A 72,089-nucleotide genomic window follows, 5' to 3' on the forward strand; every position below is an offset into this window, starting at 1 on the left:
CCCACTACAGCTTTCATCATGGTGGAGGTACCCAGAAGAATCATGCTTACCCTGCCAACTCTGGGTTCCAGGCTGCCAGCAGGTAGCCAGCAGCTCGGCCATAAATACTTTTTGTTTGTATGAGTAAAGACTCAGTCTACCATGCAGTATGCTACAAAGCTTGGAGACAGCTCTGTGTACTGAGGCTGGAATCTGCCATGCTGCACTAAAGCCTGAATGATGCAGAATCTGGTGGATTGCATGAGACATGAAGCAGGAACCTGCTTTTGGCTCCAATTTAGAATCTCTTTTTAAGTTCACTCAGGTTTTAGGTGGAGACCAGAGCCAACAAGTTGGTCAAGCAAATGTAGCTGGAATGTTTCTCTAGTCCCACTGGCCTCACGGCCCTACACACACATATAAAATAATCATTCATAGGGTTAATATAACTAATCAACTCTATGTTATGTCAGGCCTCTTGGTAGGTATCTCTTATAGTTTAACTTAACCCATAACTATTACTCTATGTATGGTCATGTGTTCCATGGCTTTACCTGCATCCCATTACATGTTGTTTCTAGGATGGCAGTGTCACATCTCACCCACATCGACTTTCTCTTTCCTTTCCCTCTCGTTGGATTTCCTGCCTGCCTCTAAGCTGTGTTGCCATAGGCCAAAGAAGTTTATTTACCAATGGAAACAACATATATTCCCAGCAACCTGAAATATATCCCACAGCACAAGCAACTAGATTAAACAGAGATGCAAATCAGTGGTAGTATACACATTTAATCCTAGTGCTTGAGAGGAAGAGATATTTCTGGATCTCTGTGAGTTCAAAGACACCCTGGACTACATGAGATAAAACTCAGTCTAGGAAAGAAATTGACCCAGGCAATGGTGGCACACACCATTAATTCCAGCAATTTAGATCTCACACCTTTGCTTGGGAAGCACGCATGTCTTTCAACCCAGGAAGTAATATGGCTAGGGGAAGAAAGGTATATAAGTTGTGAGGAGACAGGAAATAAAAGCTCTTTTAGGCTGAGACATTTTGAGTGAGGACTCAGTGGTTTTCAGGATTGTCTGAGTAGTTGGTCAGGGGAGGTTGGCTTTGCCTTGCTCTGCTTCTCTGATCTTTTAGCTTTTACCCCAATATCTGCCTCAGGGTTTTGTATTAATAAGACTACTGTAGATCTGAACAACATCTGGTGTCCAGCATTAGACTCAAACCATAAACCTGAGATTAATATTCTCATGCTCTACCATCTTAGCTACATGAGATTGACTCACTATAAGAGAGAAAATGGAGGCAGAAAGTAATATGGCAACATGGAGAACAGTGTATAAGGAATGAGGAGACAGGAACAAAAAGATCTTTTTGGTTGAGTTAGTTCAAGTGAGGATTCAGAGGCTTTCTGGATTGGCAGAGGAATTGATGAGGTGAGGTTGGCTGTGGCTTGCTCTGCTTCACTGATCTTTCAGCTTTTACCTTGGTATCTGGTTCATGTTTTTTTATTAGAAGACCATTTAAAATGTCTGTTATTTCTGGCATCCAACTTGTGTGTCACAACAAATTCATGAAAAATCCACTTGACTATGGCCTTGTAGTGCCCCTCTCAGGCCCGAGCTGCACATGACCAGAGCCTCCATCCCATGTGGGCCAGACTCCCTAACATGCTGGCTAAGTTTTTGTTGCAGACTCATTGCAACCAATTCCGTAGCTTTCTTGGGGGTTCCAAATCACAGGAGTTAGCTATTTTTCACACATTTTCACAGTGAGATTCCTGGATCTCCTTTCTCTGCGGCCCCCTCCAGGGCTGCTGCCACATCGTCATCTGAATCATCACCATCAGCAGATGTGGTGAGTCAATTAAGATTTCTTAAAGGGAGGAATTAGTTAAAGGAAAACTTTTTCCAACAATAAAAATGTGGGAACAATTTTTTACAAAGCAGAGTGTTTGGTCTCTGTTTTAAAATACATTAGCAAGTCTAAAATGAAACAATTAAATGAGAGGATAACTAATGTTGATGAGATAAATGTAATGTCAATCATAAATATTATATGTTTGATCATTTTTGTTTTATCATTTAAAAAGTTGGTCACTATGAGTGCCAAGTTAAAAGTTTTAGAACAACTTATTAAAGCAGATTATAGAAATATTAAGACCCAGACAGAAGAATTTAAATGTGAACCAATCTCAGCATTGCAGTGTATCATTACAGAGAAGCAGCCTAAGGCGTTCAAACAGACAACCTTAATCTATCTGGTAACCATACAGGAACTGCCAAATGCCTAAGGTTGTGTATGAGCTGATTGGAGTTCTATGCAAATGTTAGATTTGAGAAAATTCAAAGAATAGTCTCATATGGCATCTACTCATCTTTCCTGAAGAAAATGTTAAACTCATAGTCAACTTGTAATAGAATTGTCCCTCATGATCAAAGACATTTGGTTACAGCTGTCTCAGAGGCTGGTCCCCAATTATAATGGAGTCCTGCTCTTAGGATGAGGCTAAGACCATTGAACAATGATGTAGAACTAGAGGTCTTGAAATATCCCAGGGAGGGAGATTATGCTAATATAGACAGCAATCTCTATATGATTACCACATGCTGGGTTTATGCCACATGGCTGCCTTGAATGATTGAGACAGAACTGAAGAATCAGGGAAGAAAATTGGGTCATTTATGTAAGTTTTACAGGGCCTCCCAAAAACATTCACTGATTTCTTACAAAGACTGACTTTAGCAGTAAATAGAATGATACCAAATTCAGAAGCTAGACCGATAGTAATTGAATCTTTGACTTTTGGAAATGCTAATGCAGAGTGAAAAAAATAACTAAGCCTTTAAAGGAAGATCAGCATGTTTGGAGGAATGGATCTGAGGTAAAATTAATGTTGACTTTCATGATCATGATGATACTTGGATAGGAGAGGTAATTCCCAGAGGTTTAAAGAAAAATAGTAATGCCGAGTGTTTTAATTGCAGTAAACAAGGTCATGTAAAAATAGACTGGAAAGTACGGAGTTCCTTGAAATAATGTTTTATCAAGAAATAATCCCAACATAATGCCCCTCCCTTCTGGATTACACTAATGGTATGGCAAAAGCAGATATTAGACATATGAATATACCTCAACAAGTGACAGGTAAGAATATCTTTATCCTTTGCTGCTGTGACACTCCCTGAGGGACCTCTAGTAAGCCTCCATGTCAAATTCTATTCAGCAGGGTGTTGGTGGTGCATGCCTGTAATCACAGCACTTGGGAGTCAGAGGCAGGCAGATCTCTGTGAGTTCGAGGCCATCCTGGTCTGCAAAGTGAGTTCCAGGAATGGCACAAAGCTACACAGAGAAACCCTGTCTCAAAAAAAAATTCTATTCAGTCCTTTCCTGTTATTGTAGAAGAAACCGCTTCCCAGAGCAATTGAAGAACCTAATGCCTATTGTAAGAACCCATACTGCTCTAGATGAACAGCTTCAGAAAATAAAACAAAATATTGAGGAGAAACCATGAATCAAAATTGATAAAGATTAAGAATGGAACCTCCACAAAGTCAGAGTTGGTGAAGGGTTTTGTTTCTTTCTTTCAGGAGAATGAAGGCTAAGATATCTGAAGAACAGTGGACAAATGAGACTTCTAAAGAAAAAGGAAAAATCATCTAGAAAAATGTCCCACAAAACAGATTTTCTTCAGTGAACCATGACCACACCTAACAGTGATCTTTGAGGTTTCCAAAAAGATGATGGGACCACACAATGGCAATTCCATCAGGACAATGATAATGCCAAGGTGACAAATATCACCCCAAAATCAACTTTGGACTAAAACCTGCTCAGATTATTGGGTTTATTAGTGGAGACAATACAGCCTCATTGACTACTCCAGTGAGGACTTGACCATAGTCCTAAATTTTCTTTGTTTCTCCATAAAACAACCAGTGTCCCCAGTCTGCAGGACATACCCTAGAAAACTATGCCCACATTCACAAACAATGGATTATGGATGTTTTACGTTGTTTAGAGATTGTTAAAAATTGTTATTGATCATAGTCAATCCCTTTCTAGAAGAAGAAAGGGGGATATGACATAGAAATGCATTATATATAAATGATAGGATAAAGGGGTAGATTATTGAATCTACTCTAAAGAATGATAGGATAAAAGAACAGATTATTGAATCTAATCTGAAAAGAAAAGGAAGAATATATATATATATATATATATATATATATATGATAGATAGACAGATAGATAGATAGATATAGATATAGGTAATTGTAATATATATGTAAGTAATTGAGTTTATCTGAAAGGAAGATACAGATATGATAATATAAAAAGGTAGATTATTGAATCTAGTCTGAAAAGAAAACAATCAGAAATATAGATATAAGATAAAAAGTAAGATTATTGAATCTACTATTAAAAAGCAACTACTAGTTTTAAATGTTTACATAGGTTTGGTTTTTTTGTATATTGTATATAAATTTTGTATACTGATACAAAGTTGAGATTAATTTTGTTAGAAAATACTGTTCATACACTTCTAATCTTGTTCAAGGTATTGTACCTACACAGTTTATTTAACAATGTAGTGCATCTTGCTAGTCCTTGAAAGTTATTATTACCAACTAATTAGGATATAAAGAAATGAAAGTTAGTAGTTAGTTATTACAATTTAACTTGTAGTCATATTAGGTATGATTTCAAGATCAAACAGATGTATTTTAAAACAGACAGGCTGTCTTCAAACAATTCAGGGATGTACAGAATATGACATTTAAGACATTTTAATAACATAGACTTATTTTTATGACTATGAGACATGTCTGCTCCTGGCAGCACCAATTGATGACAGAGAAGATGATGGGCATTGAACGAAAAGACTGGGACGTTAAGTTTCAAACTTGGAACAAATAGCTGAGGTACCTATTTAAAACATTAAAGCAGAAACTAGTTGCCAGATTCTCCCTGCATTCCTCAGTTCATACCTGTTACAAGGCTCTCCTGGCTGGCATCCCTCCCACAGAAGCCATTCCATATGGAATCCAATTCTTTGAGTTACCTATTCCTTTTCATCTCTCTTTTGGGTCTCTTTGATGCTTCATCCTTGTTCCACTGTCTCCCTCCCCCCCCCCACTCCTCACATAAGTCCATTGTGGACTCTCCCATATTCTCCAGCCTCTGGCTATGCTATCCCACATATACTTAATAAACTTTCTTCTTCACCATACCTGGGACCAGTCATGTTCTTTTAATATTTTATTTTTATACAATAACAACATTCCCCAAGTCCCCACAGAGCATAGCCTAGGTCTCAGCAGAGCTTAAAGTAAGTGGATCATGTCTGTTTAAGTACACGAAGTATAAGTTAGGTGAACAAAATGTAGTGGGAGGTATGATGACGAAAATTATAGGTTAAGTAACTGAGTCAGATAGAAATAACAACAGGTATTTGATGTATTTATGCATAGTTCTTATGTAAAGCAGAAAGACTTGAGACCTATTAGGGATGTGGTTTACTGAGTATGACCTCATATCCCTCATGATTCACCGAATCCCAAACAGTGTCCTAATCCGAATACTGATAAAGCTTTGCTTTGAAACTCATTAGGGATGGTAATCCGGGATGCTGGAGACCTATCTTAGTATATGGTTCTTTGACCTCACCAGAATCATTTCTGCTATCAGAGATGATTTTTTAGATGTAATTTATGTTAGACTGTATGGTATATATATATACCCAAAATTGTGATAAAAGAGAATTCTATTACCACAGACTTCACAAAACATAAAAATGGAGAACATTCTGAGAAATCAGTATATGAGGTGACAGCTGTGACCACATAAACCACAATTCAGTTATGTCTTAACCTGAGCCTGCACTGTCCCTTTCCTTCATGTGCGCTCTGCGCCCCCTGCTGGTCGCGAGCACTGCTGCAGGGAGGTTTGTGTCAGGGTTCTCACTGAAGGTCCCTCACTGTGTCTAGTACAGTAATAAATGGCGTTGTCTTCTGCTCTCAAGCTGTTCATTTGCAGGTAGAGGCCGCTTTTGGAATCATCTCTTGAGATGGTGAATCTGCCTTTTGCAGACTCTACATAGTATGTTGCATAATTATTAGCTTTGTTTCTAATTTGAGCAACCCACTCCAGCCCTTTCCCTGGAGCCTGCCGGAACCAGTTCATCCAGGCATCACTGAATGTGAATCCAGAGGCTGCACAGGAGAGTTTCAGGGACTTTCCAGGCTACACTAAGTCTCCTCCAGACTCCACCAGCTGCACTTCACACTGGACACCTGCATGAACAGAGAATCCTGTCAATAAACTCTCACAAATGTCCACTGTCCCTCTCACACATGTCCACTCAAGCACTGAGTATCTTTCCTTATCTATAAATTACCTTTTAAAAGAGCAACAAGGAAAACCCAGCTCAGTCTCAACTCCATGCTAGATGTTCTGTGTTCAGTGATGATCAATAAAAGGGAGTATAGAACTGGGTGCCTCTGTCAGAGCTGTAGGGTCAGGGCTGATTTTCATGAGCAGATGGGAACATAATTTGCATATCTTTCTGCTTATCATGAGCTCAGGAGCAAGAGCCGTAGTGAAGATAATTCATAATACAGATGTCTGAGATGAAATAAAGACCAACACTGCATTGAAACCACTGAAGTCTAATTTATTGTCCTGGGGCACAGCTTATTTGATAGAGTATTCTTTGTAAGTCTGAAGCCCTGAGCTCATCCCCACCATTTTATGATAGGCAAGAAGATAGGGCAGGAGAATTAAAGGTTTGAGTGATTTCTGGTGTACATGAAACTGTTTGTCAAAAGAGTAGAGCAGAAAAAAGGAATCAAAAAAGAAAATTTACTTAGTATTAATTTATGTTGAAACATAGAAATATACGTTTTCAGCCTTATTATATTATGCTCTGTATTCATAAATGGTTTTCCTGTCTTTGCTTAAACTATTACCTATTTTATAGGGAATTTAGATAAGGAAAACAAAAATATAACTAGTCAAGGCATGTTATTAGGTTCAGTGAATAATGAACACATGCTTTAAGTTGAATTAACAAAATATGGCCAAGACAATAGCTCAGTAGAACAGTATATCAGACATAAAGGTCTCTGATAGATGCCCCCACAATAAAAGAACTATTGTACTACTTGAGATTATTCTTTGGACAATGATAAAATCATATTTTGAAATCCTATATTTAACATTTAGCTCTTCCAGAGCTGATTTACCACACATACCATAGAGACCTACCCTTCCCCATTACAAAGATACTCCCAGCACATCTGTGACCTCCCTAAAAAATCCAGTGAGTCTATTTATTACCACACCATACTCTTCTGCTCTCTGGATCCTCAATGACAAGCCTATCTTTCACTACCAACTGAGCTCAATGTTACACACACACACAAACACACAAACACACACACACACACACACACACACACACTCACAAACTCACACAGATGGGGAAAGAGAGTGAGAAATATACATATATATATATATATATATATATATATATATATATATACAGAGAGAGAGAGAGAGAGAGAGAGAGAGAGAGAGAGAAAGAAAGAGAATGACTGGAAAAGTATTAGTAAAGTTGAAGAAGTCATAATTTGAGAGTGAGTGAGAGTTGGATATTGGAAGAATTTGAGTAGGGATATGATGGGTAAAATAGTCAGGAAAAGAAATTCTCAAAAAAATTTAATTAAAGAAATTTAATTGCAAAGCCTGGTTCATTCAAGTGAAGCAGCAACAAACCCCAAACCCTGCATCAAGGCTGAGCAAGGCATGCCACTATGGGGAATGGGCTCCAAAAAGCCAGCTCATACACAATGAATAGATCTTTATCCCACTGCCACGGGACCCTCAGACAGACCAAGCTACACAACTGTCTCCCATATGTAGAGGACCTAGTCTGGTTTCATGCAGGCTCCACAACTGTCAGGCTAAAGTTCATAAGTTCCCACCACTTGGTTAAATTGTCTCTGTAGATTTTCCCCATCAGGATCTTGAACTCTTTGCTGGTATAATCCCTGCTTCCTCTCTTCAACTGGATTCCCAGATCACAGTCTAGTGCTTGGCTGTGGATCTCTGCATCTGCTTCCATCAGTTACTAGATGACAGTTAGGGTATTTACCAATCTGATTACTGTAGTAGGCCAGTGTAGGCACCCTCTCCACAGTAGTCTAATCTAGGATCAGCCTTGTGGATTTTTGGGAATTTTTATCCAGCACCTGGCTTCTCCCTAACCCCATAATGTCTCTGTGTATCAAGATATCTCTTTCATTGCTCTCCCACTCCATCCACCCCCAGCTAGACCATCCTGTTCCATCTCTGTCTGTCTGTGTCTCTGTCTCTCTCTTTTGCATGCTCGTGTGTTTGTGTGTGTGTGTGTGTGTGTGTGTGTGTGTGTGTGTGTGTGTGTGTGTGTTGGTGTGAGGATCATGCACCATACACTGATGTCCAGTCAATATCAATCCATGTCCATCCAGAACTTGTGATAAAGACAGTCCAAATTCAGGAAGCAGGGTAATGAGCACCCAGAGCCCCTTATGACATGAGCAGGCATTTTACATTGCCAGGTTGGAATCCTACTGCCCTGGCACCAGTGATATCTGAGTAGGATAACATTGTAGTTGTCAAAGTAACAGACTCTACACCCTGAGGTCTTCTCAACACAACATTTAGCTCCATTTCTAAAACAATAAGAAATTTCATTACTACTACTCAAAGCAATTCAGTATTAGATTTACCTATAAATGAAAACATAAAATTAGATTTATGAGAAAAAATAAAGTGACTTTCCACAAATCTATGTGGGCAACTTCTAACAATGTATTTGTTTTGGTGTTAGGTACATCAAACTAAATTTTTAAAGAGTTTTTTTTTTTTTGTCCTGATACTGTGGCATGGTCTGTATGCTGTGAATATGTTGTTCTGATTAGTTGATAAATAAAAAAGATGCTTGGCCAGTAGCTAGTCAGGAAGTATAGGTGGGAGAAACAGACAAGAATTCTGGGAAGAGGAAGGCTGAGTCAGCAGATGCAATCCTGCCATCCAGGGAGCAGCATGAAATGGCACCCAGGTAAAGCCACGGAACACATGGCAACATATAGATGAACAGAAATGGGATGAGTTTAAATGTAAGAGCTAGTCAGTGGTAGGCCTGAGCTAATGGCAGAACAGTTTTAATTAATATATGCTTCTGAGTGATTGTTTTTAAGCAGCTGTGGGGTCCATAGGGCTGAGCAGGACCAGAGAAAACTCAAGCTACAATTGTTAATTAGCATTTTTCTAACAAATTAATATCATAGTGTATTCCAAGCTACACTATCAACAGTTCTACGTTTTTAGATTTAAAGGCTGTATGTATATATGGAGAGAGAGATAGTTATAGATAGATATAAGTATGGATATAAAATAACATATTGCCAAAGCTTGCTCTATTTTGTTTCATTAAAGAAGAGACATGTCAATGGAGGTGGTCCTGATAGAGAAATAGTGAAGGAATGTTGTACTGCAGGGGGCATCATTAACCAGCATCACTTTATTCTCAGATCTTCTTTTGAAAAGTTGACAGACACTGTATAAGATTTTGAGGAGGAGGCTGAAAAGGGGACAGTCAGAGTTTTTATTTCTGTGTAAATCTGCAGGCTAATCTTCTCTATTATTTCAGTCCCAGGACAACTTCCTGCTCCTCCAGGATTACAGACACACTCAGGATGTAGTTTGCAACACTGTGTCTTACACAGAAATAGACAGTAGAGTCCTCAGAGTTTATACTGCTAAGCACAATGTAATCTGTGCTACAGGGTTTATCTAAAGTCAGTGTGGCCTTGCCTGAAACTTATCTGATTGTACTCAGTATTGTCATATCCAGTACCAATCTATCCAATCCACTTCAGGCTCTGTCCATGACTGTGTTTCACTAGGTGACAGGGTAGCTACTGAAGGTATAGCTAGAAGCCATGGCAGACATCTTCCTAGAGATTCCCAGCCTCCCAGCTCAGTTCTGGACGGCTGCAGCTGGACCAGGGAGTGGACATCTATGATGAGAAAGACAGAGTAGATGTCATAGTTACCTTATCGTATGGCCCCTCCTCAAGTCAGGAACTTGGGAGCACCTTACCTGTAGCTGCTGCCAACAGCAAGTAGACGATCCAGCTCCATTTTTGGTCAGTACCTTGTGTACTCAGTGACTGTGGAGAGGACACTGATTATATGCTGTTTTTTTCAGTGTAGATATCCCTGTTTTACCACTATAGACTCACATGATTTGCACATTCATGAGGCAGGGTACATCTTAGATAAGGACTCAGTGCAGCTGGAGAAGAAGGAGGGAGAGGAAACCCAGGGCAGGCTGCAGGATGCTGAGGACTGAATCCTCCTAATCCAGTCTGACGAAGTAGCCATTCCTGACACATGTGTAGACCCTGTGGATTTAACATCAAGGCCATATCACTCATTTGAAAAACAGAATCCCAATCTGAGACAGTAGGTCTTTTTCCTGACAGAGATTTACAGGTGGTGGTAGTGATGAGGACAACAGTGAATGGAAATTTCAAAAACACCTAAATTAGGAGAAATTCTAAACTTTTTTCATGTAGAAGCAATTAATATTTACTTTTCCAGCAGAACACAGATGTAAGTTCCTGGTGTTTTTAATTATCTTAAAAAATCCTTTTCTTTTTTGTCTATTTGTTTATTTTCTATAGAGAAAAAGGAAGGTTGTGGAGTTCAGTGTTAGGCATGTGGCAAGGATCTGAGAGGAGTTGTGCATGGAAAATGTAATCAGCATACGTTAAAAAGTGAAAAATAAATACATAAATCTTAATAAAATAAATGAAAAAACAAATGTCTGTCCAAGATTTAACAAAGAATTTTTATTGAGTTTGAACTTGGAGATTTCACATATCAACTACAGCAGGTGTTGCTCAGCCTACAGACTTTAGAAAGGGAGTCCACAGAGGCTACAGAGTCCCCTCCCATTCTGGTCTCATTTCTACCCTGTTGATTATTGGCTCCACTGTGTCCCATGTTGGTACTGAGCTCCCCGCAGGTTGGTATGTCATGACTTACACTGAACTTACTTAAACCTTTTACACTCTTACCATGCTAATAATAGTATGTAAAGTCAGATTGCTAATATTAAACTTGTCACAGCCTTGGTCTTGCTGTGGCCTCTCCTTCTTGGCCTCGTTAAATTCATTTCTCACTGCCCATAATCAAGAATCCTGGCTTGGAAAGCAAGTGCAGGTGCTTACAACGTTTGCATTCACTGGACACATATCATTGTTGAAGAATCTTTTGCCAAAATCCCAGGAGAAAAGCTCCTTTCTCATTCATTAAATATTGCTTATACACTTCCTTCTTTTTTTTTCTTTTTGGTTTTTTGAGACAGGGTTTCTCTGTGTAGTTTTGCTCTCTGTGTAGGAAGGCTGGCCTGGAACTCACAATGATCTTCCTGGCTCTGCCTTCTGAATCTGGGATTAAAGGCACTTCCCAGCATACACTTGTTTCTTTTCTTCAGTATACCTAGGAGACATTTGAGAAGCTAATCCAGAGACTCCTGGTGTCTACAGTTTGCCCAACCTGTAGGTTCACTGTGGTCAACACATGTCACTGGCAGCTATGTGAGCTGACCTTCACCTGGGCATTACTTAACAGAGTGTGGAATCCTCGGTTTTACCTTCACACTGTGATTTTCAATGTGCTGTGTTTGTCTGGGTGTCAGTAATCCTGTATTCTCTAGTCTTTTTGTTCCCCAATACATCTAGGCTCATAGCTGAAGTCACTCTAATAGTATCCAGAGATGTCTCAGGTCTAGATTGGTTGAATCTCTTTTTCTTTTACAGATACCTAAAATCTGTCGCACAACTGAGCCAACACCAAACATCACTTCTTCCAACGATGCTTCTCTAACTCTCAGGTGAAACATTCCAGCTTTCCTACCTTCAGCAGAAACACAATTCTTCCATTGCAGTAAGCATGGAAATGATGTTAACAAGAAAAGAGGAGAAAAAGGCTGCAGTCTGTGGGAAAGAACTCTGTTGCCAATGGAAGAGATTTAGAACAGAGACCACAGATGACATCAGCTGACATGTGCACAGTGATCACTCAGACTTTTCCACAAGCCTAGGCTATTAGAACCATCTTCAAAAATATAAACTCATTACATGGGGCATGGGGGCAGAAAGTAACCTTTACAATCTTTACAAACTCTATCCTATTAGAGCATTAGCATATTAGAAGCTGTAAGGGTAGATATTTTTCCCTATCTATGGCAATAACATTCATTCATGGAAGATCTGTATATTATTCCCTTTGAGAGGAAATAAATTGAAAGGTTTTTGAATTGTTTACATTTTCTGTGATTTCCAACTGATCCTATAATCACTAAGTCTTGAAATTATAGACCTTTTGAAAAACAAGGAAAGTTTTATTTTTATGTTTACTAAGTCCAGTATTAATTCACAAATGTAGATGCACTATGGCAAAATAATGATATGCTTATTAGAAATTAAGCCAATAGCAATTGTCATAGACTATCACATTGTAAAGGGTCTTTAGTAGATTTTTATGAACAGGAAGGGGAAACTACATATTCTAAAATGTAAATAGACATATGCTTTTTGTGCTCTAACGAAGTTTGCCTGGAGGTTAGAGGGCATAGCTAGCTACTAGTTAACCAAAGAGGCCAGGCCGTGGTAGCACACACCTTTAATTCCAGCCCACAGAAGAGAGAATGTGATGTGGCTCGGCAGAGACAGGAATTTAAGACCATTTAGAATTCACAGTACATGCTTGTTTGTGAGGAAGCCCATGGTAGAAGTTCAGAACTGCCTATGATGAGACAGGCATCTAGTAGTTCTGAGTAGCTTCAGTAGTTGTTAAAAGCCTATTATTGTGCCAGTCTCCTCTGTAGGGTGATCTGTGTCTGAGTTCACACTGAAGTCTCCTTCCATGCCTTTGGCACAGTAAGACATGGCAGATGGTGCAGTGTAGTGGGTACCTGTTACAGCTCTGACCTGGAAGTACTAACCCCAGTGAGGCTTCCAGTAACTGTCATGCCTACCTATAACCTGTCCCTGAGGCGGGGCCGAGAAGGGAGCCCTTAAGACCTGAGATCCAGATGTGCTGCCTTTTTTGGTTCCTGATGATCCTTGAGGCTGTATGGTAGACCAACCAAGCAGAATTTTCCAGAGAACCCAGCTTGACTGCAGCACACCTCTCCTGGATCCTATAACCAACCCCTTTCCTAGCTATAAGTTACCCTCAAAATAAGCCTCCTTTTTAACTGCATGGAATTGCCTTAATAAATCCTCCCATAGTGCAGATTTAAGGAAACTTGTTTATTGGATGTATGCCTACTGATACAGATGTTGGAGTTGAATACCCAATTACAAACTGTGTCTCCAGTACTCCATGATATGGTGCCAGCATACTCTAAGGATTACTTGAAGGCTGTGAGTATGAAGACCCAGTGAATATGATGGGTTTTAACACAGAGTCCAGACAGTAGAGGCCAGTGACAGGGTCTGCAAGGGTTTTATGAAGACAAACCGGATTCCTGCAGCTACACCTGAGACAATGCACTTGAGAATAGTGAACACCATCATCAATCACACACAAAACTATGGGCTGCATGGCCAGTTTCCTTTCCTTAAATGCTGTGACACTCACTGTAGGGTACAGTCACCAGACATGAAAGCAGATCCAGGACACACATACTTTGATAGAGACTCTGTAAGAAAGAGAGGATGTCAGCTCATCCAGGGCTCAGCTTTCAGTCTGAGAATGGGTGCTATTCTTTGTGGAGTTGCTGGAGGACATAAAAGGTAAGCAGAGTGCAGGTCAATTGTCGATCTCAGACAGGGTGATTTACCTGGTGTTGACTAGAAGAACTAAAGGTACAGACCTCAGGGATGATTTCTTTTTTCTTTTTTTAATAAATATTTTTTCTTTATTATTATGTGTTTTAAATTTCATACATCAGCCATGGTTTCCCCTGTCCTATCCCCTCCTGCCCCCCCCCCCACCTTCCCCCAGCCCCTCCCCTCAATTCCCATGTTCCTCCAGGATCAAGGCACCCCTGGGGATTCATTTAAACCTGGTGGATTCAGTACAGGCAGGTCCTATCACCTCCTTCCAGTCTGAGCAAAGTGTCCCTGTGTAAGCCCAAGGTTTCAAACAGCCAGCTCATGCACTAAAGACAGATCCTGGTCCCACAGACTGGATGCCTGGTGATCAGATGCCCAAACACCCTAACAGTCGTCTTGGAACTCTCATCCAATAACTGATGGAAGTGGATGCAGAGATTCTCAGCCAGGCCCCAGGTGGAGCTCCAGGTGTCCAACTGTTGAGAAAGAGGAGGGTCTGCAAGAGCGTGAACTGTTGAATCCAAGATTGCAAAAAGCACAGGGACACATAGCCAAATGAATGGAAGCACATGAATTATGAACCAAAGGCTGTGGAGCCCCCAGCTGGATCAGGCCCTCTGGATAAGGGAGACCATTGAATAGCTTGATCTGTTTGGGAGGCATCCAGTCTGAGGGATGATTTCTTGATCCCTGCATTTTTAACCATCTCCCATACAAGTCAGAAATGATGCAGATCCTGCCATCCAGACATTGCTCTGTGAATATGAAGATGGCATCCTCTCCTTTGTTCATCCTCCAGGCTGTGACTTCCTCCCATCACTTTGCTCTGTTTAGTTGGAGACATGGCCATCATTAGAGAAATCACCCAACTGAGGACAGTCTTTGAGTCCTGGCTTATTCATCTCTGGAAATCTCATATTTGAGTCCCTGGTTCTTTAGGCTGTGGGCAACCTTAGAGAAAACAGATCATCATATTGGACAGGCAGTTAGGGACATCCACCATTATGCATAATGTGCCATCATCTTTGGGATTATGAGAGTTCAGGGATATTTTCACACATTATGTCTCATCTTTGGGTTGTGCAGAATTTCCCTAGCGGCCATTCAGAACTAGACAAAAACATCAAAGAACTGAATGTCAATCTTGGTAACTGATGGGGAACATGCTATAAGTCCACTTACTCTGCTGATTTAATTTTATTACTTGGATGAGGCACTGTGTTTTAGTGTCTGCACTTGGTTTCAGTTTCTATTTCCTTGAAACCAGGTAGAAGGAGATCACAAATCACAGATCACCCTGTCATGATGTAGGCCCAAGTGTATCTGCACACATAACTTATAGTTCTTTTCTATATCAGAGGTGGATTCTTCACTGACATATTTAAATACAGTAATTATCAGTGTAAACACATGAGTATTTGTTTAATAAGATGTTTTGAATCACAGTGAAATTTATGTATTTTTGTACAAAATATCTCAACTTTGGGAGTGAGTAACCCTCTTAGAACAGAGTCATTGTACCTCAGCCATGCATAGTTGACCCTAGGAAATCCCTGCTCTGCACTACAGGGTTGGTAATATAGCTGCAGTGATGCATTGTCCTCATTTAAATATATTACATGCTGTTTAGGCATAATAGCAAATGCTTTGTGTCAATAATCTAGAAGTTCTTTGACATATAGATGTATCTGAGGGTGAAAGGTATGGGGAATCCAAAGTAGAATTTATTTCTAAAATTGACAATTACTGCAGTGCTAAGGTTAGCTGAGGTTCAAAATGATGTTTTCACTTTAAAAAAAAAATTTCTAAGACCAGAGAGATGGCTCAGCTGGTGAAGGAGAGATTCACAACCAAAGGGAGAGGAAATATTACCACGTACAGCATCTTGAGAGTAACAGTGAGAAACAGGCAAATGTGACTTTAGAAAAACACAGTTTTTCACAATATGAGAGAGAGAGAGAGAGAGAGAGAGAGAGAGAGAGAGAGAGAGAGAGAGAGAGAGAGAGAGAGAGAGAGAGAGAGAGAGAGAGAGAGAGAGAGAGAAATAATCCCAAAAACTGTCTGCCCTTAGGGAGTGAGAACCAAATCAGAGTAAACAAAGAGTTTTTCTTTCCAGCTCTGAATTCCTGGACTTGGTTAGAACTGAGCGCCCCCTGCTGGTCCAGACCTCCTCTGCAGGGAGGTTTGTGTCTGTGCTCATGCTGAACTTCCCTCACTGTGTCTCTTGCACAGTAATATGTGGCTGTGTCTTCAGTGGTCACAGAGTTCAGCTGCAGGAAGAACTGGTTCTTGGATGTTTCTCTGGTGATGGAGATACGGCTCTTGAGGGATGGGTTGTAGTTGGTGCTACCATCATAATTTATGTACCCCATCCACTCCAGCTTTTCCCCTGGAGACTGTCTGATCCAGTGCCAGCTATAACCAGTGGTGATGGAGTAACCAGTGACAGAGCAGGTGAGGGACAGTGTTTGAGAGGGCTTCACCAGGCCAGGTCCTGACTCCTTAAGCTGTACCTGGGACAGGACACCTTCAGAAAGGAAGTGTTAATTCTGTCAATCACAGGTTGTCAAACCCCTCATGGACACATGTATGAAATGATAACACTCACCAGGAAGAACAGTCACCAGGTACAGAAGACCCAACAGTGTCATCTTCTAGGCTACACCTCCTTTTCCTCAGAGGTCAGCCTCCTGTGAGAGAGATGTGAACTCCCACAGTCAAGGAGCAGATTTAACTTAGAGCTAGAAGATGCATTTGCATGTGGGGAGTCAACCTTGTCTTTATAAATGGGGAAGGTAGAAACTACTCCATTTGTCTGTTACACTGTGGCCATCACTGTATCTGACTTTCTGTAGTGTGAGTCTGGAATAAGAGAGCAGGAGGACACAGGGATCACACCTTGGCATGACCAACCTCCACTTCCTACTTCCCCAGTACATTCTTTTCCTCCTGTACTTTTTCAGTCACACTTCAGTGCCAACCTTCTTTTCACACTTGGTTCCTGAGCTCCTGCTTTCTGGTTGGTAAGCTCACCTTTTTCTTACTCAGGAGATGGTTACCATATTTGTTAGAACATTGGAACACTGTCCTATTTTTGTTGTGCAGAGTCCACACGTACTTCTTGCTCTATCGAGTCTGTAGAATGTAGAAGAAACACATGCGGAGAGGAGGAGCTGGGAACAGACACCTGGGTTAGACATGTGATAGTATCATGGGAGCAGGTGTGTGATCACCCATCCAGAGGGACTAATGATTAAAATACAGAGGACTTTCTCCTTCTTCTTCTTCTTCTTCTTCTTCTTCTTCTTCTTCTTCAGGTTTCTGTACAAATGAGGTTCCTCTTGGAGTTTACCTGGTGTGTAAGTGTTTGGACACTATATGAGTCCTTCAATCTTTCCTCATCCTCCTAGTAATCTTTACTTAAAGTAAGTCTTTTTTTTTTTATTGAATATACATTTTTCTCATAGAATATATCCTGATTACAGTTCCTTCTTCCTCTTCAACTCCCAAGTCCTCCCACCTTGCCTCCCATTCAGATACACCATTTTGCTGTATCTCTTTAAAAATCAAACAGTCTTCTAATGAATAATAATAAAATAAAACAAGATGAGGTCAAACAAAAACTAACACATCAGAATAAGACAAATAAAACAAACTAAAGGAAATGAGACCAAGACAGGGCTAAGAAACAGGTGCAGATACTGAGACATCCTGATTTACATACTCTGGATTCCCATAAAAAATTAAATTAGAAGCCATAGTATATAGGCAAAAGAACTATTTGATAATAACTAAATAAAATGATAAAAAACATGTGATATTATGAGACAAGGAATCTTCAAAAATACATTGGAATTTGATTTCTATGACCATCTACTGCTACATATCCAGCCTGTGCTTAAGAGTTGTTGGTTTCCTCAGTGAGACTCCCTTAGAGAAAACTAAGTTTTAATTTGCAAGTGGTTACTGGAGATAGCTTCTGAGTTAGGGATGGGCACAGTGTCTTCTTCTCCTTTCAGCTCTAGGATGCCACCTGGTGCAGACTCATGAGGATGCTGTGCATAAAACCTCAGTCTCTTTGAACATATATGTGCAAATATGCTGTTGACTTAGAGGCCTTATTTCCTTAGTGGGTCTATCCCCTCTGGCTCTTATATTCCTTTCTCCACTATTTCAGGGTTCTATGACCCTGAGGGAATGTTTTTTATTTTTTTTCTTTATTATTATGTGTTTTAAATTTTATACATCAGCCATGGGTTCCCCTGTCCTCCCCACTCCCGCCCCCACCCCCACCTTTCCCCAGCCCCTCCCCTTCATTCCCTTGTCCTCCAGGATCAAGGCACCCCTGGGGATTCATTTAAACCTGGTAGATTCAGTACAGGCAGGTCCTGTCACCTCCTTCCAGACTGAGCAAAGTGTCCCTGTGTAAGCCCAAGGTTTCAAACAGCCAGCTCATGCACTAAGGACAGATCCTGGTCCCACAGACTGGGTGCCTCCCAAATCAAGCTACACAATTGCCTCATTTATCCAGAGGGCCTGATGCAGCTGGGGGCTCCACAGCCTTTGGTTCATAATTCATGTGCTTCCATTTGTTTGGCTATTTGACCCTGAGGGAATTTGAGCAAGACTTCTCATATAGTGCTGAGTGTCCTAGGTCTGTCACTCTCAGAATATTGTCTGTCTATGTGTTCCCAAGTGCTGCAGGAGTAAGTTTTTCTTATCAAGGATGAGCAAGGCACTGATCCTTTAGTAGAGAAGAATATCAATGGAAGTCATTTATTGCAATCTTCTTTTATAGAACAACAATATTTATTTTTGTTCTAGGTTCCTGGCTATCTTATCTAAGATTATTGCTCACTCAAGTAGTATAAAGTAGGCTTCTATTACTTGTGTGGACCATAAAAAGCATATATTGATGGTTACTCCCATAAGCTTTTTACCATCATTGACCAAGCATATCTTGCCAGCCAGTTACCACGATAAATCCAAGGAGTTGTAGCCTATGTTCATGGTACATTTCTTCTTTGGATTCTTCTATTCTGTTAGGTTTCCATACTACCCCTGAGATGGCTCTGACATTTAGCTCTCTTGCCCTTTATTCTCCCTGATACTCCCATTTTCCATACCCTCCCCTTTTGCTCCTCCCTTCCAGCCACCCCCGTGCATCCACAATTATCTGTAATAGTTTTCCACAGGAAATCAATCCTCTCCACCCAAGGTCCTTATGAATTAAAGCTCTATCATTTGAATCTAGGCCTTCAATTCTGGCCCTGCATGATTCATTCTTGACAGCAGGCTCAAGAATAGGAACAGGAATTTGATGGAGCCTGTATCACTTAAGGAATCCCAAAATTTCTGTTCAGAGATGAGGGATCATAACTTTCATCAGCAATTAGAAATGTTAAGTTAACTGTTTTGTTAGAAATATAATTGCCTATCCTGTGTGATTGTTGAATCTGCCATGAGAAATCTAACAAGTGTAATGAAAATGAGCATGAAACTGAATGCTTGTCCACATAGAGTTAATCCTAATGCCAAGAATAAGACCACTGCCAATTTGAGCCAAATTTGGAGCAAGTTTGATTTTTATTGGGATGAACCCAAGAGCTGGCCCAGGACTGACTCTTAAGTCAGGTTAAAGAAAGCAGCCCTAAACCCACCTCTTGGGCCTCTTTTAAAGAAAAATATCATGAGTAATTTTGCAGAAGTGAGACGATGGGTCAATAAGGAAATTCAAAAACCTGAAAAATCATCATGTTGCCACCCACCATTTGATTAGGAGGATACTGGGAGGGTCAGGGATGGTCAAGGTTATTCTCAAAAACAGATGAAGGTCATGGGTTTGGGAGCACCTGTTACCAGGAATCAGAAAGGAACTCAACTCTCACAATAAATAAAGACTTATTTTTTAAAAAATACAGCATAGTCACGGCTGCCTTTAAAATGGAGTCATGCGGGTTTCTCCATAGAACAGAAGACAAGCTGTAACCACATCTTTATTGTCCATTCATGGACATAGCTGATGTGCCTTTAGGCTGATCCAGCACTCAGATGCTGTGAGGAGGGCAACTCTGAATAAAAATGATCTGATATCTTTGCAGTAGAGAGTTCATACGGGTCTGCTCAGGACTGCTATAGATATGTCATATGATATTTCTATTTTTAGCTTTTAGAGGAAATTCCAGTCAAAATTTCATAGGGACAGAAACAGTTCACACTCTCACCAACCATGCATTAAGTATCCCTTTTCTCCATTGAATTATCAACATTTGGTGTCATTTGTTTCCCATTAAATGCCATTCTTACTGTGATAATATGAATTCTGAAACTTTTTCTTTAATTTGTATTTCTCTGATGGATGAAAATGTTGAAAACTGTAAGAAACGTATATTCCATTTGTGTAATAGTTGTGAATCCATCACAGGGAAAAACAATGAAGTTTCTCAAAGCACTACTGCTGTCTGTCTATAGAATGAACTCATTCTTGTCCTTTCCAAGGATTAGGAGAGGTCTCTATAGGTTGTACCAATAAATCAGGGAAGAACTCCCTTCCTGTGTTTATACTGAGTTTCATACTATACCATGTTGGGAACCAAAAATTGGATGACTGCGCCTTGGCCTTTCTTGCTTGGATGATCTGGCATAACTGCACCCATTGACTTGCAAAACAATCATTCCCAGAAGAACCACAAAATGTACTTTTAGATTAACTTCCTGGAGTATATTTGATTGATCAGTTGTTCAAGCATTGGACCAAAGAGACCTCTCCCTAACCCTTTTCTAATTGATTGATCAGTTGTTCAAGCACTGGACCAAAGAGACCTCTCCCTAACCCTTTTCTAACAATTTTTCATCTCCCTCCCTTCCCCTAATATCCACCAGTATATAAGCTTGCTTCCCTTTGTAGTAAATGAGACCTTGATGCGACTCAGACTGACTCTGTCTTTCTTTATGCACCTGGTCTCCTTTCTCTCTCACCCCCATTGGTCTTTCAGGTGGTGCCTCCTTGGGTCCGACCTAATAACCTGGCCTGCAGGATGGGTCAATACCATTCTTGGTATGTTCTCTCTGTCTTTTGGGTCTGTGAACCATTATCACAACTGTCAGCTCAGGATTGTCTGCTGGAGCACTTAGCACTGCTGTTTGGTCCCTGTGAGGGTCGGAGCAGCAGGGAAGCAGAGTGAGGAAGGACACAGTGATTGAGGTTGGGATTGTAACCTGCAAGATCATTGTCTGCATCTTTATAATGTCAGATCAGTACAATTCTGACAAGGTGTGGACCTTGGGAATGGATCCTTTCCCTGTCAACTCCTCTGAATTCTGTCACTGATCTGCTGTGTCATTGCCAATGCCACAAGGATAAGCTCTGTGTCATATAAGAACCCTGCTGCAATAGATTTCATAACCCTCCTGTCTTGGAATAATGAATTTTTGGTGGAAGTATTAGACATATGAATGCCTAGAGCAAAAAAATAGACACAATAATAAGTAATAAAGATTTTAAAAAGTATGTATTGTTTATTACACATTTGTGGTATAATTTAACATATTATTTTATTATTTTTAACCAGAGACCCCACTTTGCTTATTTGCCACACAGAAACCAGTATAATACAATGTCAATTATTCAGAAGGATTAGCAAAGGTCTATGAATGTTGAATCAATGTACATAATTAAAGAAATAGTTTTCAAAGGAGTGGCTTAGTGTCCTTTTATGCAATATATGGTGTGTGAAACCCAGTATTGAAAAACAATGATATGTATATTCTATATACTATTATTCTTCTGTAAACAACTCCTAAAAGTCTTAACTTTTCTGTTTATATTTACTGCTAGTCTTATGTTGGCTGTGTTGGATATAGCACTCCAGTACATCAGGTCACTATTTTAAAACATTTTCAGTAGTAAAGGAACCATGTCTATGATTCCAAAAGGTGGAGAGTAATCTAGAGACACTACTCTGGGGCCCTGCTCTGATGTCCTTCTATGTAACCATTCCTGCCCCCTCCATAGGACATGACACTTTTATACTGATTGGGGGTGGGTCTCATCATGATGAGCCTTGAATCTGCCTCTCAGTGAGACAAGATTGTTAACGTCCCTGGTTTTCAATTGAAGAATTCATTCTACGATAAGATAAACTTTATTCATGAGATTGAGAGGGCTTTTGAACTGGGTCATTTCTGTTATTGGGACATCCCCAGGAGAGTTACATAGATTCTAGGAACTAACTGAACTTCTCCACGTCAGATCTTGTATTTTTCTAGGTGATGGCTTCCTGAGCCTTGTATGTGGTTGAATGAGAGGAATCATCTCTGAGTAGAGTCAGGAAACACCCTTGCTGGCCTCTCTGCCCCGCTTCTCAGGCTTTGAGTAATTTAATTTATTTTGGTTTTGCTTTTGCTGTCTTATGGCAGGAAAACATCCATTCCAATTAAGTCTCAACCTGAGGTTGCTAATGTATGTAAGAGGAGAGCCAGGTGAGGTGGGAAACTAATTGGGTTTTCTAGTCACAGGGTCTTATTTATATAACCTGTTGACACACACACACACACACACACACACACACACACACACACACGTGTGTGTGTGTGTGTGTGTGTGTGTGTGTGTGTGTGTGTGTGTGTGTGTAATATGTTACCAGAGCTTGCTGGTTTTTGTTTCATTACTGACAAAGCATGTCAGTGGAGGTAGTCACTGATAAAGACATAGTCAAGGAATGGAGTACTGTAGGGAACATGCTGTATCAGCATTGCTTTGTTCTCTGATGTCCTTTTCAAATGTTGATAAAAATTCTATAGAACTGTGAAGAGATGGCTGACAAATGGACACTCAGAATGATTATTCTGAGCAAGTTTCCAGGCTAAAATATCTGATATTTTAGTTCTAAGGCAGGTTCCTATTTCTCTAGAATTTCTGACACATTCAGGATATGAATTACAACACAATGTCTTGCACAGTAATGGACTGCAGAGTCCTCAGATGTCAGGCTGCTCAGATCCATGTAGACTGTGCTGGAGGACTTTTCTACAGTCATCCAGGCCTTGCCCTGGAACTTCTGTGCATAGCCAGTATTACCACTTGAAGTACCAATCCACCCAATCCACTACAGACCCAGTCCAGGCCTCTGCTTCACCCAGCGTATAGAACAGTCAGTGAAGGTGCAGTCGGAAGCCTTGTAGGACATCTTTACTGAGACCCCAGGCCTCCTCAGCTCAGCCCCAGACTCCTAAAGGTGGACCTGGAAGTGCACACCTGTGGGGAGAAAGGCTGAGTGGATGTCATAGTGACCTGAGTGTATGGCCCCTCCTCAAGTCAGGAACTTTGGAGCCCTTTATCTGTTGCTACTGCCATCAAGATGATCCAGCTCCATTTCATGGTGAGGACCTTGTGTGCTCAGTGACTGTGGAGAGAACACTGATCATATGATGCTGTGGGGTGTGGACATCTATGTATTTACCACCATAGACTCACATGATTTGCATATTCATGAGGCAGGGTACTTCTTATAAGGACCTAGTCCAATTGGAGAAGAAGGAGGTAGAGGAGTTTCAGGTCAGCCAACAGGATGCTGAGGTCAATATCCTAATCCTGTCTGAGGAAGTAGCCATTCCTGAAACCTATGCAGGCTCAGTGGATATAATCAAGGTCTAATCTCACAATAGATTCCCAACCTGAGACATTTTGCCCTTTCCTGACAAAACGGATTTACAGGTGACAGTAGTGATTAGGATAATGTGCATTAAAATTTCAAAAACTCATATATTAGGAGAATTTATAATCTTTTTTAATGTATAAGTAATTAAAATTTGTTTTCCCAGAAGGTTGCAGGTGTGTGTTCCTCCTGCTTTTTTCCTTTCTAACTCCTTTTCTTTTTTGTCCATATATTTGTTTTCTATGTAGAGAAAGAAAGTTCACCAGTTGAATGTGGGAACATGGGAAGGATCTGAGAGGAGTTATATATGGAAACTGATCAGAATACAGTGTATGAAAAAAACATGTTTTTCAAAACTCAGAAATAAATAAGTCAATCATAATAAAATAAATAAGAAAATAAAAATTTGTGCAATATTTGATGAGGAATTTCTACTGTGTTTGAAAATTGGACACTGAATTAAGAATTAGAAAATTGGTATTATTCAGCTAATAGACCTTTTTTATTTTTATTTTCTTTCATTTTTATTTATTTATTTATTATATTTGTGTTTTAATTTTACATATCAGCCATGGGTTCTCCTGTCCTCCCCCCTCCCTCCCCTGCTCTCAACTTCCCCCCAGCCCCTCACTGCTGTGGATATCGCTCTGTGTAAATAAAGTTCTGATTGGCCAGTGGCCAGGCAGGAAGTATAAGTGGGACAAGAGAGAAGAGAATTCTGGGAAGTAGAAGGCTGGAGAAAGACACCACCGGCTGCCAACATGAAAAGCAACATGTAAAGACACTGGTAAGCCATAAGCCATGTGGCAAAGTATAGACTAACAGAAATGGGTTAATTTAAGATAGAAGAAGTAGATAACAAGAAGCCTGCCACGGTCATACAGTTTCTAAACAATGTAAGTTTCTGTGTGTATACTTGGTTGTGTCTGAGTGTCTATGGGCCTGGCAGGTGAGAGAGATTTGTCCTGACTGGGCCAGGCAGGAAAACTCTAACTACACCTCACATCCATTCCCATCTCCTCCTGGGCCAAGACTCTCCTGGGTATTCAGCTCAACCTGGTAGATTGAGTATAGGCAGGTCAAGCCCCCTCCTTCCAGGCTGAGCAAAGTGTCCCTGTGTAAGCCCCAGGTTCCAAACAGCCAGCTCATGCACTAAGGACAGGTCTGGTTCCCACTGCCTGGGTGCCTCCCAAACAGTTCAAGCTATTCAGAAAGACAAACATGGTATGTACTCACTCATAGTAGGATACTAGATGTAAAACAAGGATAACTAGACTGCTACACAACTCCAGGGAGGCTACCTAGAAAACAAGACCCTATGAAAGACACAGGGATCACCCAATGACAGAGAAATGGATGAGATTTACATGAACAACCTGGACCACAGTGGGAATAATGAAGGGCAAAGTTTGAGGGAAAGAGAGCTTAGGGGAGCAGGAGACCCCAGCGGGATCAAGAACAGAAAGGGATAACAAGGAATTAAGGACCATGATAAATGAAGACCACATGAGAACAGGAAGAAGCAAAGTGCTAGAGAGGTCCCCAGAAATTCACAATGATACAGCCACTGTAGACTACACGTAATGGTCGAGAGAAAGCCTGATCTGACCTAGTCTGGTGATCAGATGGCCAAACACCCTACTTTCGTGCTGGAACTATCATCCAATAACTGATGGAAGTGGATGCAGAGATCCTCGGCCATGCCCCAGGTGGAGCTCCAGGAGTCCAATTGTCGAGAAAGAGGAGAGACTGTAAGAGTGTGAATTGTTGAGACCAAGATTGGAAAAGCACAGGGACAAATAGCCAAACTAATGGAAACACATGAATTAAGAACCAAAAGCTGTGGAGCTCCCAACTGGATCAGGCCCTCTGGATAAGAGAGACAATTGAGTCGCTTGAACTGTTCAGCTAATAGACTTTAAGAAAAGTGTCCAGAGAGGCTATTGAGTCCACACCTCATCTCACTTCTGTCCTGCTGATTATTGGCTCCATTGTTTCCCTGCTGGTCCTGAGCTCCCCTGCAGTTTGGTATGTCATGGCTTACACTCAAGATCCTCTGTCTGTCTTGAGCAGGGAAACATCCATGCTGCTTTGGTTCTCAGAGAGCTCAGCAACAGGGAAAAATGGCTCTTATTTTACTGGATATACTGAATAGATATGGAGAAACTGATTTTAAGTGTCTCTATAGTTATTAGTATTCTTCTTTAATGCCATGGTATTCCACGGGGCATTTGGGAGACACACTATCCACTGGTAGTATAGAATTATTACAAATAAGTGCAACATGCTGAATCAGTGTGCCTAGGTAAAAAAGAAGCATCTTGTTTACCTTGGCTCACCATATTTTGCAGAGAGTCATGTAGTTGGTCTAGTCTTGCTGCCTTAAGAGGCACATGTCATAGATTTCCAAATTAGGGCCCATGTATCCTGGGGCACCAAACTGCTTCCTCATGAGGTGAAGCTTTCAGGCCCACCATTATTTCTTTGTGTTCCTTAGAAGTCTTCAATGCATATAGAAGCTTGATAAGACACTTGGTCATATTATTAATATTTTATATACATATAATTACAAATATAGTGATATTTTATTTGTATTGAAATGTGATTTTATTTGTATGTCAATAAAGTTGCCTTGAGGTCAGAGCAAGCCAGAGCAGAAGCTGAGCAGTAGTGGGGCACGCCTTTAATCCCAGCACTTGGGAGGCAGAGCTAGGCGGATCTCTGTGTGTTCAAGGACACAGCCAGCATGGCAGACACAAGCCTTTAATCTCAATACCAACCATAGACGACCTGGAGGTCTGTACAAACAGGCAGTGACAAGGAGGTCATGTGGCTGGGTTTACAACCAATGAGAAAACAGAACAGAAAGTCTTTAAATAGACAGGACGCACAGAAGTAGGTCTCTTGTGGAGAGGAAGAACAGCAGAAGCAGTGAAGGGTAAGGTTTTCTGCTTTTGCTCTGACCTCGTGGTTTTCAACTCTGCAATTGGTTCTGTGTTTCTTATTTAACAAGCTGGTTACATCTACAATTGGCACCCAACGTGGTAAGAATTCATTTAAAAAACCGCTTGCCTTGGCAGTGGGTCCGGCTTCCCGCCTGGGCAGGCCTGGCTCCCTAGCTCCGGCTTAGCCCCAGCCTAACCCAGGCCTAGCTCAGCTTAGGACTCAGGCCCAACCTACCTTAGCTACAGGCGGTTACAGGCAAAGCTGTAGTTACTTGCTTAAAAAGCCAGTGCTACAAACAACTCAGGCCTACAGGAGCTACCGCTAATTGCAGTAGCTACACGCAATTGCAGATAGGCTGCTTTTGGCTGAAACGCCAGAGCACGTGGTCGGTCAGAGCTTAAGGAAGCCAGAGCCCAGGCTAGACTAGGCTCAGACCGGAACATTGAAGTGGTTGGATTCAAGCTTTTAGCCAGAACGTGGCTACGCTTTCTTGCTTTCTCTCTCTCTCTCTCTCTCTCTCTCTCTCTCTCTCTCTCTCTCTCTCTCTCTGGATTCCCACCTCGGACGCTAGGTAGCTGTTTGGAAATTCCCTCGGATTTCTACTGTTCTACGCAGAATTGGTAAGTCATTTATATCAGATATTTTAAAGGAAACTATTTAAAAGAGAATTTTTCCACATTAAAAAAAAATGGGTTTTATGTGTACATTGGAAGAAAATTGGGCTTTGTTTGAAATTTTAGGCAGTATGGTAATGGAACAACTATATGAGAAGATTAATGTTGATCGAATTATGTACATTATTAATCTTCTTATCCTTATTTTACTATTTAAAAAGATGGTCAATTTAAGTGCCAGGATAAAAATTTCAGAAAAACCTGTTAAACCTGTTGAAATGAATTATAGAGAAATTCAGATTCAGACAGAAGAAATTAACAGTGAAGTTGTTTCAGGATTGGATTATAAGGTTACGGAAAGAAAGCCTGTTTTCACACAATCACCCTTAATTTATCCGGTAACCATACAAGAGCAACCTGGTCAAGTGACTACACAAAATATTTGGACTCCAGTTGAAATGTTAGACTTACAAAGGTTTAAGGAGGCAATAGTATCTTATGGCATGCATTCTCCATATGTAAAACAAATGTTAAACTCCTGGTCAACTTATAATAGATTTATACCACAGGACTGGCGGGAGCTGGCACAGGTGGTTCTGGAACCCGGACAGCAGCTCCAGTGGCAAATGTGGTTCAAACAGGAAGCTAAAAACATAGCAAAACAATGTAGTGTTAGAGGTGTACAAATCTTCCAGGATCAGCTTGTTGGAGAAGGCCAATATGCTGCAGTACAAACACAATGTTTATATGATATGCAAACTCTAATTCTATGTCGAATGGCAGCCTTGAATGCATGGGACAGAGTTGAGGAACCAGGGAAGAAAACTGAGTCATTTACAAAGGTTATACAGGGCCCAAAAGAATCTTTCACAGATTTCTTACAAAGACTGACTTCAGCAGTAAAGAGAATGGTCCCAAATTCAGAAGCTAGCCAGATAATAATTGAATCTTTGGCTTTTGAGAATGGAAATGAAGCATGCAAGAGAATAATCAGGCCGTTAAAGGCGAGATCTGCACCCTTGGAAGATTGGATTAGAGACACGGTTAATGTTGAGGCTCATGATCATGATAATATGTGGGTAGGAGAAGCAATTTCAAGAGGTTTGAGGAATGTTAGATGTTTTGGATGTGGAAAGCAAGGACATTTGAAAAGGGACTGTAAACAGGGCACTTCTAGAAACAATGTTTCTTCAAGGAACAATGGCAACAGAATGCCCCTTCCTTCAGGAGTATGTAGAAGGTGTGGTAAGGGAAGACATTGGACCAATGAATGTAGATCAACAAGGGACAGACAAGGTAATACTTTGCCTCAGTCTTTGGGAAACTCCCAGAGGGGCCTAATCCAGTTCAGACCTTTCCTGCAATCGTAGAGGAGACCCCTACTCAGAGCAGTTAAATAATCAAATGCCTATTGGAATAAACCAGGCTACTCAGAGTAATGGAACAACTGAGACAGAGAGAACAGAAAATTCAGGAGAGACCATAAAGAAAATTTTTTGGCAAACTTCTATAAATGAACAAAGACCAAAATTAACAATAAAAATAAATGGTGTTTTGTTGTCTGGTCTGGTAGACATGGGTGCTGATGTTACCATAATTGCACCAGAATTTTGGCATCCATCTTGGCCTCTTCAGGAGGTAAATGTCCAACTGTTAGGAATTGGAACATTATCTCAAGTTAAACAGAGTGCAAGATGGCTCGAATGTATAGGCCCAGAAGGACAGAGAGGCAGATTAAAACCATATGTGGCTAACACAGCCATGAACCTGTGGGGTCGAGACCTGTTACAACAATGGAATACTCAGATTAACATCCCTCCAACCTCTGATAAATAATAAACTAGCACCTGTTTCTGAGAGAAATATTAGAAGGTATTATTCTAATGAGTGGTCACCAGCCATCCATATTATACAAGAACAGGGCAGAAAAACTGATAATCTTCCAAAGGCACCAACAGCTCTACCTTTAAAATGGTTAACAGATAAGCCTGTATGGGTTCATCAATGGCCTTTAACAACAGAGAAACTCCAGGCTTTAGAAGAGCTGGTAGAAGAACAGTTAAATGCTCAGCATATTGAAGAATCTACCAGCCCATGGAATTCTCCTGTATTTGTTATTAAAAAGAAATCTGGTAAATAGAGAATGGTAACAGACCTTAGAGCAATTAACAAAGTAATTCAGCCAATGGGCTCTCTACAATCTGGAATTCCTTTGCCTACTCTGTTACCTAAAGGATGGCCTCTCATAGTTATCGATTTAAAAGCCTGTTTCTTTTCAATACCCCTACAAGAAAAAGACAGAGAAAGATTTGCTTTCACAGTGCCTACTTACAATAATTCTCAACCGGTTAGAAGATTTCAATGGAGAGTCCTCCCACAGGGAATGATGAATAATCCAACCCTGTTCCAATATTTTGTACAACAGCCCTTGGAAGTGATACGTAAAAAATTTCCTAAATCTATAATTTATCATTATATGGATGATATTTTACTAGCTGACTCAAATGCAGATACTTTAGAAAGAATGTTTGAAGAAGTAAAGAAAATATTGCCTTGCTGGGGATTACAAATTGCTCCTGAAAAGATACAAAGAGGAGATTCTATTAATTATTTAGGATGTAAAATAGAGCTACAAAAAATTAGACCTCAAAAGGTACAAATTAGGAGAGATCGCCTACAGACACTTAATGACTTTCAAAGATTATTTGGGGACATTTCTCATCTATGAACTATTGTTGGGGTAAAAAATGATGAACTGAATAATTTGTTCAAAACCTTAGGAGGTGACAAGGACTTAAATAGTCCAAGAGAATTATCACCTGAGGCTGAGAAAGAATTGGCCATGGTAGAAAAAAAGGTACATGAAGGACATGTAGATCATATTGATCCAAAGCTGGATTGCATTTTGGTTATTTTACCTTCTAGGCATTCTCCTACAGGAATATTAATGCAGAGAGAAGATATTATATTGGAATGGATATTTTTACCAATTAAGCCAAATAAAAAATTAAAAACTTATGTGGAAAAAATCTCTGACTTAATTTTGAAAGGAAAATTGAGACTTCGTCAATTAGCAGGAATAGACCCAGCAGAAATTGTTGTACCTTTACCTAAAGAGGACATTGAAAAAATATGGACAGAAAGTGAACCTTGGCAAAGAGCTTGCAGTAATTTTTTGGGAGAAATTAACAGCAAGTATCCTAAAAGCAATAGAATTGATCTTATAAAGAGAGCTGATTGGATCTTGCCTCGAATTGTACGTGAAAAACCCATATCTGGAGTTCAGACATTTTATACAGATGCCAACAAACAAGGAAAGGCAGGTTACAAATCAGAAAATTTAAGTAAAGTGGTTCAAAGTCCTTATAATTCAGTTCAAAAATCGGAATTGTATGCTATTCTGTTGGTATTAATGGATTTTTCAGAACCTCTCAATATAGTTACTGACTCTCAGTATGCTGAAAGAGTGGTATTACATATTGAGACTGCAGAATTTATCCCTGATGCTTCAGAATTAACTTCTCTATTTATTCAATTACAAGATAAAATCAGGGAAAGGAGTCATCCTTTATATATAACTCACATCCGATCCCATACTGGCCTGCCAGGCCCTCTAGAACAAGGTAATGATGAGAATGATAAATTATTGATAGGAAATGTGCTGGAGGCCTCAGAATTTCATAAGAAACATCATGTCAATAGTAAAGGTTTAAAAAAGGATTTTTCCATAACCTGGCAACAAGCCAAGGAAATTGTAAAGAAATGTCCTACTTGTTCCTTCTACAATCAGACACCATTACCAGCAGGATGTAACCCAAAGGGTACTCAGAGGAATGAAATCTGGCAGATGGATGTGTTTCACTTTGCAGAATTTGGAAAATTGAAATATGTACACCATACTATCAATACTTATTCAGGATTTCAATGGGCAACTGCTTTGAGTTCAGAAAAAGCTGATTCTGTAATCACTCATCTGCTAGAAGTTATGGCCATCATGGGTATACCTGTACAAATTAAAACTGACAATGCTCCAGCATATGTCTCTATTAAAATGAAACAGTTTTTTGCTTATTATAATATAAAGCATATTACAGGTATACCACATAATCCTACAGGCCAAGCAGTTATAGAAAGATCCAACAGAACTCTAAAAGACATGATAAATAAACAAAAAGGGGTAACAAAAACCACCAGAAATAGACTGCACAATGCTCTATTAACTCTGAATTTTCTCAATGCTAATGAGAAAGGAACAACAGCTGCAGAGAGACATTGGTTAATAGAAAAAACAACAGAATTAAATCAGCCTATATACTTCAAGGATGTGCTGACCTCAGAATGGAAACCAGGGCATGTGCTACGTTGGGGACGAGGTTTTGCTTTTGTTTCTGCAGGAGAAGGTAAGCTGTGGGTACCATCAAAACTGATAAAGGTTCGATTTGAACAAGAGAGACCTCTTAATTAGAGGAGGTGATATTTCATCAACCAACATGACTATCCAGTTTAAACTCACTTATACCATTAATACATGCCTTTTCATTTAATCAGATGTAACTTGCCAAAAGGGAACCTCCCCAAAATTAGTCTTGGGGAAGGGTTTTTGTTTTTGTCTTGTAGGAGAATGAAGGCTAAGGAATCTGAAGAACAATGGACAAATGAGACAACTGAAGAAAAAGGACAAATCATCTGTCCCAGGAAAAAGAGTAAAATGGCCTATTGGTATATCATCTACAAAATTTCATAAATCTTCCTAAATGTTTCTGCTCTTCTCTAAAAAATTAATACTCTTAGTCTTCTTGTAGTCCCAGTTCAATTAAAGCTTCAAGCTGATTTTGGAGTTGGAGAATGGCTCTCTCCTTCTTTAAACTCAAGCATGTTGTTAAAAGGAAAATGAAAACTCCCTGTATCATACCAGAAGAAAGAGCCATCTTCTGACATGGGACAGGAGGAAAACCAAATTAATTAAGGGACTATTCTATTACTAATCTCAATTCTTTGATTATATTCTGATTCTTTAAACTTTTCTTAAAGTATGAATTTTATATCAAAATTTACATGATACATATTTTAAACTTTGTTAAGATAATAATGGTCATATATAGTACTAATTAATTCTAGAGAAAAAGCTTCGATTTTCTGCCTATAGTTGTCTTTGTGTTCAAGTCTCTTTTCAGTTTTCTGCAGGAAATCACGGCCAGGCCTAACATTAAATGAAATCTCCAGGAAGAAGATGGGGCCCCACAACGACAATTCCACGTGGAAAATAATATCACTAAGCTGACAAACATCATCTACATATCAGCTTTGGACTACAAAGTGCTTAGAGCAATTCTGAGATGGGTAGCTGAGATGATCCAGTTTCAAAGACTACTTGAATAAGGACTTGAGATAAACCCTGAACTTTGGCATTATGGATAAGAAAGAATATAGTTATCTTTCCTAGAATTTGTCAACTAACCCAAAATTTTTCTTTTCAGAATAAAGATAACTTCACCCATACCCAGCAGGAAGCAATTTTAAGAATTCGATGCCCACATTCCCAAAGGGGTGGTGTGGGGTGGGTGGTTTTTTCGTCTTTTTATGGGTATTGGGTCTGGGATAGTTTTCATTGTTTAGGAGGGTTTGTTACAAGTGGTTGTTAAGGGTTAGGAAAAGGGCTACGCAAAAGGTGCTTGTTTAAAAAAAAAAAAGCAAAGAAAGAAAAAGACAATTACTAGTTTTAAATACTTTACATTCAATTGGATTTTTTATATTGTATACAAATTATTATTGAGATTGAGATTGTTAGAATATACCATACATGTATTTCTAATCTTGTTCGAGATATTGTATTTATACCATTCATTTAACAATGTAATGCAATTTGCTAATCCTTGAATGTTAGTATTAACAACTATTAGGATATATAGAAATGAAAATTAGTGGTTAGACATTACAATTGAACTTGTAGTCATATTAGGTGTGTTTTCAAGATCAAACAGATATATTTTAGATAGACAGGTCATCTTCAAACCCTTCAGAGATCTACAGAATATGGCATTTAAAATGTTTTAATAACTTAAGAATTTTTCTTTTTTGCTATGACTATGAGACATGACGGCTCCTGGCAGTACCAATCTACTTCAGAGAAAATATGGGCATTGAAGAAACTGCATATGGAGCTAACTTTCATTGTGGCAAAAGTTAGCCACTGGACAACAAAGTATCCTCGAATCAACTGCTAACAAACAGGACAGACAGGACATGAAACCAAGGACTACCAATACTTGCCAAAACAAATGTGGTTGTGGCTTTAACAAAAGGCATCTTCTGAAGCCAGGACAATATGGCACCATCCCTGAAGTGAGTGGCCTTTGCAATCTGTAAAATGTACCGTGCCCTTTTCTTTGAAGGCAGCTGAACAGGGAGTGGGCCAATGGCTTCTGATATGCAATGGAACAGCAGATGAAACAGTTATTATTGAAGAATAACTAAGCTCACCTCTCTCAATAGTAGACTGGCATTTAATAGAGAGATGTGGCGAAGAACAGGATGCCAAGATGAAGCCACATATACACAGCCAAGAAAAATGGACAGCTGAATTGAAAAGACATCAATAATTTCCAGAATTTAAAATCCTGAATCATGACATGACACTAATGGAATTCAGGTGTTTCTGGTACATGGACTGCTCTCACCAAATGTGAGGTCAAACTGTTGACCTTGTATACGTCCTAGTTCACAAAAGAGTCTGTCAGATACGCTAAGCCTGTAGGCTGAAGATGATGCCCCAACACTGTGAAGAAACCTCAGGTGACTGTCCAGGCAGCTGGCTGTTTCTGTCAACTCACATTTTTTTTTTTTTGAAGCTGCTTGCGTGCACTTCTTGTTTTTATTTTTTATTAGGTAGTATTATTTCCTTCTTGGGTCTCTGAGGGAGTTGAAGATCAGTTAGTTATAATTATCTTTGTTAAGGAATTCAGAACAACTCACTAAGAGCTGTAAGTGTATAAATTTGAAAGACGTTATAAGACAGTTCCGTTAGCTATATAAGTTAGGATAAAAAGTGAATCAGGTACATTCTGGACTTACCAAAATAGGATAGATAATGCAATTATTTCCTCTGAATTTGTCAAATACAAATGGACTAGACATTGTTTAGGTATTTATTGTTTGTATATATGGTATATATAGTTATTGTACTTTTGTATATAGTTTTTCTTTTAGTAGTTATAACTTTTTCCTTTTTTTCTTTTTATTAAAATAGAAAAGGGGAAATATAGTGATATTTTATTTGTATCGAAATGTGATTTTATTTGTATGTCAATAAAGTTGCCTTGAGGTCAGAGCAAGCCAGAGCAGAAGCTGAGCAGTAGTGGGGCACGCCTTTAATCCCAGCACTTGGGAGGCAGAGCTAGGCGGATCTCAGTGTATTCAAGGACACAGCCAGCATGGCAGGCACACGCCTTTAATCTCAATACCAACCATAGACAACCTGGAGGTCTGTACAAACAGGCAGTGACAAGGAGGTCATGTGGCTGGGTTTACAACCAATGAGAAAACAGAACAGAAAGTCTTTAAATAGACAGGACGCACAGAAGTAGGTCTCTTGTGGAGAGGAAGAACAGCAGAAGCAGTGAAGGGTAAGGTTTTCTGCTTTTGCTCTGACCTCATGGTTTTCAACTCTGCAATTGGTTCTGTGTTTCTTATTTAACAAGCTGGTTACATCTACATACAAACACCGTAGTATCCTGTTAAGTACCATTGTAATGATACTAGAAACTGCTCTAATACTGATTTTCATAAAAGTCTCAATGGTCTTATTGGTCACAATAAACTTGTCACAGAATTAGTGGTGCTGTGGCTCCTCCATCTTAGCCTAGTTAAAATTCAGTTCTTATTGACCACAGTCAGAGAATCCTGGCTCAGTTAGTAACTGCTGGTGCTTACAAGGTTAGTAGCAAGTGGACTCATATCATTGCTGAAGAATTTTTTTCCCAAATCCTAGGAAAAAGTTCATTTCATACTCATTAAATATTGTTCATATATTTATTTCTTTACTTTGGTATACCTGGAGGATACTGAGAAGTTAATGTAAACACACCTTATGTCCAAAGTGTGCTCAATATGCAAGTCCACTGTGGTCATCATAGGTCATTGGCAGCCATGTAGGCTGCCCTTCACACTGACATTAGATAACAGACCATGGATCCTGTGGTTTTTATCTTCATATTATACTGTTCATTGAATTGTTTTGGTTTTGATCTCAGTAATCCCATATTCTATAGTCTGTTTCCCAAGTTATCTTAACAAAAAATGTCACCATAATAGAATCTAGACAAGGCTCAGGTCTGCACTAGTAGACTCTCTTTTCTTTTACAGATAACAGAAATCTGTAACCCAACTAAACTAACAAAAAAATCACTTCTCCCTGTGATGCTTCTCTAATTCACAGGTAAAACATTTCTATTTCCCTAGCTTCAGAAGCAACAAAGAGTTCCATTGTATTAAGTATTGAGCCAGTGTTAACAAGGAAATACCAGAAAGAAGCAGAAAACTTTGATCAGGAAAACCTATTATTGCCAATGGAAGTGTGTTAGGACAGAAATAATAGATGACATCAGTTGACTAGTGCACAATGGTCCCTTAGACTTTTTCACAAGCTGAGTGTATAAGAACCATCTTCAAATAAATCATTACTTGGGACATTGGATTTCAAATTAATTGTTACAAGGATTCAAATTTCTAATATACATTGATTGAAAAAATTTAATTACTTCTACTCTATTTGAGCATTAACATATTGGAAGCAGGAAACAGTAGATATTTTGTTTTTCCCATCTATCTGTAGTAATAGCATTCACTCAGGGAAGATCTTGCTTCTACTCCCAGTGATAGGAAATAAATTGGAATGTTTTTAGATTATTTAAATTTCAATGTGATTTCCAACTGAACCCATCAACACCAAGTCTTAACGTTACAGACCTTTGTGGGAAACATTGAAAGTTTTGTTCTTATGTTTATGTTTATTTCATCTGATAGCAGGTGGCAAATGGATATCTGAGATGCAGCATAGAGAAATAATGATATACTTATTAGAAATTAAGCAAATAGAAATTCTCATAGACTATGACATAGCAAAGGGTCTCTAGAAGTTTTTTTGAACAGGAAGGGGAACCCACATATTCTAAAATGCAAACAGACATGTGCTTGTTGGTAAGGAAGCACACAGTGGTAATTCAGAGCTGTCTATGATGTGAGGGGCAATTAGAAGTTCTGAGTAGGCTCTTCAGTTTTTAAGTGCCTCTGTTTTTCCCAGATCTCCTCTGTAGGGATGCTTGTGTTTGCGTTCACACTGAAGTCTCCTCCCATGTTGCTGGCGTAGTCAGAGATGGCAGACAGTGCAAAATTAAGGAAACTTGGATATTGGAGCTATCCCTACTCATACTGCTGCTGGAAGTCCGAATTTCAAATGATGTCTCCAATAGTCCATAGTATCATACCAGCATTTTCTAGACATTTCTTGTGTGCTGTTAGACCCAGTGAATATGATGATTTGTTACATAGACTCCAGCCAGTACAGGTGAGTGACAGAGTCTGCCAGGTTTTCATGAGGCCAGGCCTGATTCCTGCAGACATCCCAGGGCAGTGCATCTGAGAATTGATGACATGCCCTGGGATGTCTGCAAGCCCAATTTCTTATCCTTAAATGCTATGACATCCATTGTAGGGAATAGCCATCAGGCAGAAAAGCAGTTCCAGGACACACATACTTTGATGGAGACTTTTGTGTAAAGGAGATAAGGCATCAGCTTTCAGTCTAAGACTGGGTACTAGTGCTATTCTTCTTGGGGGAGTTGCCAGATGATATAAAATGGGAACAGAGTACAGGTCAATTTTCCTGCTTAGACAGGGTGATTTACCTAGTGTTGACAAGAAGAATTAGAGGCACAGACCTCAGGGAAATTTTCTTGATATCTACCTTGTTAACCCACTCCCAGACAAATCAGAAATCATGTGGATCATGACATCCAGACATTGCTCTATGAACATGAAGATGGCCTCCTCTCTTTCCTTCATCCTCCAGGCTGGGACTTCCTCCTATCACTTTGCATTGTTTCGTTGGAGCCACGGCCATCATTAGAGAATCCTCACAACTGAGGACAGTCTGTCAGTCCTGGCTGGCCTGGCTGTATGTCCATCTACTTTTTCATCTCTGAACATCTCACATTTGATTCCTTGTATCTTTATGCCTGACCTGTAGGCTGTGGGTGTCCTTAGGGGAACCAGGTCCTAACACTGGGGAGAAGCTGTGCAGTGCAGGATGTTAGGGACTCCCACCTCTGTGCACACTCTGCCACCATCTTTGTGATTCTATGAGAGTGTCTGGGATATTTTCACACATTATGTCTCATCTTTTGTTTTTATAGAATTTCCCTAGTGGTCATTCATAATTTGAAAAAAAGCATCACAGAACTGTCAGTCTGAATAGGGAACACATGCTATAAGGTCACCTATCTCCTAATTTGATTTTATCCCTTAGATGCGGCACTGTGTTTTAGTGTCTGCTCTTGGGTTAGGTTTCCATTTTCATAAAATTCTGTAGGAGATCACCAGTCACAGATCAAACACTGATGGTGCATGTCCAGGTGTATCTGCACACATAACTTACAGTTCTTTGCTATGTTACAAGTGATTTCTTCACTGACACTTTTGAAAAATAGGAATTATCAGTGTAAATACATGCATATTTATTAAATATTATGTTGTTAATAAAAATGGAAAACTACGTACTTTTTGTACAAATAATTCCAAATTTAGGAGTGAATAACCCCCTTATAGCAAAGTCCTTAGACCAGAACCATGCACATTTGACCTCATAAAATCCTTGCCCTGCATACAGGGTTGGAAATAGAGCTGTAGTGATGTGTGGATCCCATTCACTGTATGATAAAATCCTAAGGCATAACAGCAATGGCTGTGTGTCAACACTCTGGGACAAGTGCTCTGACATACAGATGAATCTGAGGGTGGAAGGAATGGAGAATCTAAAGTAGAATTCACTTTTTAATGGGACAACTAATATGACTCCTAGGTCAGCTGAATTTCAAAATGTTGTTTTCACAAAAGAAAAATAAAAAATCCTGAGACCAGAGATGGCACAGTTGATAAAAGAGACATTCACAACTAAAAAGATAAGAAATATTACCAAGTACATCACCTTGAGAGTAACAGTGAGAAATAAACAAATGTGACTTTAGAAAAACAGTTTTTCATGATCACAGAGAAAAAAAGCCCCCAATCCTCTCTGCCCTTAGTGAGTGAGAAGCAAAAAGAGAAAACCAGGAGTTTTTCTTTCCAGCTCTGAAGTGTTAAGAGTTCCAAGGCTGGTTAGAGCTGAGTAACCCTGCTGGCCCAGAGCCCCTCTGCAGTGAGGTTTGTGTCTGGGCTCATGCTGAACTTCCCTCACTGTGTCTCTTGCACAGTAATAAGTGGCTGTGTCCTCAGTGGTCACAGAGTTCAGCTGCAGGAAGAACTGGTTCTTGGATGTTTCTCTGGTGATGGAGATGCATGCAGCTCTTGAGGGATGGGTTGTAGCTGGTGCTACCACCATAATGTATGTACCCCATCCAACCCAGCTTCTTCCCTGAGGACTGTCTGATCCAGCTCCAGTAGTAACCACTGATGATAGAGTAACCAGTGACAGAGCAAGTGAGGAACAGCGATTGAAAGGGCTTCACCAGGCCAGGTCCTGACTCCTGAAGCTGCATCTGGGACAGGAATCCTTCATACAAGATGAGGCAATTTTGTCAATCACATGTTGTTACAACCTCTCATGGACACATGTATGAAATGGTAACACTCACCAGGAAGGGCTGTTACCAGGTAAAGAAGGCCCAACAGTGTCATCTTCTAGGCTACACCTCCTTTTCTCCAGAGGTCAGCCTCCTGTGAGAGAGATGTGAGCTCCCACAGTCAAGGAGGGGATTTAACTTAGAACTAGAAGGTGCATTTGCATGTGGGGAGTCAGCCTTGTCTTCAGAAATGGAGAGGGTGGATACTAGCCCATTTGTCTGTTACACTATGGCCATTACTGTATCTGACTTCCTGTAGTGTGAGTCTGGAATAAGAGAACATGAGGACTACAGGGGTCACAGGAAACACACCTTAGCATGACCAGCCTCCACTTCCTAGCAAAACCTCCCCAATTTCATTCTTATCCTCCTGTACTTTTGCAATCTCAGGTCAGTGCCAACCTTCTTTTCAGACTTGATTCCTGAGTTCTTGCTTTCTGATTAATAAGAGCACATTGTTCCTGCTTAACCTCAGGTTTCTCACCCATAAAATGAATTTCCATATATCCTAGAAAAGTGTCACACTGTCATATTTTTGTTGCACTGAGTCCATACCTACTTCTTTCTTCATCCCATCTGTGGAACATAGAGGAAAAACATCCTCATCCCCTACCATCCAGATACATCATCTTGTTTTTTCTCATTAGAAATCAAGCAAACATCTAATGAATAATAAGAAAATAAATAAAACAAAATAAAACAAAAACTAACAGATTGGAACAGGACAAAACAAACAAATGGAAGGAAAAGAACCCAAGAAAAGGGAGAAAAAACAGGTGCAGATGCAGAGACCTCCTGATGTACAGACTCTGAAATCCCATAAAATACACAAAATTAGAAGACATGTTACATATGCAAAGAAAATGTAGGATAGAATAAGAGATAACTAAGAAAAACGACAGAAGCCATGTGATGTTATGAGACAAAGAACCACCAAAAATGTATTTAAATTTGATACCTTGTGACCATATACTGCTGGAGATGAAGTTGGTTTCCTCAGTGAAACTCCCTTAGAGAAAACTAATTTTTCATATGCAGGTGGTTATCAATTGGAGATAGTGCAGGGGTTAGGGGTGGGTGCTTGTGTTCACTTCTCCTTTCAGCTCTAGAACCCCATCTGGTGCAGACTCAACAGGTTCTGTGCATGTATCACAGTCTCCCTGAATTTATATGTGCAAATATTCTGTTGATGTATAGACCTTATTTCCCTGGTGCATTTATCCCCTCTGGTTCTTATACCCTTTTCTCCTCTTCATCGTTGTTACATGAGCCTTGAAGGGAGATATTTGATGAAGATTTCTCAGATAGTGATGAATTTTCCAAGGTCTCTTTCTCAGAATAAGGTCTTGCTGTGGGTCTCTGTATGTGTTCCCAACTGTTGCAGAAGGAAGCTCCTCTGATGATGTCTGAGGAAGGCACTGATCTTTGAGTGTTGCAAAATGTCATTTTGAGCAAATTCATTACAATCTTCTTTTTATAGAACAATAATATTTATTTTTACCATAGGTTCTTGGGTTATCTCTTCTGAGAATCTTGGTCAATCAAGTAGAGTATGGATTCTATTTCTTGTATGGGCCATATGTCAACTCATATTTTGTTAGTTACTCCCAAAGTTTCTTTCCACCATTGACTTAGCATACCTTGAAGCTGTATACCATTAGAAATCTAAGGAGTTGTAGCTTATGTGGGTGTTATATTTCTACTTTGGAATCATCTACTGTGTTAGGTTTCCATACTACCCCTCAAATAGCCCTAATTTTAGCTCTCTTTCCCTTATTTTCTCTGTTGCTCCCCTTTTCCTCTTCCTCTCCCTTCTAGCTTTCCTGCCATGCATCCACAACTATCTAAACTATTTCATTTTCCTGTAGGAGATCTAACCTCTCCACCCAATCCCTTAAGGCTTAATGCTCTCTCATGTGAATCCAGAAGTATAGGAAGTTGATGGAGACTGTATCACTTAAAGGAACTCAACATTGCTGATCACAGACTAGGGGTCACCATTTTCATCAGCAATTAAAAATATTAATTTTTTAGACTTTTATGTTCCAGATAAAGTATGTTAGGATCATACCCATGAAAACAAAGGAATAACCTTAAACAAGGTGATAAGGAACAGGAAGAAGGAAGAAGCACAGTGTGGAAGCAGATCAAAATTTTAAAGGTCACATGTGACACAGAAGACAAGAAAGTATGGCTTAGGCTTTGCTTCACAGCTTCAAATCCTGCTTCTAGGTAGGGCTAGTTCTAGCTCAGTTGGCTAAATATACAGAGCCATGAGAAAGGAGGACTACCTGAGCATAGAACAGTACATACTGGTCACCCTGTCTCAGAAGTAGCTAAAGGTCCATATCTGAGTGAAAGGTACCATTTATTAAAATGTCTGCTGTGCCAGATAGCCAGACCACCAGGGAGCAAAGGTTGGAAAAAAAAGAAACATAATTGTCTATCCTGTGTGTTTGTTGAATCTGCTGTGAGTGATGTAAGTAGTTTAATAAGAAGGAGCCTTAATCTGAATACTTGTACAGATGTGTTAATCCCAATGGAGAGAATAAGACCACTACCACAGTTTGAGCCAAAATGAAACAAGCTTGATTTAATCGGAGTTCACCCAAGAGTGGGCCAGTGACTGCTCCTAAGTCAGGTTAGAGAGAGCAGCCCTGAATACACCTCTTGCCCCCCCCCCTTTTTTGGTTTTTCAAGACAGTGTTTCTCTGTGTAGCTTTGCACCTTTTCCTGGATATCACTCTGTAGACCAGGCTGGCCTCAAACTCACAAAGATCTGCCTGGTTCTGCCTCCTGGGTGCTGGAATTAAAGGCGTGCACAACCCCTGCCCAGCATTGGGCCCCTTTTAGGGAGTGACACTATGAGTAGTTTAATAGAAGGGAGACAATGGAGCAATAAAGAAAATTTAAAAAAAAAAAAAACCATGAAAAAACTCTAAGTAGCCACCCACCATTTGCTTAGGATGTTCCAGAGAGGGTCATGAAGGATCAGGGTATTCTCATGAACAAATCAAAGTCATAGGTTGTGGAAGGTCATTTTCCAGGAAACAGAGAACAACTCAACTCTCACAGTAAATTAAAAACTTATTTTAAAAAATATAGCATAATTATTTCTCCCTCTAAAATAGAGTCAGGCAGCTTTCTCCATAGAACTGAAGACAGGCTTCAACCACATCTTTTCGTCCATTCATCAGCTGATAGGCCTCTCGGCTGATTCCAGGTCTTAGCTATTATGAAGAGGGAAACATTGAACACAAATGATGTGGTATCTTTGCCATAGAGACTCATCAGGTGTCTGACCAGTCATGTAGTTAGGTCACATGACATTTCTATTTTTAAGTTTTGGAGGACATTCCAGACAAATTTTCACAGGAACTGCAACAGTTCACACTCTCAACAACCATGTATAATGGTTCCCCTTTATGTTATTAATCATCAACAACTGATGTACTTTGTTTCTGTAATAAATGCCATTATTACTATGATCAGAGGAATTTTCAAACTCTTTCTTTAATTTGTGTTTCCCTGACAGATCAATATGTTGAAAATGATGAAAAGTGTTTATTAGTCATTTGTATAATGGTTGTGTTTCCAACATATAAAAAAAAAAACTATGAAGTTTCTCAAAGCATCACTGCTGTCTGTCTAAAGAATGGGTTCATTCTTGGCCTTTCAAAGGATTAGGAGAGAGCTGTATGGGTTGTGCCAACAAATCAGGAAGAAACCATTTCATGTTTGCATTAAGTTTCACCTGATACCATGCTTGGAATGCTCTCTCCATCTTTTGGGTACGTGCTCCATTAGTATAACTGTCAGCTCAGGATTGTCTGCTGGAACACTTTGTACTGATTCTTGGTCTCCCTGAGAGTCACAGCAGAAAGGAAGCAGAGTGATGAAGGTCACAGTGATTGAGGTTGGGATTGGAACCTGCCTGATCATAGCCTGCTCCTTTAAATTGTCAGATCTGTAAAATTCTGACAGTGTGTGGAACTTAGGAATGGATCCTTTCTCAGTCTGGGCCTCTGATTAATGTCAATGGGCTGCCTCTGCCAATACCTTAAGGCCACAAGGATAAGGTCTGGGTGATATCAAAAGCCTACTGTGATAGATTTTATAACCATCCTGCCTACACTTCCATCACTTACCATGATGCTTATGAGCTGCTCCCTCCACAAGAGAAAATTGTTAATGTTAAAACAAGCAAAGAGAAGAAATGTTCACTGCAGGAGGGAGACACCAAAAATCACCAGAATTCCCCTATCTTCACAGTGCTCTAGCTCCCTAGGATGAATTTTTCTATCCTTGTCCATATGGGAGCTGTCCAGTTCATGAATAAAACTATTTACAGATGTGTCATTAAAATATCATGAAGAAGAGAAGTTTATTCCAAAGAACTTCTTTATCCATATTTTATTAATGTTGCATGAGACTTTAGGGAAAAATATAGAAAATCAAATGTAGGAAATCTGTGAGAAAAGTGAGTCTTATTTATCTATGTTCCAAGGAAATTTCCTAAGATTAATGATTTCCTTAATTTCACCAACAAAGATAACATTTTAACTATTGGTTTTGACACTCTTCTAGACATTCACATAAAATTTCTAGTAAGTCTTGAGAGCCATATTGCCAATAATTTTTTCTCAAATTTTGTATTCCTTAAATGTTTCCTTGGTTGTACTGGAAGGATTAAATGGTCACACTTGTTGCAATTAATTAACTAAAGGAGGGACACAGCCTTGTCAGTCAGGAGTGAATGATGCATCCCCTGCAGTCTGAGGAGGTAAGCTGTTGCATGAAGCACAGGTGTGGCAGACTAACACTCCACTCCAATCTGAACCCAGAGGTAGACATAACCATCATTCATTGCAGAGGGAAGATGCACATTGTTTTCAAGGACATCATTCTATCACTATAGGAGGATCTGCACCTTTCAGGCATGTAGGATGAGCATCTGCATCTTGCACCACTGGCCAATCCACTGGCCAATCCTGCTTCTCCATCAGCAACAATGGCAGAGTTCTGAGGAACAGACAGGCTGTCTTCTAGATCTCAGCACAGGGGGAAATCCTCAGTCAACTCATGAAGGAAAGTCTACTCAGTGTTTTAACATTCCTTATGAAAAATATCAGTCAGTGTTGGGAGCAAGGCACAGAGTCAAGGCACAATACAATTGTACTTATGGTGGATTTGGCATTGTTTATAGTATATCTAATAATTCTGTTTTAAAACAAATATTCTGAGCATATCTTACCCTGGGATGCACTTCTCAACCTGTTATTCCAGATGTCATAATACACCTAGGCCTGGATTATTCTCCCAGCTCTATCTGGAATATATGGCATGCCTTTCAATCATCAGGGAAACCAAATATTCCTCATCTGCAATTTTGTTTTTAAAACTACTTGTTGGTAACATGCCTTCTGAGCATATAATCCTGGTGCACATGGCAGAGTTACATCTTCCCTATATAGTGCTCTACATTTTGTTCAGGTCAGATTGTATTCTGTATTTAAATGTGTATTTCAGATGAAGACAGACTTGTTTAATGAAATGAAAGTTTTTGGATTAATTGTCAAGTATTGTATCATTTGTCCAGCCGCTGAATAATGAGAAAGTGCAGGGCTTGTTTCAAGTCCTTGTTCAAGTAGTCTGTTGGGCTGGATCATCTCAGCTAACCATCTCAAAATTGTCCTGACCAGTTTGTAGTCCAAAGCTGATCTTCCCATGGTGTTAAGCAGCTTAATGGCTTTACCATAGTCCATGTGGAATCATCATTGTGGGATCGTGTCATCCTTTTGAAGATTCCAAAGTCGCTGTTAGGCATGGTCATGGTTCCCTTTAGATTTTTTTTTTTTTTGTTGCCCCTCTGTGGTTTGGAGCAATCATAGTCTGATAAATGTCTGTCTCTCGGAACCATGAGTGTTCTTCCCTAGAAGAGAAAATCTTCACAGCAATTTCTCCCCACCATTTGTCTTGCCAAACTTTGCCAAAATGACCTTTTTCGATGCTTTCTTGTAACACGATGGTCCTGGAAATTCTTCTCTGAACAAGCACCAGTAAACCCTTTGTCCCAGGTAGTGGCATCACCGCAGTACCAAAGTTAGTGGTACAAATTCAGAATTCATGAAAAAGCTGCTTGCCTGTGGCCTGGCGGGCCCCAGCTCAGGCCCAATCTATACTCAACCGGTTGTGGTGGCCCATGCAGGTAGGATTTACTGAAGGAGGCAGAGGCAGGAGGATCCCAAGTTTGAGCTGGCCCAGGAGGCTTGCTGAGGAGAAGCTGCGGCCAGGGCCAGGCCCCACCACAAACAGTGGTGGGACCATGGAGGCAGCATCTGCAGCTCTGAGTTGCTGGCTCCTTCTCATCCTGTTGGTGACTGCAGTGATGCTGCTACCTGGGACGAAAAGTTTACTGGTGCTTGTTCAGAAAATAATTGCCAGGACCATCATGTTACAAGAAAGCATCAGCACAGGTCAGTTTGGAAAAGTTTGGCAAGACAAATGGTGGGGAGAAATTTCTGTGAAGATGTTCTCTTCTAGGGAAGAATATTCATGGTTTTGAGAGACAGACATTTATCAGACTGTGATTACTCCAAACAACAGAGGAGGCAAAAAAAAAAATGTCTGCAGGGAACCATGACCATGCCTAACAGTGACTTTGAATTTTTCAAAAAGATGACAGGATCCCACAATGAAGCCATTAAGCTGATTAACACCACCAAAAGATTGGCTTTGGACTACAAACTACTCAGGACAGTTTTGAGATGGCTAGCTGAGATGATCCAGCCTGACAGACTACTTGAACAAGGACTTGAAACAAGCCCTGCACTTTCTCATTATGCAGCAGCAGGACAAATGATATAGGACTTGACAACCCAAAAATAGAGTTTTTGTTTAAAAAAGAAAAAGGAGAATAGAGATTTGAGGTAGATCACTGAATCTACCCTGAGAAAAAAGATAAAGAAATAATAGGATAAATGGGTAGATCATTGAATCTACACTAGAAAGAAAAAGGGAAAGATATAAAAATGACAAAAGGTAGATTATTGAAATTTTATGAAAAGAAAAAAGAGAGAAAATGAATATAAGAAAAAAGATCAATTTTTGAATCTACTTTTAAAAAGGAACTACTTGTTTTACATAGGATAAGTAACAAAAATTTTTCTGTCTGAGTTTATCAAATGTTACTGGACTGGATATTGTTAATATATATAATGGAGTTGTTTGTCTGAATCTGTCAAATGTTAATGGACTAGACATCGTTAATGTAATCTTGGCTACGTATATTGTATATACTTATTGGATATGATTTTTCTTGTATTAGTTATAAGCTTTTTTAATTTTAGACAAAAACAGGGGAAATGTGGTGGTATTGTGTTCCCCAAAATATTGTGCAGGCTAATGAACTTATCTGGGGTCAGAGAACAGGACAGCCACAATATTAAACATGAGGATAGGCAGTGGTAGCACACGCCTTTAATCCTAGCATTCCAGAAACAGAAATACCTCTGGATCTCTGAGTTCAAGGCCACATTAGAAACAGACAGGCATGGTGACACACGCCTTTACTCCCAGAAATCCAGCCTTTAATCCCAGGGAGTGACGGCAGAGAGTAGAAAGATATATAAGGTGTGAAGATGAGAAACTAGAAGCTTTTGGCTGGTTAACTTTTTAGGCTTCTAGCAGTTCCGTTCAGCTGAGACCTATTCGGATGGGGACTCAGAAGCTTCCAATCTGAGGAAACAGGATCAGCTGAGGAACTGGTGAGGTGAGGAAACTGTGGCTTGTTCCTTTTCCTTGATCTTCCAGCATTCACCCCAATAACTGGCCTCCAGTTTGACTTTATTAAAAAGAACACCTAAGAATTCTGCTACATTGGCTCAGTGCTGTGTTGGTTTTCATGAGCAGAGGAAGGCATTATTTGCATCTCCTTCTTCCATATAGTAAGCTCTGACATTGGAAATAAGAGAAAATATAGTGCTCAGAACAGATGCAAGAGACATCATGGTCGTTGACAACACTGACTGAATTTATGATGTTATATTATACAATGTTTTTTTTTTTTCTGGTTAAAGTATTACAAAACTTCTTTCTTCTCGTGTCCATTGTGTACACAACATGCATTATATGTATTAATGTGTACTCCTTTTTAAAAACATACAATTTAAACCCAGTGCCTGGGTTTGTGCTTCTTGGTGCTGGACACAGCTTCTCCCTGAAACAGCTCTTAGTCAAAGTCAGACATGTGTGGTGAAGTTTCAAAGTCCTCCTCACTGTGATGGAAACACTTTTGATTTTGTTTCAATCTAGTAGTTCCTGAAAGTATGAATACATATTTTATTTTCTGCAAATATACTTGATAAGAGAAGACTGCAATTTATATTCTTACATGCTAAACATCCATACACAGGGAACTCTCTCTAACCATCAGCACAGTCACAGAAGTGAACACACACCCTGAACACATCCACAGGTGGGAGGGGACATCTCCTTGTGACTTCAGTTTTCAATGCTCTGGTGATTGGTGACACTGATGCTGTGCTATGATTTTGTTGATTCAGAGTCTGGTCTCCATAGAAATACCTTCTATTCTTTCACCTGATTTGAATCAGTATTCCTATTATTTAGTTGTTTGGGTCATTTATATAACATATAATTTATAATTTATCCCCTGTACTAAGAAGGGTGCTCTCATGGAAGAACCAATAAAATTTATAAATATCAATATACACATGCAATTTTACTTTATATCCCATGGCTGCAGCCTAGAGATTCAGATAACCTGGTTCCTACTTGGTCACGACACTGGATGCCTTAAGGTTCACAAATCAGTGCTTGGGACCTGGAACCTCCCTGCAGATATAATTTCAAAATCTCCTCTGAAATTAGGTCTATTTTGGAGGGCAGAAAGAACAAACTTCCATTCTCAAGGAATTATAGTAGCAGCAACAGTCAACTGTATTTAACAGTGAGAACTACAGCATTAATATTCTAAAACAATGGAATTTGAGAGTTCAAATAATTTTTATGAAGTTTAATCAATCCAAGAAACTGTGGCTCCTCCCTCTGTGAAATCATTGACTGAAACGTGCTCACAATAGAAAAGTGTGTCCTGAGGTGCCAAGTGTCTGTAAAAAAAAAACAAACAAACAAAAACCAACATAAAGCTCTGTTCCTCCTGTATGTAGCCCTTCGATAGCATCAAAATATCACTTACTGTTCTTTGGACATAGGGCAGTTGTGTAGTTGAAGATCTTCTCTCCAGGTGCCACTAAGCCCCCGTGGTCCCACAAGCCATGTATAAAATAACCACTCAGACAATTATATTACTTACAAACTGGCTGTGGCAGGCTTCTTGTTATCTGCTTCTTCTATCTTAAATTAACCCATTTCTATTAATACATAAGTTGCTACGTGACTTGTGGCTTACCTGTACCTTACATCTTTCTTCTCATAGTGGGGGCTGGCAGTGTCTCCCTACCCAGCCTTCCACTTCCCACAATTCTCCTCCTCTTTGTTCTGCCTACCCTATCCTTCCTCCCTGGCTACTGGCCAATCAACACTTTATTTACTTTAACCAATCAGAGCAACACATTTGGCATTCAGAACATCCCACAGCATTTCCCCTTTTATTTTTTTCAAAAAGCAAGATTTTAACTTTTTGTTTAAAGACAGGGTTTCTCTGTATCTTTGGAGGCTGTCCTGGAGCTCACTTTGTAGACCAGGCTGGCATTGAACTCACAGAGATCCACCTGCCTCTTCTTCCTGAGTGCTGGGATTACAGGCGTGCACTGCCGCCTCCACCACCACCACCACCAATCTTAACTTTTATATAGTAAAATTTCAGATAACAAAACAATTATCAAGCAAGAATTACAGTTACAATATTAAAGAAGATATCCTATCTTATATTTGTGAGTCTAAGGTTTTATATTGAACTTATGTTTTATCATAACTGAGAAAATTGTAACTATCTAGTCTTCAACCACATCAAAGACCTCAGAAGGATATAATATTATCTGAGAACTGGGAGAAGGATGTAAGCAACTTTCAGGAGTCTTGCAGGGTAGATGAAACAGCTGGCAGCCTGGACAGTCTCCTAATTTTCCTTTGTAAAGTTGGGGCATTTGTCTTCAGCCCACAGGGCTAGAGTCTCTTGGTCACCTTTCTCAGTGTCCTGTAGAATTTCTGGCAGTTTTCTCTGTGAAGCAGGAACCTGAAGGACGATTTTGTCAAGCAAAGTTTAGTGGTCACCTTTCTATGGGTCCTGCATGTCCAGGTGATCAAGCAGTCCAGGCAAGAACAGTTTCTTGCCCAAATGGCTATTTTTGCCAAGGTTAAGATAAACTCCATATGAAGTGTCTTCAATGCCCATCCTCCTCTCTGAAGTAAATTGGTGCTGCCAGGAGCAGACATGTCTCACTGTCCAGAAAGTCTAAATTTTAAAAATATTTTAAATGCCATATTCTGTAGGTCTTTGAAGTATTTGAAGATTACCTATCTATCTGAAATATCTCTATGTATACCTAGAAGACTTAACTAACATGGCTACAAGTATGATTATCATAGATGACTAAATTATTAATCTATTTTTTAATTATTCATTACAATTTTAAATGAGCTGTACAAACATAATACCATAAACAAGAGCAGAAATATACACATAGTATAACAAAATTAACTTTAAGTTTATATCAATAGACTAAAAGCTATACCAATGTAAAACATTTTAAACAAGTTGTTCTTTAAAAGCAAGTTCATTAATCTGCCCTTTCATCCTATTATATCTATATCATATAAATTTGGGAATTTGGGTGTAGTTTCTCTTAACTACTTTCTGCTGGAGGGGGGTGCTGTATCTTATGGAGACACAAAGAAAATTTTAGGATTATGGAGTAGTCCATGAGGGTATATCTTTTGAGTCAGTTGCCTTGAAACCATTTTGGATGTTGGATCATCTGGGCCATAGTGTCATCAGAGACCTTTCAGGGGGTCTTGGCTGGTCAAATCTGATGTATCTTAATCTGGAACAAATCCATAGCCTCTGGCTTTCAGTGGAAACAAAAGCAGAGATGCTTTTCCAAAGCAACATATCCTTATATCCAAATTTTGAAGTCAAGGTACCTTTAACATTTACATATTTGTTTAACTCAACAGCTCTTATGATCAAATCTTTTTTTGCAGTTAAAAATTCTAAAGACAACATAAACCAGATTCTCTGTGTAATATCCATCTTTGTAAGACTGAAATGCTTCTGTGGCTGCTGGCTCCACCCACCTCTGCTTTCCAAAGTGGAGGTGGTACAGTTTATAGCCAGCTCTGGGTCTGGAGCCATGTGTACCGTCAACTATCAGAAGCAATTCTATCAAAGCAGTGCATAGCCCAGAAACTTTTTTTTTAACTAGCAAAGTCTAAATCCACCATGCAGCAGAGTAAAGTGCCTCTTGTAGACTCCTCATTTCAGCCACAATGCAGGTCAAATGCACATGCCAGGAACCTGCCATAGTAGCTCAAACAGGCAGTCTGCTGCTAACTTGAGAGAGACAATTAGTAAGCTGTTTTTAGCTCTGTTTTAGAATCTTTTTGTCAGGTTTTAGGTGGAAACTCTTGCCAACACATTGGGTACCATTTGTAGGTGGAGGTCTTCTCTCCAGGTGCCACCAAGCCCTCGTGGTCCCACAACCCATGTATAAAATAAACACAGAGACACTTACATCATTTAAACTGCTTGGCTGTTAGCTCAGACCTACCATTGTCTAGCTCTTACTCTTATATTTAGCCCATTTCTATTCATCTATACTTTGCCACATGGCTTGTGGTTTACCAGTACCTTACGTCTTCCTTGTTGTGGTGGCAGCTGGCAGTATCGCCCTGCCCCAGCCTTCACTTCCCAGCATTCTCCTCCTCCTTGTCCTGCCTACCCTATCCTTTCTACCTGGCTACTGGCCAATCAGCACTTTATTTATTTTAACCAATCAGAGAAACACATTTGACATACAGAACATCCCACAGCACAGTTGCCAGAACATTTTTTGCATGCTTGAAGCCCTGTTTTCACTCCTACCATTGTGTGATAAGCAAGAGGCTGAAGCTCGAGCATCATTGGTTTGAGTTGTGTGTGGTCTATATAAAAATGTGTTTCAAAAGAGAATAGAGAAGAAAGGATAACATGAAAATTTGCTTAGTATGAATTTCTACTTTTACATAGAAATATAAGATTTTAGTATTACATTACTATACTCTTAATTTGTAAACTCTCTTCCTGTCTTTGCATAAATTATTTATATTTTAATGGGAAATTAAATTAAGAAATACTAAAATATAATAATTTAAGATACCTAGTGTAAGGTTCAGTGAAGAATGAATGATTATATTGAAGTGAAGTAACAAAATGTGGCTGAGGCCATAGCTCAGTGGTACGGTATATCAGCCCGAAAGCTCTAAGATTGATTCTCAAAAAAATAAAAGAACTACTATATATTTATTAAAACTATCTGAGATTATTCTTTGGACAATGATAAGAACACATTTTGTTATCCATTTATTTCCTACATGTCTGACATTGCCCAACTATCATAGAGACCTGCCCTTCCCCATCACAATGGTACTTTAAGCTTTTCTGTGACTTCCCTGAAACATTAAATGGACCTATTTCCATCTACGCCCTATCCTTCCTCTCTCTAGATTCTCAAAGGCTTGCCTTTATATCACCAATTGGCTAGGTCTGCTCTTTCTTAAAGTAGAGATCTACTTAAATCTTGAGAGATTTGCCTGTGCTGTACCACCAGGTCATCCTACTCCTTCCGCTCCCACAATACACTCTCTTCCTGTGACCTTCCTCCCTCCACCTGGCATCATGTTGTCTTTGCTCTTCCCCAAATTTTAGATAGTCTTCATCATGGTATTGCTTCTCTGAGCTGCTGTGTAGACCTTGTTCTTACTTAGCACATAGGTCTTCTATTCCTCAAAGTTCTTGATCTAAGTGCTGCCAGACACGTTGGTTTTTCAGAATCTTTCTTTCCCATGGTTTCTTTAGCAGTTCAGTAGTATTTGATATTCTCCTAGTCCCCAGAGCTATCTAGTAACAGGTTCTTGGCCAACTGAGCACTGTCAAAAATAGGTAAAATCACATGAAGCAGTCCTGTAGTACAATCAGATACTGGTTAGTTATGACACAAAATGGTTTTCCGTTTGTATTGTGACAAAGTAAAAGGTAAACTGCAGCCCAGCTAGAAACCCTTTTGACCTACAATGGTGTCCTGCCTACAAGGCACAGATATTTCCTGTGTTCTAAAACTACATCCTTATACCCTCAGATGAAGGTTCCAACTCCCACATTAATGAAGCTCTTGTTTTTTTAACTGTAGATGGAGGCTATGTCTGAGATCTACATAAGGTGACCATGCAGCAAACAAGTGACCCTGTGATTCCCAACTAGTGTTGATACATCTTCAATGCAAACCCCTACACCAAAGGCTTAGGGAAAGTCCGGAAGTGGGGATGGAAAGTTGTAAGATCTAGAGGACCAGGATGCCATTCTGAGATAGTATCTTCTAGACAAGATAGGAATGGTGCACCTATGAAATCTTGACCACACTGATACCTATAGTAGACCTCCCTAGTATAGGAGGAAACCTCTCAGGTCCTCAACCACAAATGAGGAACTACAGGTAATGAATGTCTACTAAGAGAGTCACACTCAGTTTTCTTCAAAAAAAAGATAAGCATCCTGATAGGTTATTTAATCCCCAATTTCCTGATATAAACACATATACATATACATAACTATAACTGATGTCAGTATGTTACATATCCATGCCCCTAAACATAGACATACACACTGAAAGAGGAAGAGAACGAGAGCAGAGAGAGAGAGAGAGAGAGAGAGAGAGAGAGAGAGAGAGAGAGAGAGAGAGGATCTGGTAAATGTTTAAAAAGAGAAAGAAGTCATTAATTTTAGAGACAGTGAGAGTTGGATATGAAAAGAGTTTGAGTGGAGATATTGATAGATCTAGTACTCAGTTCAAGAAATTCTTTAAAACATTTTAATTTAAAAAATTGTAAGGGAATAGTGAAATCTCTTCTCACACACAGCTCTTTGGTTCATAGTCTTCATTCAGTATTATCACTAAAGTGGAAGACCTGGGTATCCAGGTCTAAGCTTCTCAGCCAGAGCTTCAGGGCCAGGGTTGGGTTGTTTTTCATGAGCAGAGGAAGGCCTTGTTTGCATTTCCTGCTGCAGTATAATGAGCTTTGTGTTGGAAGTATTACAATATGAATGGCTAGAGCAAAAGAAGGAGACAAAACTTTGTAGTAAAGAAAAAATTAAAGAATTATCCACTATTTATTACATATGTGTAATATGTTTCAAAGCCTTATTTTAATGTGTTTTTATTTTAATCAGAGACACCACTCTGCCTTATTTATTCTCTGGGGCTATTATAGTACAATGTTGATAACTTTAGAAGAATTAGCACAGTTTTATGAATGTTGAATCCAGATATAAAATTGAAGAAATAGTTTTCGAGGGTGTAGCTTAGTGTTTATTCATGCAGTATGACTAATGTGTGATACCCAGTATTGAAATCAATGATATGTGAATTCTAAATACTATTACTTTCTGTAAATAATGTCTAGAAGTTTGAACTTTTCTGTTTATATTTATTGCTAGTCTGGTGCAGGCTGTATTGGATGTAGCACTCTTGTACATCAGGTCACTATTTTTAAACATTTTCAAATTAATGAAGAAACCATGCATATGAGTTCCCAAAGGTGGAGAGTAATCTAGAGTCTCCACCTAAGGGTCCTGCTGTAATGGCCTTCCCTCTCTTGCTTCCTGCCCCCTCCCTAGGACATGACACTCTATAATGATTAGGGTTGAATCTCAGCATGATGAGACTTGAAATTGCCTCTCCATGAGAAAAGATTGAATGGTCCTAGTTTTCCAGTATAGGAATTCATTCACTGAGTTAAACTGTCTTCATGGTGATTGAGAGTGCCGTTGAACCTTGTCATTTCTGATATTGTAGCATTCCCAGGACAGTAACATAGATTCTAGGAACTAACTGAACTTCTCCATGTCAGATCTTGTATCCTTCTAGGGGAGGCTAACTGCCATAGGAGATGGTCTCCTGAGCCTTGTATGTGGTTAAATGAGAGGAACAAACCCTGAGTCAAGTCAGAAAACACCCTTGCTGGCCTCTCTGCACCTGCTCCTCAGGCTTTGAGTAATTTATTTTGGTTTTGCTTTTGCTATCTTATGGCATAAATATTTAGCAAAGTTATTGATGACATGAAATTGATATTACTTGAATATCATAATATACAATATGAGACTGTGTCCTTCTGTGTTTACTTTAACAGAACATGGTGCCCAATTAATTAATCACATTCCCACATATGGATTATGCTGAAATGTTTGTAGACAGTTTTATACTATCTCAGCAATCCTGTATATGTCAAGAAGGTGATCCTAGGAATCTTGTGTTACTGTGATACAAAAGAACAGCCACATGATGAAGTTTTGTGGAAGATGGAATCTTTGTCTATTCTTAAGAAATCCAGACTGTCCCCATAGAAGTCAGCCCTATGAACCGTGCATCAGTCCAACCAGTCAAAATCTAACAACAACCCAACATTTATACAACTCCTAGTCTTTCTGTTGATGGTTTCCCACAATTAACAGATGAGGGAACCCCTCTTTCCTTTCTATGCTGACTCGGTGGTTTGTATTTGAGCAAGTGAGTTCATGAAGATGTTGACCACTTACATTGCACAGATGAGAGCAGGAGAGCACTAGGCCTTGGAGGAGAAGGAATTTCTGTCCACCTTTACTTGGTGTACGAGACAATTTCTGATTATATTGTGATTGCCTAGAAGATAAGGAAAGATAATGATGAACTGTGAGAATAAATTCCAGGAGGAAAATAAATGTACTGCCAAGAAAACAAACATTCCAATCAACTCTCCACCTTGAGAGTTCTCATGTATGTGTAGTGCCAGGGACTGGCCTCAGCAGTTTTGAGGGTCTCGAAGGGCAGGGATGTCTGGCAGCTGCAAGAAAAGACTTAGCCAACTCATGAATTGGTGCAAGCTGATGAGTTTTGTCAGATCTGGAGATGTGTGTCTTCTCGACCCTCTCCCGATCTGACTCAACCCCAGTCTTTTATTATAATAATACAAGGAAATAGGAGATGAGAAAATTCAACAGGTGATTGGGTTCTTCACAATAGTTTCAAAAGTTCTTTTTGTAAATCAGCAAGGTGTACCCCATGCCCCCTGATTGCACATAGAAATTCCCAGGAAGAAAGCCAAAGCATACCAGCTTATTCTTTTGAAGGCTAATAATTGTCAGAACATCTGAAGTTATCACTCCAGAGGTCTTCTACTTGTGGTTTCTCAGAAAGCACAGAAGTACAAGCAATGGTTTAAGGTGCCAGACTGTCAGCTTCCTCTCAGCCTAAGTCCTTCTTCATCTCTCTGTAATTTGTCAAGTTGTCTTTTAACTAGTTCTGGACAACTCTTGTCTTTCATCCTATCTATTTGTCACTGCATCTGCAGTTTTCTGCCACCAGCCTTCTGGGTTTTTTCCAAGACCTGCATAACAGCTTTAACTCCTGCCATTGCCACAATCTCAATATCATTTCTAATTCCATGGAAACCACCACAGAAGAGAGAAAGAAAATCATAAAAAAAAAACAAATAGAGTAGGAGGATTACAAGAACCAGCAACAGTTGGATGGGTAAGAACATGACATGCATATGCCATAAAGTCTTCCCTGAAGGACACAAGTGTTGTTTTCTTCCTGGACCACAAAAAGGAAGGCTTAGTAGAATATCCAATGGGATAGGCCCAGAGAGATTGATGTCCTCATTCTCAGGTACCTCCAGCACGGATTCCACTGGCAACACATCAGGCTTTTCATATGCCACCTCCGGCAGTGTTGGAGCCAGGTCAGATAGGAAACAAATTGGGTTTTCTAGGCACAGAGTCTTGTTCATACAACTTGTTGGCTTTATCTGCAGCAATAAACATATAAATAAACAAACAAAAACAAATAAATAAATAAAACTGTTTACACCAGAGAATGCCACTGCCTACTATGTTTCTTTTTTTTCTTTTTGTTATTATTGTTCTAGTCAAAATAGTCAAACTGTAGCCATGATATCCATGACATATTATTTCTCTTCCTAGTATTCAGCTTTTGTACAGCTAAGGTGTACAATGTGTGTTCTCCTAATTAACAAAACAAAACAAAGGAAAAACAAAGAGCATACATAGACATAAATGATTGCATTCAGACATGTCAAAGTTAAAACAGAGCCAAGAATCAATACAAGTCATTATTGGGCCTTGCTGCTTCTAACAAGAGAGGTGTATGTGTGTATGAGGGAGATCATTGTGCACCATTCAGTGATGCCCATTCAATGTTAGTTAGTGTCAGTCTAGAAATTGAGACAAAGGTAATTCAGTTTCAGAAAACAGGGTAATGAGCACAAAGGGCTCCTGACAATATGAACTATATGTTTATATTCCAAATTTGGAATCCCATTGCTCACGCCCCAATGTTACCTGAGTAGGAGCCCAAAATGTTACCAAAATTTGCAAACTCTTCATCAAACTGAATTTTGAAGTGTGTTTTAGTTTGCCCTGATATTTTTTTTATTGTATTTTACTGGCTAAATGTAGACAGACAAATCTCTCTAGACTGTCTGTTGCCAAATAACCACTCAGAGGCTTAATATTACTTAGAAATGCTCAGCCATTAGCTGAGGCTTGTTACTAACTCATACACTTAAATTAACCCATATTTCAATCTATGAATTATCATGGCTTGTTACCTCAGTATTACACTTCCTACTTGCCAGGCAGTTGGCTGGAATCTCTCTGAATCCACCCCTCCTTTACTCAGAATTCTCCTAGTCTGGTCTCCCTGCCTATACTTATGCCTGACTACTGGTCAATCAGCATTTTATATTTTATTAAACCATTTAAAGTGACAAACCTTTACATGAGCACTATCCCACAGCAGCCAAAGTCATATTTCCAGTTATTCCATCAACAGTTCTAGTCTCTTTTATATATATATATATATATATATATATATATATATATATATATATATATTTGTTTCCAGAGCTTGTTATCATTCTGTTTCATTAAAGAGCATATGAATGGAGGTGTTCACTGATAAAGATCCAGTCAAGTTATTTTGTACAGTAGGGGGTTCCTGAATCAGCATCACTTCATCCTCTAATGTGCTTTTGAAAAGTTGAGACAGACATTAAAGGACTGTGTAGTGACAGGCAAAGGGACACTCAGAATAATTATTTCTGAGCAAGTCTGCAGGCTAATCTTCTCTTTAATATAAGTCCCAGGACAGCTTCCTGTTCCTCCAGGAAGCCTAGTATTAGCATTTCCAGGATAAAACCATCCAATCCACTCCAGGCCCTGCCCTGACCTCTGCTCAACTCAGTGAAGTGTATGTAGTCAGAGAAGGAGTAGCCAGAAGCCTTGAAGGAGATCTTCACTGAGGCTCCAGGCCTCATCAGATCCATCTCAAACTGCTGCAGCTGGATCTGCAAGTGGACACCTGTGGGGAGAAAGGCAGAGTGGATGTCATAGTTACCTGAGTATATGACCCCCCTCCTCATGTCTGGAATTTGGAAACCCCTTACCTGTAGTTGTTGCCACAAGAAAGAATATGATCCAGCTCCCTTGCAGGTTGGTACATCATGACTTACACCAACTTAAACTGTTTATACTCTTTAAAAATATCTTTATTTCATAATTAACTTAATTTCCCATATCAGCCATGGATTCCCCTGTCCTCCATCCTCTCACCCATTCTCCTCTTTCCCCCCAATCCACACCCCATTCCCACCTCTTCCAAGGCAAGGTTTCCCCTGAGGAGTCAGTCCAACCTGGTAGACTCAGCCAAAGCAGGTCCAGTCCTCTCCTCCCTACACCAAGGCTAAGCAAAATGCCTCAGCATAGGGCCTAGGTTGTAGAAAGCCAGCTCATGCACTAAGGACGTTTCCCAGTCCCACTGCTTGGGGGCCTCCCAAACAGTTCAAGCTAATCAACTGTCTCACTTAAACAGAGGGCCTGGTCCAGTTCCATGGGGCCTCCTCAGCCATTAGTTCACAGTTCATGCATTTGCACTAGTTTGGCTATTTGTCCCTGTGCTTTTTCTAATCATTGTCTCAATATCTCTTGCTCATATAATCCCTCCTCTCTCTTGCCAATTGAACTCCCGGAGCTCCATCTGGGGCTCGGCCGTGGATCTCTGCATCTGCCTCCATCAGACACTGGATGAGAGTTTTATCATGACAGCCATGGTGTTCAGCCATCTGAACACCAGAGGAGGTCAGCTCAAGCACTCTCTTGACCATTGCCAGTAGTCTACAGCAGAGGTATCTTTGTGGATCTTTGGGGAATTCTCTAGCACTCTGTTTCTTCCTATTACCCTGGGGTCTTCATTCATCATGGTATCTCCCTCTCTGTTCTCCTCCTCTGCTCCTGATCCATCTGGGACCTCCCTCTCCCCTAAACTCTCTTTCCCCCGATCCCTGGCCTCCATTACTCTCCCCTACCCCCAGGTTGCTCATGTAGATGTTATCCATTTCTCTGTCATTGGGCAATCCCTGTGTCTTTCTTAGGGTCCTCTTTACTAGGTAGCCTCCCTAGAGTTTTGAGTTTCAGTCTAGTTATTCTTTGCTTTATTTACATCTAGTATCCACTTATGAGTGAGTACATACCATGTTTGTCTTTCTGAGTCTGGATTATCTCACTCAGGATGACTTTTTCTAGTTCCATCCATTTGCCTGCAAACTTCATGATATCATTTTTTTTATATGCTGAGTGGCACTGCATTGTGTATATTACTACATTTTCTTTATCCATTCTTCAGTTGAAGGGCATCTAGGTTGTTTCCAGGTTCTGGCCATTACAAACAATGCTGATATGAACATAGCTGAGCAAATGCCCTTGTGGTATGATTGAGCATTCCTTGGGTATATGCCCAAGAGTGCTACAGCTGGGTCTTGGGGGAGATGGATTCCCAATTTTCTAAGGAAGCGCCATATTGATTTCCAAGGTGGCTGTACAAGCTTGCATTCCCACCAGCAGTGGAGGAGAGTTCCCCTTGCTCCACATCCTCTCCAACATAAGCTGTCTTCAGTGTTTTTGATCTTAGCCATTATGATGGGAGTAAGATAGTATCTCAGAGTTGTTATGATTTGCATTTCCCTGATGACTAAGAATGTTGAGCAGTTCCTCTAAATCTCTCAGCCATTTGAGCTTCTTCTGTTGAGAATTCTCTGCTTAGCTCTATAGCCCATAGACTGTTAGTTATTTTGATGTCTAATTTCTTGAGCTCTTTATATGTTCTGGATATCAGCTCTCTGTCAGATGTGGGGTTGGTGAAGATCTTTTCCCATCCTGTAGGCTGTTGTTTTGTCTTGTTTACCCTCTCCTTTGCCCTACAAAAGCTTCTCAGTTTCAAGAGGTCCCATTTAATAATTGTTGCTCTCAGTGTCTGTGCCACTGGTTTTATATTTGGAAGCGATCTTCAGTGCCAATGCATTCAAGAGTACTTCTTACTTTCTCTTCTATCAGGTTCAGAGTAACTGGATTTATATTGAGGTCTTTGATCCACTTGGACTTAAGTGTTGTGCACGGTGACAAATATGGATCTATTTGCAGCCTTCTACATGTTGACAGCCAGTTATGCCAGAACCATTTGTTGAAGCACACACAATAGCTTTTCAGGTTTGAGTTCGTGGCTCTGGAGGCTCTGTGTGCTTTTCAGTTCCTGAGAAACTGAGGCACTCCCTCAGGCAGTGGAGCTTTCAGTACACCTTTGTTTCTCTGTGTTCTCTAGAAGTCTACAAGCATATGAAAGTGTGACAGGATAATTGGTCATTATTAGACATTAATCTATTAAACCCTGTATAACTTAAAAATGTCACAGTATCCTGGCAACAACCACTGTATTGATCTGGGCAACTGCCATTTTATTCTCTCTGATAAGAGAGTCAAAGTCTTATTGCTCACAATAAACCTGTCTCAGCATCAGTCTTGCTGTGGCTCCTCCATCCTGGGCTGGTTACGTTTCTATTCTCACCCACATAATAAAGTAACCCTGATTCAGTAAGTAAACACATTTGCTTACAAGGTTGTATCAACTGGATTCATGTCTTGGTTAAAGATTTGTTTCCCAAATCAGAACAAGCTCATTTCACATTCATTAAACACTGTTCATGTATTTGTCTATTTTTTTTTCAGTATACCTGGGAGATACTGAGGAAATAATTCACAAACTCCTGGTGTCCAGAGTGTGCCCAACCTGCAGGTTCACTGTAATCATCATAGGTCACTTGCAGCCATGTGGGCTGACCCTCACCCTGTTATTGGATACAGACAGTGGATCCCTTGGTTTTCACCTTCACACTGTGCTGTTCAATGAGTTGTGTTGGTCTTAATCTCACTAATCTAATGTTCTATCGTCATTTAGTTCTCCAAAATTGCTTCACACATAGCTGAGGTCACTATAATAGTATCTAGAGAAGGCTCAGACCTGAACCAGGAGATTCTCTTTTCCTTTTACAGATGCCTCAAATCAGTGATCCTTAACACTGAAACAGCATCAACCATCACTTCTCCCATTGGTGCTTCTTTAACTCACAGGTAAAATAGTCAAGCTTTGCTACCTTCAGCAGCAACAGAGAGTTCCATTGTTCTGTTGTAAGTATGGAGTCGGTGTTAACAAGAAAATACCACCAAATCATAAAACTGTGATGATGGAACTGTTGAGGGTGGGAGAGGCATTAAAACAGACTGTAGATGACATCAGCTGGCATGTGCACAATGATCACTCAGACTGTTCCACAAGCTGAGAGTTTAAGAAACACTGCAAAAGACCCTTACATGGGACAGTGGGTTGCTAATTAATTTTTACAGGAAGCAAATCTCAAAAGTGTATTGTGTGAGAAATGATAATCACCTGTACCCTATTATAGACACTCAAATATTAGAAGCCTGAAATTGTAGACAACTTCTGAGACTTCTTCCTGCCACATGTGAGACTCTGCTTCCTGCCAATAGTAATTGTCATAGGATCTGGCATAGCAAAGGGTCTCTAGAGGATTGGGGAAGGGGAAACCACATGTTCTAACGTTTAAAAAGTCATAACTCTTATAGTTGTAGCCTAGAAGACATGCTGTGTGTTTTTCAGTGAGTGGAGCCAGAGAAGTGACCCAAGCCCTCTGGAGAAGTCCCTAAGGTCAGAGTGTATCCTAGACATTAGGCAGGTGAAGCCTAATGTAAGCAATAAATCTCTATGGCCTCTTTATCTTCTCCTACCTCCAGGTGCCTAGCATGCTTGTGCTCCTGTTCTGACTTCCTTTGACAATGAACTGTGATGTTGAAGTATAAGATGACTGAACCCTCTCCTTTCCGACTTGGTTTTTGGTCATGGTATTTCATCACAGCACTAATAATCCTAACTAAGACACCCTTCTTTTCATGGAAGTTGTTAGAGCTACTGAACTTGCTTCATTGAACATGCTAGTCAGAGTCCACCAACACACAGAAATGCCTGTTATGTTTCTGACAAGGCTGTTGTGTGGGGATAGTGTGTCCCCCAATATATTGTGCAGCTTCATAAATTTATCTGGGGTCAGGAACAGAACAGCTACTAGATAGACAGAGAGGCCAGAAAATGGTGGCGTGCACACACACACACACACACACACACACACACACACACACACCTTTAATCCTAGCATTCTGGAGGCAGACATCCATCCAGATCTCTGAGTTCAAAGCCACACTGGAAACAGCTAGGCATGGTGACACACGCCTTTAATCCCAGGAAGTGATGGCAGGAAGCAGAAAGGTATATAAGGCGTGAGAACCAGGAACTAGGTCTGTTAAGCTTTTAGGCTTTTAGCAGCAGTTCAGCTGAGATTCATTCTGGATGAGGACTCAGAGGTTTCCAGTCTGAGAAAACAGGATCAGCTGAGGAATTGGCAAAGTGAGGTTATCTGTGGCCTATTCTGTCTCTCTGATCTTTCAGCTTTCACCCCAATACCTGTCTCTGGGTTTGTTTTTATTAATAAGACCTTTTAAAATTCATGTTACACTGTTGTTTTAAGATTTCTAATTTCTGATGAAAGCACTGATGATCCCTACTCTCCAAATATATATTTTTTTCAAAGATAATTTATACAGTGAAAATACAGACCAAAAAGAGATTTTTAGTTTCCATAATGAGTTTGGTTCAAGATGACATCATCAAATAAAACCAGTATCAAACAACATAAGCAACTTTGTGAGGAAGCACATGGGGTGGTCCTCAGCCTCTTATGATCTGGGATGTCTACGAGTTCTGAGCAGTGTCAGGATTTCTTAATTGGCCCTCTTGGTCCTGAGTGCCTCTGCAGGGAGGCAGTTGTTTAATCCAGGTTCTGAGGGGCTCCAAGAAAATACATGGTGTGGTGTGCCACCTTATTTGTGATACTATGAGAGTTTCAGGGATATTTTTCAGACATTATGTCTCTTCTTACAGATTGTAAAACATAAGGTGGGAAAAACTGTCAAATGTGTCACTAACAAATGGCATCAAATATGTCCTAATCTTAAGACTTTAAACATGCTGCCTGTTCTGATTGGCTGACCCTTGTTTAAACTCTTTTGTAAAATGTATTAAGTTCTGCTTTGGTGTTTTGTGAGCATTTGTATGTCCTGATTGGTTGACCTTTGGTTGTATCTAAGATCTCTATATCCCTATAAATTGGCAGTGTGTCCCAATATTGCCTTCCCTCTTCTATTCCAGTAGGGAGTGTGTAGGCCTGGCACCATGATATAGAGTTTTACTTTACATCATTATTGTCTTTAAGAGTTCTTTGATCTAAGGTTGGAGAATACAACATCTGCAGGTCCCAATGAGATTGTATGTGGCCTTGTGGAACAGGAATAATCAGAAGACCTTCTCTGGGGGACATCCCTCAGCCCTGGTCTTCCTGCCCACTACATATGCTCAGTCTCACCAGAGTTGCAAGGTAAGAGACATTCTGTCTGTTTTGTCTGGAGCACCCATTCTGTTCTGGGCCCACCAAACACTAAAGGAGAACCTGCATTCAGCAATATTTCCTCATAGCTGGCCTTTGAAAAAGATATCCCTGAGGCCATCTGGTTACTGATTTCAGGAGCTGTGGAAGAATTGGGAATCCAAACTCAGTAATGATTTGTTTTGTCTGTTTGTGTCTGTTTCGTTTTCATGTGGCCATTGTTCTAAATCATGTCACGAACCAATCTTCTTCTAAGTCTTGATCCCCACTCAACTATATGATGGACAATATCTCTGATTTCAGGAAATGAGCTGCAGGGTTTGGCTTCCAATTAAAATCCCCAAAATTTTGCATCCTGTGTGAGCTCACATGAATTTCCTTCTCAGGAATCAACTGGCCATCAGAGGGATCTTTCAACATTAACTCTGCTTATTCTTTCCACAGAGTGTAACAGTGATCATCTGGGTCAGCTCTCTTATATTGTTACATGAGTAGACTTCCTTGAGACTTCTCCTTCTTGGCTTAAGAAATGTCACTCCCCTAACTTTAAGAAACCATCTTCTCCAAACCCAAATTCTTCCCTCAAATCTTCTTATTTCAGGAGCCAAGCATCTCTATCTCCTTATTCAGACCCCTGAAGATGAAAAAGAATCTTTCCCATATTCTGGCACTCTGATTCTATCCCTCACTTCAAACTCACTGCTCAGGCCTCCAGCTAGGATGTTGTGCCCAGCAAGTCCACCTCCTAACACTTTACCCCATACCCAAGCTGGCACTCACTATAGGGAAGAATTCTCCCCCAATACTTTGTTTAGATGCCCCTTATTCTACTGCTCTCCTGCCCCTCCATTAAGTCACTCCCTCCTTACAGAATAAAGTAAAGGAGTAGTAGGAAGCAGGAAGAGAACAAGGGTACTGGGGACAGTCTCTTTTTATGCATCTTTTGAACCACTGACCTCTATAGTTGGAAAATTCAGAACCCCCATTCTCTGAGGACCCATAGAATCTGATAAATACCATTAGTACTATCTTTGTAACCCACAACCACACATGAGACAACTGCCACCAACTCTTACAGGTTATCTTTACTTCTGAGGAATGAGCCTATACCCTCTAGGAAGATGCATGTTCCATCCTAGGTCAAGGCATTGCTGGAGGAGCTGAACCTAGGGTTATAAAGCCTCTGCCTAGAAGGGTGCAATCTATTTGGACACTGATATCTACCTCAGGTATAAAATACATGATGGTAAATGCTTGCTTGCGACTGAACAAATCCAAGCACTCCTAAATATCCTTCCACCTACCACCAGGAGGAAAATCTGGAAGTTTGTAGGCACTGATGGATATTGTAGACACTAGATCCTGAGTTTTGCAGTCATTGATAAACTACTCTATGCAGCTGTTAGAGGTGAGGACTCTGAATTTACCTGAGGGGCAAAGGGATACTCAGTTGATAGAGCTTGGCAGAGAGAGGAAGTGATAAGGCAGGGTGGAGAGAGGAACTCGCTGTCTTGAGGCTGAGGATTTTGTAGAGGTAAGAATATGGAGAGATGGCTCAGAGGTTAAGAGCACTGACTATTCTTCCAGAGGTCCTGAGTCCAATTCCCAGCAACCACATGGTGGCTCACAACCATCTGTAATGAGATCTGGCACCCTCTTCTGTATACTAAATAAATCTTAAAAAAAAAAAAAAAGAAGAAGAAGAATGTGGCTGGCTTGTCCTGTTTCTGTGATCATTCAGCTTTCATCCCAATATCTGGCTCTGGGTTTTGTTTTTTAATTAATAAGATTATTTAGCAATTTGTGTTCTACTCAGAATTTAGACAACTCAAAGGAGCCTTGTCTGAGGCTCCCACTCTGACTCTGACAGATGTCTCCAAGCTCTTCAGGTTGTTCATTCATGAGTTAAAATGGATTGCCAAGGTAGTTATGACCAAAAATTTAGGGCCCTAGAGGAGACTAGTGGCATATTTATCTAAGAGACTGGACACAGTTGCTTCAGCATGGCCTACTTGCTTAAGGCCCATACCTTCCAGTGCAATCTCAGTCAAAGCAGCTTCAAAATTGACTCTGGGTCATGGCATGCATCTTATCCGGTAACGCTTGATGAAGCCTTTGCCTCTCTTGTCACCCAACCAGTTGTTCCTCTCATCACCTGACCAGTTGGTGTCAAATACAATGATCACCCAGTATCAAGTATTATTGCTGGACCCTTCAACAAAATCCCTGAACATGGCTGCTTTCCTTCCCAATGACAGTTTGGGATCAGTCAAACACTACTGCCTTAAGACCATGGGTACACTTACTGGGATATGGGAGGACATCAAAGTTTGTCCTTTCCTACATGTAGATGCTGGACTATTTAGAGATGGGAGTAGTTATATTGAAGATGGAGTTAGATATGCTGGAGTTGTGATGGTAACACCAAATTGGGTAACATGGGCACAAGCCTTGGGACACTAGTCATTGGGCCCAAAATGTGAACTCATAGCTCTACCACAAGCCCTCCAATGGGCAAAAGGAAAAGTTATCAAAATTCTACTGACAGCTACTATGCCTTTGCTGTGGGCTGATTGAGGAATGTCTTTTTGTACGCTGTGAAAAAATGTAGCTCTGATTGGTTGATAAATAAAGCTATTTGGCCAATGGTGAGGCAGAATAGGGTTAGGTGGGACATTCTAACTAGAGAGGAGGTAGTTGAAAGGCAGAACAGAGAGGATGCTGCCATGAGAAGCAAGATGTAAAGATACTGGTAAGTCGCAACCCACGTGGCAAAGTGTAGATTTGTAGAAATGGGTTAATTTAAGATGTAAGTTCTAGCTAGTGAGAAGCCTGAGCCAATAGCCCATATGGTTTGTAATTAACATAAGCCTCTGTGTGATCATTTGGGTCTGAGCAGCTGTGGGACCACAAAGACATGGGAGCTGGGTGGGCACAGGAAAAATTTCAGTTACAGTGGGCCGTGCTCTTGGGGTACTATATGGAGAGAGAGGACTTTTAACATTAAATGGAAAGGACATTAAAATAAAGAGGAGATCCTGACCCTACTAGAGGTGCTGTGGCTACCCAATGCACTAGCAAATCTTTGTTGCAAAAGACACCAAAGAAATGGTTCTTTTCAAACTAAAGATAATGACTTTGATGATTACACTGCCCATAAGGTAGCATAAGAAGGCATAGAGCTACTAAAAGTACTGCATGAACTAAGATTCCATTTCCTCCCTTTGAAACCCGTTTATAGATGATAGGAGTTATAGTTAACAATAGGACTAAAAACAAAGTAAGATGATCATGAATGATTCTGGATGGAGGTTGCGAAAACTGTCCTATCCCAGCAAGCAGAACTTGGAAGTCACGTGATTCTGGCTTTGGAGTCAAATATATATTATCAAATGCTACCTGATAAGATGGATGCCATAGCCATTGTTATTGGAGATGCCAGAGCTAAGGGATTATATCTTCCAAGGAGAGTTGATAACAGGAAATGGCACCAGTCCAAGAGAAGAAAGAAGTATGTTGCTGTTAACAAAGCTGAAAAGAGTTGGAGCTATGAAGAGCATCTTCACAACAGAAATGGAGATGCAGAGCTTGCCATGCTCATTTTTGGTTTTGCTTTGGTCCAGTATTTCCACACTATGGTCAGTTCCATACTCTTTAGAATGGTAATGTATATCATGAGCCATTGTATGTTGGAATTATGTGATCTCTTTTTTTTTTCTTTTTTTCTGAGACAGTTTCTCTGTGTAGCTTTGAGACTTTCTTGGAACTCACTTTGTAGACCAGGCTGGCCTCGAACTCACAGAGATCTGTCTGCCTCTGCTTCTCGAGTGCTGGGATTAAAGGTATGTGCCACCACTGCCTGGCATGACCTCCTTTTTAAATTATGATTATATAGGGGGTTAGAGCTAGATTGCATGAATCTAAGAAGAGATTTTGAAGTTAATATTTTTAAATTTCTTTGAAACTGGTATAGACTATGGGGACTTTAAAGGTTGGACTAAACTAACTAACATAGATGGTATGTTTGAATACTTGGTTCTCACTTGGTGAAATGGTCTGAAAAAGGATTAGAAGGTGTGGCCTTGTTGGAGAAGGTGTGTCACTGGGGGAAGGCTTTGAGGATTCTAAAGACTCATGGTATTTCAGAGACCTCTGCTTCTCTCTTGTGGATCAAGCTGTGAGGCCCCCAATTCTGTTCCATTCAACAATGTCACAGCAATAGTAACGAAGACATATATCCTTAGTATTTTGCACAGTGAGAACATGTCAGAGACTGAAGTTGGAAGTTCTGAGGCTCTTAGAGAACTGAGCTGACTCTGTCAGTGATAATATGTAACCCATTAGATCCAATGTGATCCGTGTGTGTGTGTGTGTGTGTGTGTATGTGTGTGTGTGTGTGTGCTGTATGTGTGTTTCTGGTGAGTTTATCTCATTTAATCTAATTTCTCATGAAGTTTTTCTAATGGGATCAGTTTATAAATCTTCAGTGAGGAACAAATAAAAGTCTTTTAGTAATAATATGAATTAACTAGAAGCAGAGCTGGGCAGATCTGAACCTGAAGTGCACAGTCTTTAGGGAGAGGAGGGAGAGAAGGTTCCAGACCTGCTAGAAGTTATTATATAACAATCTTGGCTCCACCTTTTTCCTGGTTTTCCTTTAAACATACATACCATAAACATTCTAATCAAGAAATCTGACCAGGGCTCTGCCTAGACTATTAGAAGACTCATAAATGTTCATGAAATTCCTTATCATGTAGTTCCAGTGACCATACCAGAGTCCTATATGTCCTTGTAAGGTGTCATTTCACATTTTGTTCATGGGAGACTGTGATTCCTATTTTAAAACAACACAAGAAAAACGTAATGTTTGAGGATGTTAGATTGTTTTAGAACATACATTTAGAAAGAATTTCTATGGGACTGTAAGAAAAAAAGCAGCCCAGACACCTGAGAGTACATAATCTCCTTGGCTGAATCTGTTTTCTGTGTGCTGTGCGCCCCCTGGTGGCCGTGATAAGCCACACAATGAGGTTTATGTCTGGGTTCACATTGAAGTCCCCTCACTGTGCGTTTTGTACAGTAATAAGTGGCGGTGTCCTCAGATTTCACACTGTTCATTTGCAGGTGCAGAGTTTGTTTGGTGTTGTCTCTGGAGACAGTTAATCGATCCTTCAAGGATGGTACATAGTCTGTGGTACCACCGTTTGGTGAAATTCGTCCAATCCATTCCAGCCCCTTCCCTGGAGCCTGTCGTACCCAATACATCCAGTAGTCACTGAATGTGAATCCAGAGGCTGCACAGGAGAGCCTCAGGGCTGCCCCAGGCTGCAGCAGGCCACCCCCAGTCTCCACAAGCTGCACCTCACATTGAACACCTGTAAGAACAGAGAATCCTATTAGTAAATTGCCACGAGTGCTCACAACCTATCCTGCTCACGCTCACGCACACACTGTATCTAGTCTTCTCCATGAATTACCTTCTAAAAGAGCAACAATGAAAACCCAAATCAGCCTCAAACCCATGGCGAGAGTTCTGTGTTCAGTAATCGTCACTGAGTGGGAAGACCCGGGAATCCAGGACTGGTTTTTGCCTGAGCTTCAGCTTTGGTGTTGAGCTGCTTTTCTTGAGAAGAGAGAGGCCTTATTTGCATGTCTTCCTGCTATATAACAAGCTCTGCATTTGGGTCTTAGAGATGACATATTCTAGTTTGTAAACGTGCTGTGGGAATCCCACAAAAAAAAAAAAAGATAATGATTGGAAAATTTTGTATTTAAAGTTATTTTTCCTTGGTACACACTAAGTATCAAGGACATTCAACCCTAATCTCCATATCCTGCATTATAGAATGCAGTAGAGATTGCTTTGTTACATGCTCTGGAGGTCCTCTCTTTTGCTGTATGGGCTTCAGCCCTAATGCACATATCAATCCCCAAGTGCAGCTGCCTCCTAAGGTTGGAAAGTCCCTTTCTGTATTGAGTTCATGCCATAGGCCTGCATTCCATTTTTCAACTAGCAAACTAGAAATATTGTCCATACAAGTGTGTACCCAAGAGTGTGAAATTATCCTGTCATTACCTAATTCAGTTCTTGTTTCACTGCAAAATTCCCTCTTAGTTCAATAGAAATGAGGAGTGACTGGTACTAGAACTTCAGTGCATGTCTCAGCATTTGACTTCCACACATGCTTCACATGTATGAGCACAGGTCTTCCGGAAGGATGGCCTCACTCCCAACACTCTCTCCCTAGACCTTTCTTACTCAGTCTACTTTATACCATATCCCAGGCAGTTTCTTCTCCTGATCTTACCTGGAATGCTTAAGCTAGCTATCACTTTATAGAGTTTATGACTATTGGTATTAAGGGTGGACATTGGTCTGGTTTCTCACTCAACACAATTCATCATGAGTGACACCAGGTTGCACTATGTCCAGTCTTCACTGCTTCTATGGTGACTTACAGGCTGAAAGGACAGTTGAACAAAAGAGTTTTATCTGTTAATTTAGTGATTCAAATTGAAAGGGCTCCAGTTTCCAGCACTGCAGATAAACCAGCTGAGCTATGGGATGTCACTAGAGAACAGTTTGTTTTTCACTCTTTAGAAATATGAGCGAAGCAGGTCAAATGGGGGTCAGCTCATGTAATTCTTCACAGGACATAAACTTAGGAGGAATGGTGATATGGGGAAGGTACAACTTACAAAATTCAGAAACTCAGATCAAGTTTGAAATGGTGCAGCATAAAGTGGCTGAACTTATTGTTCAGGTTGGCTGAAGCAAATTGTGCTGCAAGAACTACTCAAAGGGAAGAATGAGGAAGATTTCATCCACAGAAGGCTGCACATGGTCACCTGTAATGAGAGTAGCAAACTTAAAATGTAATTTAAAAAATGGATTAATAAAAGAGTAGATCTGAGAGTATAGAAGCAGCTTGGGAAGACAAAGTTGCTGCATTGCGACTCCAACATCTGAATGAGAGTAACAGGGGTATATGAACATTTCAGCAACAAACATCTGAAAAGGAATCGCCTTGATGACTTGATGATTAGCACCTAAATTCACTTCTAAGAAAAAGCAAAGCAGATGTCTCTCTCTCTGTCTCTCTCATACACACACACACACACACACACACACACACACACACACACACACATGCAACCCTTGTTCCATTAGAATTGAGGAGATTTTCAGCCCTGAAGGTGTCCTTGGGTAGATATATGATGATCTCTTGACAGGAAACAGGAGAATTTTCACAGTGAGAACAAACAGACCAACAGTTAACAAGAGCATATAATGAATCTTCAGAATGTGCGATAAAGTTCATTGTCCTTGAAAAATCCTCTTTCAGACACTCAGACTCTCAGAGATTTGGCACCAGAACCTATATTTCTCTGCACATCCTGGAGGAAGGTGATCATGACATGTTGGATCTGATCAGAATCTCAAGATAAACCTGAAGACAAGGCAGTATTTTAATATCTTTGTATTTGTAATTGTTTTAAAGTATAACTACTGTCAGTAAACTAAAATTACTGAACAGGTAAAAATAGATTCTACACAAATCTGCCAACATAATTTCTGTCCTGAAATCCACATAAAAATGAATCTTGTGGTTGCAAGTATACATAATCCCAAATAGTTGTTGTGTGACATTTTGATCATGTTCTGACAAACAAAGCTTGCTTCAAGTTAGTGGATGAACCTAGCCATTAGCTAACTGAAATTAACCACAGAGGTTTTGGACGACTGAGGACAGAGCAGACAGAAAGTATGAAGGCTGCACAGAGAGGGACCGAGGCCCTTGTGGGGGAAAGAATGGAGCTGGTAGGACAGGACTGGAGGCTGCTCTGCTTCTCTGATCCTTCATGTTCTTACCCTGATATCTGACTTCCAAACTTTTATTAATAAAGAATTATTAGCTTAATCCTTCACATAGAGAAAGTTTAGAAGGGAAGTGTGCCCAAATCATAGGGCAACTGTTGTTTGTTCTGTACAGCACAGCAAGAGATATAAGAGAGATCCAGCTCCTGAAGTGTTGTTTTCTCACTGCTGTACCATGACCTGGTGTGTGTGTGTGAGATTTAAAGTACTGTTCCACCTATTGACAAAGTTCATCAGTTTCTTTTCTCTGTGTCCTGCAGAATTTATGACATTGTCTCCTATGAAGCAGGAAAATGAAGGATCAGCTCACCTTGTTTGGGCAAAGTTCAGTGGTCATCTTCCTATGGGTCCTGCATATTCAGTTTGTCAAGCAGTCCATGCAAAAGCAGTGTCATGTCCAAATGGAAAGCCTTTTCCTCATTGTAAGCCAACTTTATAATGAATTTCTTTGATGCCTATCATCCTCTTTGAAGTAATTGGTACTATCAGGGGCAGATGTGTCTCACTGTCCAGAATGTCTAAGTTTTTAAAACATTTTAAATGTCATAATCTGTAGGTCTTTGAAGTGTTTGAAGATTACCTATCTATCTGAAATATGTCTCTGCCTATCTAGAAAACATAATTAACATGACTATAAGTTTGATTATTATAGGTGACTAATAATTTTACTTTTTAACTACATATTACATCTTTAATTGAGTTGTGTAAATGCAATACCTTAAACAAGAGTACAAATAAACATACAATATAACAAAACTAACTCTAAATTTGTACCAATAAATCCATACCAATGTAAAATATTTTGTGACTAACAGTTGTCTTTTGGATTAAAGTATATTTAATAATCTACACTTCTCCCCATCATTTCTATATCTCTTCCATTTTCTTTTTGAGAAAGAGATTGACTATTACCAATAACAATTTACAAACACCCCCCTTAAATGAAAACAAACATTCATAAACAATATTTTGTGAATTTGTGCATAGTTTTCTACACTAATTTCTGCTGCTTGCCCTGCTGTTAATCTTATGGGGACCCTGAGAAAATTTAGAATTATGGTCATATCCTGACTGGGGTATTTTGTGTAGCTGGTTCATCTCAGCCAGCAGCCTTGAAGCGTTTTTGGATGCAGAACTCAGGAAACTGTGACAGTGGTTTATTAAAGCATTGGATCACCTGGGCCATCGTTTT

General features: G+C 40.0%; 1 protein-coding gene, 2 pseudogenes and 1 gene segment (V, D, J or C); all 4 read right to left on the reverse strand.

Annotated features, from left to right (window-relative positions):
* Nucleotides 1-5,884: 5,884 nt before the first annotated feature.
* Nucleotides 5,885-6,459, reverse strand: LOC118575841 (annotated as a pseudogene).
* A 2,098-nt stretch (nucleotides 6,460-8,557) lies between these two features.
* On the reverse strand, nucleotides 8,558-16,538 carry LOC118575842. The segment is given in 3 exon segments: nucleotides 8,558-8,703; nucleotides 16,055-16,414; nucleotides 16,496-16,538. Coding segments are annotated over 3 exon segments (549 nt in total).
* Nucleotides 16,539-38,396: 21,858 nt separating this feature from the next.
* On the reverse strand, nucleotides 38,397-38,992 carry LOC118575843 (annotated as a pseudogene).
* Nucleotides 38,993-42,059: 3,067 nt separating this feature from the next.
* Nucleotides 42,060-68,571, reverse strand: LOC118575844. The gene is made up of 4 exons (XM_036176232.1): nucleotides 68,496-68,571; nucleotides 67,966-68,393; nucleotides 55,825-55,959; nucleotides 42,060-42,167 (listed from the first exon to the last, which is right to left on the reverse strand). Exons 1-4 carry the CDS (start codon nucleotides 68,539-68,541, stop codon nucleotides 42,060-42,062), a joined length of 717 nt encoding a protein of 238 aa, XP_036032125.1. The 5' UTR covers nucleotides 68,542-68,571.
* Nucleotides 68,572-72,089: the final 3,518 nt, after the last annotated feature.

This window comes from Onychomys torridus, unplaced genomic scaffold (assembly GCF_903995425.1).
Source record: "Onychomys torridus unplaced genomic scaffold, mOncTor1.1, whole genome shotgun sequence".
Lineage (NCBI taxonomy): Eukaryota > Metazoa > Chordata > Mammalia > Rodentia > Cricetidae > Onychomys > Onychomys torridus.

Bases quoted from the DNA above. Each gene is read 5' to 3' on its own strand.
- LOC118575844 (XM_036176232.1), bottom strand. From the start codon at position 68,541: ATGGGTTTGAGGCTGATTTGGGTTTTCATTGTTGCTCTTTTAGAAG. The intron at 68,394-68,495 runs GTAATTCATGGA...CTGTTCTTACAG, and splicing joins CATTGTTGCTCTTTTAGAAG to GTGTTCAATGTGAGGTGCAG. The intron at 55,960-67,965 runs GTGTCTGGGCTG...TTATTGCTGCAG, and splicing joins AGGAGATTATGTACTCTCAG to ATAAAGCCAACAAGTTGTAT.